Source organism: Chiloscyllium punctatum, chromosome 17, assembly GCF_047496795.1.
Source record: "Chiloscyllium punctatum isolate Juve2018m chromosome 17, sChiPun1.3, whole genome shotgun sequence".
In the NCBI taxonomy this organism is placed as follows: Eukaryota; Metazoa; Chordata; class Chondrichthyes; order Orectolobiformes; family Hemiscylliidae; genus Chiloscyllium; species Chiloscyllium punctatum.
In genome coordinates this window covers 38,246,102-38,318,190 of record NC_092755.1, presented here as the reverse complement: position 1 = coordinate 38,318,190, position 72,089 = coordinate 38,246,102, and positions in this window count along the sequence as shown.

Genomic DNA, 72,089 nt, shown 5'->3' with positions numbered 1-72,089 from the left:
TAGGCATTGGATTAGGTTACACAACAGGGAAAATTGTAGGAACTGGAGCAAAGAAAATAGATTGGCAGTGTTGTCAGTGCTGGAGAACGTTGGAGATATAATGAACACTGTAGTGGCTGGAGTTTATGGAGATATTGCAATCTGTCAGGGCAGGAGGAGGTTAGTAAGGCTGATTGTTGTGTGGATTGGAGGAGATTGCAAAGATTAGGTTTCTATGGATCAGACAGTTGCAGAGAAAGGGAAAGCTGTAAAGACTTGAGAAATATTTTATAGAGAGGAAAGGTTATTGGGGCTGGAGGAGATTCCAGAGAAAGAAGGTTTGTATGGCCTGTATGAGTTACAGAGATAAGGACGGCGACATTGGCTGATGGAGATTTAGAATGTATCATACAGGATCGATGAGGTTATAAAGACTGGATATTTATGGATTTGGAGGACTCTCAAGACATCACACGGAATGACACAGACGCCTTTTGGCACAGGAGGGTGTCATATGGTCGATCATGGCTACACCAGCTCTTCAACTGAACTCTTTGCTGAGTAATGATCTCCTCCTTCATTCACATCCTCACATTTGTTTTGTATCAAATATAATCTAATCGCCTCCTGAATGTTTCAGTCAAACATGCATCTACAACGCATCTAAGTGCATCTAAACTACTTGCAAAGATCTTTTTCCAGGTATAAATCCTCTTTCTAATTTCGACGCAGCCTTACTCCATCTTTTGATACGCTTATTATGAGGGGCCCACAGGAGGATTCCGGGACAGCTCTATGGTGGCTCTCAATTTTCCCATAATTCCCCTCTGCTCTACCATCTCCCCTCTGAACCTCCAGCATTCCTCGTGGCTCCCAATTCGATTCTCCATCTGACACAAATTCTATTGTTATTCACACGAAGCAGCATTGGGGTTGTTTATCCTGCCGTTGCTATTTGAGGGACCATTCCTCAACTGGACCCAAGCCATCTCGTCTTTGCAGGGAGCCCATGGTTCAGTTTGTCATTTTCTGAGCAAATTGGTGTTCCAGTCAAACCTTCCCAGCTTCATTCTTGTCCCATTGAAGGCTGCTCTCAGTCAACTAATGTTTCTCACTCTCAATTACTTATATCATTCTCTACCATCATCCTGAACTTTACAATAAAATGATCGCTGTGCCCCAAAACCTTCCCTTACTGACACTGGATCTACTTGCCCCATCTTTTTCCAAGGCCCAGGTCCAACAATATATGCTGTCTTGGGCTGGACACATACTCCTGCAGCAAGCTGTCCTCCATGTAATCTAGGAATACTCGAACCTCGTGACCCTGCAACACCAATAACACAGTTAATATCAGTTAATATTTATTCTCGCCGTTATTTTTTTTTGGTTTCTGGCTGACAGACTGTACCTCACAGTGTAATTGTATATTTTTTGTTCTGTAGCTCCAGCCAAATTAATTCTGTCCCTGGATGGATCATCTTTGGCTTGGACTCCTAAACTAATGCTAATTTAAACCAGTACTTTTCCCTTCATCCTTTCCCTTCACTTCTATCATTTTGGAATTCTTTATCCCCAGCAATATTTGACACCCAGTCCTGCCATTCCTTGAGCCAGATTTAGACACACCAATCTGCATCTGTAACTCCACACACTCCGAGTATTCATGTCAATGCAGAGAACCTCAGATTAAGGCTTTCTTTCTTGCTCCATCTTCCACTGCTAAACTTGTTGTTGTAAGTTAGAGCCAAATGTATCTCCCAGTATTTTGAGAATCCTGGTAGTCTCTTCTAATATTCCTTTTTGGATCCTAAGCACAGGCCAAGTTAATTTCAATCCCTCCCAAAAAACCCCGTAAGAAATTCAGTCCCGGCTCTGTCACGTTTGCCCATCCATCTTGCACAACTGCTGCCTTCCTCAGAACCAGTCCCAATGTCCCAGGGATCTGAAGCCCTTCCTGCTGCACCATCGTTCCTGTCACACTCTCACCTACCTAAAACTCAGAGTTCTGTTCTCATTTTGACACAGTACTGGCAGTAACCAAGGGATTGCTACATTTGAGGTCCTGCTTGCTAACCATCCACCTAGCTCCCTAATTCTGATTCCCAGACCACTTCACCCTTCCTACCCAGGTCATTCCTACCAGCATGGACGTGACCTTGGACTGCTCACTGTACCCCAGACGAATGTCCTGCAGACACAGTGACATTCTTAAGCCCACTATCCTGGAATTACAGAAACACTGACATCTTCTTCAATTTCCTGAATCTCCTGTGCCTATTGTTCCTCCTTCCTTCTCCCTCTGATCCTGTACAGTCAGGCTGCTTGTGGGGCCACAGACATGGCTCTGACTGCCCTCCCTTGAGCAGCCTACACCTTAATCAGCTACCAAACTGGGAAACTGAATTGGGAGGGAGATATCACGGTATTCCTGGATTCCCTGACTGTTTCTCTTCGATTGCCTAGTCCCCCATTCCCTTCCTTATTCCAGGCTGTCATGTCTGCAGGGTGATCTGCTCTCTGTGTGTGCTATCCCCATAACTCTCAACATCACAGAGTCTCTAGCACTGTCTGATCTCCAAGACCCAGTGATCATCTTGGACACGAGCAGAGGCTATGACTTCGCAATGTAACAGAACACAATTTCCATCTGACAAATATGTCTTGCCTTGTCGTAAAATGCAACAGTCTAGAATAACTGAATTAATTACTTAGAATGAAGTTAACATCCGGGAAATAACAATATGGTTTAGTCCCTTATTCCACTGTGGCTTACTGAGGGTAATTTACTATATTGGCTCAGAATTTCACATTCTCTCTTATTTCGGAGTTCAATCCTTACTTCAGAAGTTGAAAAAATAATTTTGCTGACTTACAGCAATTAACTGATAGTCGTTAATAACGGTGTATTTATCAGCCAATGAACTTACAGCCTTTTCTGTGATGGTTCTTGCACTTCTTCCAAACTCAGTGCAGGCAGGACCCAGCAGCTGAAAGTTATCTCTGTGACTCCCAGGTACGTATAATCCTCCAACTCCCACTCCACTCTGCTCCCTCACAGGTTCACCGTCTCTGTGAATCCCAGGTACATGTAATCCTCCAGCTCCCCCTCCACTCTGCTCCCTCACAGGGTCACTGTCTCTGTAACTCCCAGGTACGTGTAATCCTCCAGCTCCCACTCCACTCTGCTCCCTCACAGGGTCACTGTCTCTGTGACTCCCAGGTACGTGTAATCCTCCAGCTCCCACTCCACTCTGCTCTGCTCCCTCACAGGGTCACTGTCTCTATGACTCCCAGGTACGTGTAATCCTCCAGCTCCCACTCCACTCTGCTCCCTCACAGGGTCACTGTCTCTGTGACTACCAGGGATGTGTAATCCTCCAGCTCCGACACCAATCTGCTCCCTCACAGGGTCAATGTATATGTAACTCCTACTTACGTGTAATCGTCCAGCTCCCACTCCACTCTGCTCCCTCACAGGGTTACCGTCTCTGTGACTCCCAGGTGTGACTCGCCTTGATCCTCAGTGCTGATTTATATCCTCCCACTTTGTTGCCTCTGTAACTCCCAGGTGTGAGTGAGCCACATACTCCTGCTCCAAGGTTCTCCTCACACGGTCACTCCCTCTGTGACTCGGTGCCGGCTTCGAGCCTCCTGCTCTGCTTTTTCTCCAACTCCAAGTCCCAGTCGGTCCAGACCCTCGCTACTGATTAATATTCTCCCGCTCTCTCTCAGGTTCTCTGTCCTTGTGACTCCCAGGTAATGGCAGGCCTCAAGCCTCAGCTGAGATTTATAACATCCCATTCCGCACTACTGTCTTACAGAATCACTGTTGTGCCTGGAAAACAGTGGAAAAGAGGAGAATTAGACAGAGCAGAGGGTGCCACAGTGATTGAGTGAGCTATATGGAATGGAACAGGTTATCTGGGGAGCTAGGCAGATCTGCAGCAACTGAAGAAGTTTGCTCGAAGATACAGGGAGAGTTGCAGATACTGAAGAAGGCAAAGGACACAGAGAGATAGTGGCTTATTCATGACGGAGCTTTGTACAGTCTAAAGGGCTTTTTCTGAGTTGCTTACAGAGATGTGTAGTCTTCAACAAATGCAAATTGATAGCCAGCAAGTGTCGTATGGTACTGGAGACTGTTGGATGTTACAGAGTTAGAAGACTTGCAGTAACTGGGGGGTAATATAAACTTTTGGAGCACTGGTGGTGTTCAAGGTCCCTCAGGACATGAGGAGGTGCAGAGAATGGGAGCATTCCAAATAGTGGGATTGTAGGGGCTGAAAGCCCTGAGATGTATAAGGAGGAAGAAAATTGCCAATTTAGCACATGCAACCATTGTAATTACAGAGATTTAGGAAGGGAACCTGTGCTATCATTGATTACAGTTATATGGAAAGTTACAGAAGCTGAAGGGGTTACACATTTTAAAAGGGAGAGATTTTGGGTGATCAGAAGTTTAAACAAGAATAAAGAAATTTCAGTGATCTCTAGCACAGATGGGAATGGAGGAGATGAGATATCGTGAGGAACTGTCAGATTTATATGGCGGGGAGGAAGTAGGATATGAAAGGGAGAGCTGCATTGTCTGTATGCAGTTGCAGACATGAGGAGTAGCGCCTGCTGGAGGGGACACAGAAAACAACAGTTCCAACGGCTGGTGCAGTGGCTCAGGAAGGCAGCTCACCACCACCTTCTCAGGGACAACTCCAAATCAATAATAAATGCTGGCTCAGCCAACAAAGCTCATGTTCACCAATGAATGAAGGAATAAAAGATCTACAAGTAGTATTGTGGTCACTCAGGCAGGCCACTTCAACAGTACTTCACAAACCCGGAACCACTACTCCCTGGAAGGACAGGAGCTCCAGGTGCACAGGAACACCAGCATTTCCAAGGTGCCCTCCAAGCCATGCTCCATCCTCCCAGCACTGTGTCTGTCCCTACACCCAAAGGACTGCAGTGGGTCAGGAAGGCAGCTCCCCACCACCTTCTCCAGGGAATTACAGATGGGAAGGTAATGGTGATACTCTGCTGTTTACAGCCAGACAGAAAAATAAATCCAGCAGTGGGTGTGAAATGAAATTTCCATTTCAGAACAAAATGCTGAGCATGGACAGAGGATTTGACTGATTGGCACAAGACAGAGAGTATGAAGAAAGGGGTATTTTTCACGATGGGAGCTGGTGATGAGGGGAGCACCGCAGGTGTCAGTATTGGGATGACACTCTACACATTGTACATTAAGAGTCTGGACAAAGAATATGAAGCGTACGAGAAATGGGTTTCCAAGAAAGATCCCAGGGATGAATTTTGTGTCATATGAGGAGCAGGTGAAGTCTCTGGGTCAGCACTTGACGAAGTTTAGGCGGCGGCAGCTGTAGAATCTTATTCAAACTTACAGAATACTGAGGGGCCTGGATGGAGTGGACGGGGGCAAGATGTTTCCACGAGCAAGAGAGACTAGGGGACAAGGGCACAGCTTCAGAGTGAAGGGAGGGCCCTTCTGAATAGAGATGAGGTGGAATTTGTTCAGCAAGAGGATGATGGATATGTTTAACTCACTGCATCATGGGGCTGTGGATGCTAAGTAATTCAATGTATCGAATTCAGAGATAGCTCGGTTCTTGATGATTAAGGAGATCAAGGGTTACCTGGAGTAAGTGAGAGACTGGGGTTGAGAAACAATTCAGCCATAATCAAATAGTGGAATAGACCCGATGGACCGAATGGCCTAATTCTGCTCCTATACATGATTGTCTTATGGACTGCCCTTTTTCCGTAGGTTTCCAAGTGTGCAGTTATCATTTCTGGCATATTGTTTCCCATACATTCCAGCACTTTCCTGATTATTGCTGTCACCTCTTGGTTTCAGATCAACTGCAGAAAGCTACATCACAGAGTAACTTGAGAATCATCGTGTATAAATCTCAAAGGTGGCATACGGGGCCAGCAGGACATAGAGAAGGCACATGGAATGCTGGCATTGATTTCAAAGGGAATGGAGAATAAAAATAGGGGAGGCTTGTAACAACTATAGAGGACTCCAGTCAGCCCACACTGAGAATACTGTGAACAGGTTTGGTCCCCTATCTGGAGGGAAAATGCCCTTGCATTGGAGGCAGCCCAGAGAAGGTTCACCAGGCTGGTCTTCAAAATGGAGGGATATTGATGAGAAGAGGTGGAGAAGGTTGAAATTGCAGTCGTTAAAATTTAGAAAATTTGGCAAATTTATTGATACACTGAAGATTCTTGTGTTCTTACAGATTCGGTACCGAGACATTGTTTCCCTGAGCAAGGATCTGTAACCGGAGATGAAGGGGGATATAGTTACAAGAGAAGCGAACAGAGAAAAGACGGGTTGTCGAGACTGGAGGATGTTACAGAGTTCGGGTGGTTTGAGATCACTGTTGGTGGTTAGAAATCAGATAGGTTGTCGGGCTGAATGATGTCAAGGAGATTTACAGGGTTATTAGTCCTGAAGGATTACAGCGATAGCGAGGAATAAAGCGAAGAGGGATTACTCAGATAGGGGTGCCCGTTTGAGCTTCAGGAAATACAGAGACTGGGAGGGTTGTCGGGACTGGGGATTACACAGATATTGGTGGTAGTTGGAGCTACAGACGTTTTTGGAGAAAGGGAGGATTGTAAGCACTGGATATTAGACAGTTGGAGTGGTAGTTGGAGCTCCAGGAGTTTATAGAGCCTGGGAGGGTTGTTGGTGCTGGGAGTTACACTGACATGGACAAAAGTTGGAGCTGCAGGAGAGAGGGAGATAGAGAGGGTTGAAGGGTTTGGATCAGTTCACACAGCCAGGGAGAAGTGTAGGGATTGGAGGAGCCAGAGATACTGAGGGTTGTAGGTCTGTAGAAGGTGAGGACTGTGAAGGCAGGTTTGCAGCATTCCCATCAGTTACACAGAGATGTGGAGTGCTGTTCTGGAGGAGGTTACAGAAATCAACAGGGTTGCAGATACTGGAAGATATTACAAAGACAGTGAACTGTAGTATTTGAGGAGGTTACAGGGACAGGATGCATTGAGGAGTTGGAGGCTGCTACTGGTGTTAAACGTGCTGCAAGGGATCAATATCCTTACATCGATCAGGGGGATTGGAAGCTCTGGAGATAAAGAACGAGAAATGCAGTAACTGAAGAATATCACAGAGATGGGAGGAACATATGAGGGACATTAATCACTCGGATGTGAAAGCAGAAGTTTTCATCAGGAGGTTTGCAAAAGACGTGAAAGGTGAGGGCGTTGTCCACAGTGAGTGGGGTGGTCTCAGGCTGCAGTCTGAAGGTTGAGGCTGGGACAGAATTTCAGCAGAGTAATTTCAATTGATAACCAGGTAAGAGCACAGCAGGCAATGAGGGAAAACTGTTTAATTAACCTGCATTTATTTTGATGTAAAATGCCTGACAGGGAAGGCAGATGAACGCACGGCATAGATGGGAATATGGGACTGGGAAATCACAGGAATTACAGAGACTCGCAGATCATTGTTCCAGACAACAGATTCAACAGGAAGGATAGAAGGAGAGACAAGAGAGTAGGAGGAGTGAATCAGTGAAAACATCACTGCAGCACAGAGAGGATATTCCTGAGGATAGCCAAGTGAAGCTATGTTAGTGGAACTGAGAAATAAGAATGAATAATCGGTTTGATACGACTGTACTACAGGCCCGCAGTAGTCAGCGGGAAATTGAGCAGCAAATATGTCGGAGATCTCAGATATCTGTAAGAATGATAGGATTGTAATGGTCGGGGATCTTAACTTTACAAACCTAGACTGGGACTGCCAGAGTGTTCACAGCTTGGATGGGAGGAATTTGTTCAGTCTGTTCAAGAAAACTCTCTCAATCAGTATGTAACTGGCCCGACTGAGGAAAGGGATAAAACCTGACCTCCCCTTGGGAAACAAGGTAGAGAAAGGGGCTGAAGTGTTTGTGGGGGAGCACTTTTGCAAAGTCACCACAATTCTAGTGGTTGGAAATAGCGATGGAAAAGGACAGGCCTGGTCCACAAGTTAAAGATCAAAACTGGTCTTGCACCAGTCCAGAAGATATTAGGCAAGACTGTCCAAAAGTTGAGTGGTGGAGGCTGTTTGCAAGTAAAGGAACGTCGGGAAACTGGGATTCTTTCAAAAGAGAGATAAATTAAGATTTCCGAGCCAGCATATTCCTGTTAGTGTGAAGGACAATGCTGACACAAGTGGGAAAAACTGGATGACTGGGGATATTGAGGTTCTGGTCAAGACAAAAGGGGACACATGTCATATACAGCCAGCTGGATTAAGTCAATCCCTTGAAGAACATTGTGGGTGTAGTATTACTCTAAGGATGGAAACCATGAGGCCGTAAAGGGGAACTGACAGAGCTTTGGCAGAGAAGGTTCAGGAAAATCCAGAGATATTCTACTAGTATATTAACAACAGAAGAATAACTCGGGACAGAATGTGACCCTTTAAAGATTAATGAAGCCATCAGTGTGTGAACCCACAGGAAATGGGTGTGATCCGAAACAAACACTTCACGACAGAACTTACTGTGGAAAACACACTGGAAAGCAGGGAAATAAACAGTGATGTTTTCAAAAGAGTCCACATTGGAGAACAGGAGGTGCTGAAGGTTTTCAAACACATTAAAATTATACAACTCCCTGGGAACTAATCAATTATATCCCAGGATATTGGGGTAAGTTAGGGAAGAAACTTACAACGATTGTTCTATCACTGACAGCCATGGGTGGTGATCTGGGAGCCTGGAGGTTGCCTAATGTTGGGCCAGTATTTAGGAATGGCTGCAACGGAAAGCTGAGGACATAAACACCAATTAGCTTGATGTCAGTAGTGCCAATGTTGTTGGAAGCAATACCACGGGACAGGACTTACATGCATTTGGAAAGGCAACGATTGATTAGGGATAGTCAGCATAGCTTTGTGCATACAAAGTCATGTCTCTCAAACTTGATAGAGTTTGTTGAAGAGGTGACCAAGGAGATGGAAGAAGGCAGAGCAGTAGACGTTGTCTATCCTTACTTCAGCAAGGCCTTCAACAGGGTTTAGCATGGTGCACTAGTTTGTAAGGTTAGATCACATGGGATCAGGGACAGCGAGACAAACGGACACAAAATGGGCTTGACAGTAGAAGACAGAGGATGGTGGGAGAGTGTTTGTGTGCAGACTGGGGGGCTCTGACCAGCGGTGTGCCATAAGCATTGGTGCTGGGGTCATGCATGTGTATTATTGACATAAACAAGAATGTATGAATTATTGTTAGTAAGTTTGTGGATAGTAAAATAAGAGTTACAGTGGGCAGTGAATACAATTATCAAAGGTGATCTTAACCAATTGAGCAAGTGGGTGAAGAAATAAAAGATGGAGCTGAATTCAGGTATTTGATTTTGTTAAGACAAACCAGGGACGACTAATACAATCAATAGCAGAGCTGTGGACTGTGTTGTCGAATGGAGAGAGACCAAGGGCTGCATTTACATTGTTCATTCGAAGTGGCATCACAGGTGGACAGGAAGGGGAAAGCAGATTAGGCACACTAGCCCTCATGGGTCAGAGCATTGAGTACATGAGTTGGTCCATCATGATACGGCTGTATCAGACATTGCTGGGTCTCCAGTTGGAGTACTGTATAGAATTCTGATCATCCTGATTTAGGAAGCATATTCTGAAACTGCAAATGGAGCGAAGATTGATGAAGATGTTACTGATACTGCAGGGTTTGATAGAAACAGAGAGGCTGGATAAGCTGGAAAGCAACATGGGGGAAATTAGATAGATTTGGCAGATAAGGTTAAGGATAATCCAAAAAGATTCTACAGCATACAAGTACAAAAAAGCTACTAGAGAGACAATAAGGCCCCTCAAAGATCAATGAGGCAATCTATGCCTGGTACCACAGGAGATGGCCGCGACCTGAAATGAATATTTCATGTCAGAAAGTACTGTGGACAAAGATTAGGAAACAAAAGAAAGAAACAGTGATGTCTTGAAAAGAGTCCCCATTACAGAAGAGGTGATGATGGAGGTCTTAGAACACAAAGATAGAGAAAGCCCTAGGTCCTGAACAAGTGTATTCCAGAACATTGAGGCAAAGTCGCAGTGGGGAACATTGCAGAGATATCTGTATCATTATCCTTCATATTTCCATTGGGTGTAGCTGGCTGAGGGGTGACCGTATAAAGGTTTATAAAAACATGAGGGGTATACGTAAGGTGAATAGTGAAGGTCTCTACCCCAGGGTAGGGGAATCCATTACTAGAGGGCAGAAATATGAGGTGGGAGAGGAAATACTTAAAAGCGACCAGAGGAAAATATTTCTAACCAGAGAATGGTGCACATATTGAATGAGCTGCTACTGAAGTGATACAGAAAACTACAATTCCATCATGGAAAAGACATTTGGGCAGGTAAATGAGGAGCAAGTTTGACGGGATAGGGACCAAACGCAGGCAAATGCCACTCGTTCAGGAACTGTGGTCAGCATGCACTAGTTGGATCGAAGGAACCGTTTCTGATCTGCATGGCTCTTTCTCCAGTTATTGGATGAGGACACTAATGAGATAAGGCATGTTGTAGGCACTGAAGCAAGTTACAGCAATGGATATGGTAGTCTGGAATGCAGTATATTTCAAATCTGTGGAGGGACTATCAGGAAGGGAGGACGTTACAGGAACAGGAGTTAAAAATTATTGAAGACACTGGTCCACGAGACATGGTTTATGTACAGTGTTAGAGAGAGAACACAGAGCAGATAAATCCCAGGCAGCATTCCCACACACTCATGGGAAGCCTACTTTCCCCTCTGTTATAAGAATGTTCTCTAAGACATCACAAGCCTGGATTGATAACTGTGACACTCCCGATGCTGGCTCAATTCAATAAAACGTATAGTAGGGGTGGTGATTGTCCTGGGGTGTGTCTGTACTGTGCTCCCCCCTCCAACACTGTATCTAAATCATGTCTTGTTAGCCGATGTTTGGAACCCTCTCGTTGCTCTCTGCTCTGTTCACTGTGAGTGATGTTACCTCACTGCAGGATTTTTTGAAGGTTCCAGATCTCCTAGCCCTTTGTCTCTCTGGCTGACCAACCATCTTCAATGTGGTGATAGACGAGATACCCAGTAGTTGGGAAGTCTATTTTTTCCTGATTACCTGCAGAAGATAGAGAAATAGGCAGGATGGGAAATTAGACTGATGTAGTGAGGAATACACAATGAGAATGGCAGTGAGTCCCACAGTGATCTGGAAAATCCCAGTCTCCAACCCTGGCCTGTGCTGTTGTGTCTCTCTGGAATGGAGAATTCTGTTGGCTCAGGATCTGGAGTAGCTGCAAGAGTGAGAGACACTGACAGAGGCAGCAATTGGACCCCCACAAATACTACATGGAGAGAAGCTGAGTGTTATCACCAGAGTGCATGAAGGTATCAGGATCAATCAATCATGATGGAAAAACAGGTTTAGCTCCATGATGCACTGGTATCAGTGTTCAGGGATGAATAGCCTGTGAGCAGGCGAGGTGAAGGCCTAGTGGTGTTATTGCTAGAGCATGTATCGAAATCCTCAGGTAATGTTCGGGGGAGGAAGGTTTGAACCCCACCATATGAAAGGGTGGAATCGGAAATAAATTATTTTTAAAATAGAAATTGACACTCTATAAATACCATTACTGATGTACAATAGATCCAAATACTTCGCCTTTCAAGAATGACATCTGCCCTTCCTCATGACATCCCCAGAGCAAACGTTTGCCTCTCAATTACCCTCTCAAATGGCCAAACAATTACTTAGCTGAACAGCAGCTTGGGCTGGGCAAGAAAGGCTGGTTAGCCAGAGACATCCATATCCCATACTTGACTTTTTTTAAAAATCCACTCCGATGGTCCCACTGAAACCGTGCTTGGGCCAGTGACCAGGCAAATCATGTCAGTAGGTTTATGGACAGGACTTTAAACTGACAGAGAGGACGCAGGGACAGGGTTCAGGTGAAAGGAGCTTTCCAAATCCAAAGAGAAAAGGTGACGCATCAGAACAGCATGGGGAATGTGGCTGTAACAAGCAGAAAGGAACAGGATGGGACAGAGTTTAACTAAAACTATACACAGCGAATCGATTTGTGACAGGAAATTGTGGGAAAGAATAAATTGCATATTTTTTGGAATGGACAATGTCTCTTCAATAAGGTGGATGGATTTGTAACACAGAGGTGAAAGAGATTTAAACACCAGAGATACGTGGTGACAGGACGAACAAAAGGTGAACAGGAATATTCAATAGTTCACAAACTTGCAGAAACTTGGGCAAAATGGGTAACGCTATCAAAATTGGATGCCAAAGGCATTACAGAGGAAGCATTTGGCCACAGATCATGAAGTAGAGTCAGTCTTAATGTAAATTCTGGCTACTACTTGCCAAGGACACAAGGAGCAGAACAGTTTTAGCCACCGAACAGTATTCCATTGCTCATCACTGCATTACATAGGAACTCATTGGAATTTTTTAACAAAGGCATTGTGAGAAATTCGGAAAACTTCAATATTTGTATAATCTGGGACAAACACACGGTCAACATTGATATTGGAAGAGGAGTTCGGTTAATTTTTTTTCAGTGTTTCTTTGAAAAACACATTGTGCAACTGTTAAGGGACATAACTATTGCAGAGAGACCGTGTAATGAAACTTAATGAATGAGTAATGTCACCTGCAGAGATCCTTCGGGAAATGGGGATAAAGTGCAGTTTAAATAAATATAAAGTTTTAAAGTGAATCACAGAGGACAAGCTACAACTAGAAACAAAAATAGCCAAGTACATGTTTGTGAGAGGAGAACTGACCAAGGTAAATACGCTAAACAGACTGAATTATGTGTCTGTAAATGGACAGCAGAATATATTTGAAGGAACAGTGTAAAACACTCAACAGAAGGACATTCCACTTAAACAGTAAAAACCTCACCAAGAAATCCCCACTGGTCCTGCACTCAGGACATAAGGGATCATACTAGATTATGAGGCTGAGAAGATCACCACAAAGTACTTAAAATCCTGAAGTGAGAGAGTCTTTTAGGAGTAAGTGTTAAATGGTTTGCAAAGAGTCTGCTAGCAGGAGGAGGGCTGTAGGAAGGGGAACCATGGTCAGAGTTTATTGCCACGATAGGAACAGGGAGAGGTGAAGGTGCTGGAGGTGGAGAGAGTGTTACAGGGAGTGGTCAGGGTCTGAAAGGTGTTACAAAGCCTGTATGGATCATTGCAGCTGGAGGGGTTTGCAGAATTAGGGAGGGACATATGTATTTTTATTTATTCATTCATGGGATGTGGATGTCACTGGCTGACAAACATTCTTTGACCCCACTGCTAATTACCCAGAGGGTAGCTCAGAGTCAGCCATATTTCTGTGGTTCTGGAGTCCAATGTTGGCCAGACCAGGTTAGAATATTTAATGTCCTTCCTTAAAGGAAGTAAGTGAACTAGATGAGTTCTTCCCATTGATCAACAATGTTTTTATGCTGGCCCCATCAATGTATTCTACAGATACAACATGACATCCCAACTCTTACTCTTAATGCTCTCCCCAATGAAGGTAACCATCCCAAATGCCTGCTTCACCAGCCTGTCTATCTGCGACACCACACTCAAATAACGGTGTATCAGCGTCCCTGGGTCACTAACTGACAACACTACCCAGGGTCTGAACATTAACTGTACAAGTCCCACACTGGTTTGTTTCACCAAAATGGAACACTTCACATTTATCTAATTAAACTCCATCTGCTATTCTTCAGCTCACTATCCCAACAGTACTGTGAATCTTGCTGTATCATATAATCTTCTCCACGAACCACTTTACCACCAATGTCAGTGTCACCCAAGAAGCTTACTTACCAGGAAACCAATATTCCCATCCAAACCATTTATCCAAATGACAAACAACAGGGGACCCACTGCACCGCTGGTCACATGCCTCCAGTCAGGAAAACATGTCTCCCACCACCCTCTGTCCCTCTGTCTCCTACCATCAAGCCAATTTTTTATCCAGTTCACGAGCTCCTCCAGAATGCCATATCCTTTTTACACTGATCTGAGCTTTTTACCCAGTTTACCAGACAGAACATAGAACACAGAACAGTTCAGCTCAAGGCCCTTCGGCCATGATGCTATGCCAACTTTTTATCCGAGTGTAAGATCAAACTAACCGACCAAACTAACCAATTTTACTGTTATCCATGTGTCTATCCAAGAGTCTATTAAATGTCCCGAATGTTTCTAATATTACTACCACCATTGGCAGTCCATCCAACTACCTACCATTCTCTATCCTCTTATCCATCCTCCAATCACCTTAAAATTATGCCGCCTTATAATAGCCATTTATGCCATAGGAGAAAATGTCTCTGACTATTCACTCTCTGAGTGCCTCTCATCACCTTGTTCACCTCTACCAAGTCACCCCACCCCTTTCCTCACTCCAATGAGAAACAAATTAGCTCCCTCAACCTTTCTTCATAAGAAATGCCCTCCATTCCAGGCAGCATCCTGGTTAATCTCCTGTGTACGCTCTCTAAAACTTGCACATCCTTCCTGTAAAAATGGGACCAGAATTGAACACAATATTCCAAGTATGGTCTCACCAGGTCGCTATAAAGATGCAGTAAAACCTCACGGCTCTTAAAAATCAATCCCCTTGCCATGGAAAGCCAACACAACATATGCCTTTTTAACAACCCTACCAACGTGCATGGCAACTTTGAAGGATCTATGGGCATGGACCCCATGATCTCTCTGTTCCTCCACACAGCAAAGTATTCTGCCTTTTAACCCTGTATTCTGTATTCAAGTTCAATCTTCCAGAATGAATCACTTCACACTTTTCCAGATTGATCTCCATCTGCGACTTCCATCCCAGCTCTGTGTCCTGTCAATGTCCCATTGCAACCGACAACAGCCCTCCACATTCGTGTGATTGGCAAACTTTCTAACCCACTCTCCAACATCCACATCCAAGTCATTTATAAAAATCACAAAGAGCAGAGTCCCAGAGCCGATTGTTACAGAACCCCACTGGTGACTGAGATCCAGGCTCAATACTGTCCATCTGCTGCCATACTCTGTCTTCTCTAGGCCATCCAATCCTGTATCCAGACAGATAGATTTCCCTGTATCTCAATCATCCTTCTTTTCTGAATGAGCCATTAAGTATTCTGTCATATCCTCAAATAATTCAATGAGGTCTGTGAGGCATGACCTACCCCTCACAAACCCATGCTGACTGTCTCTAATTTAACTATGGTTTTCCAGGTCGTCATAAATCCTGTCTTTCGAGTCCTCGTCAATAATCTGCAAAACACAGACATTAGAACAAATCTGTAATTCCCAGGATTCTGCCTCCGTAATATGGTCCTGACTCTACAAATGTTCTCTCCTCTGCCATATTCCCCAAAAGGGCACTGGAGGGTGATGGGTGTTACAGAGATAAGGAGGGATATCAGGACACGAAGACATTAGGAGGATTGCAATGCGAAAAGGAGGCTTCAGTAATTGTGAGGTTTAATGGTGATGAAGGCATTTAAGGAGGGAGGTAGGACTGTAGGGAAATGAGAGGTTTCATAGTTTAAGTGTTTTGCTAGGGCTGCAAGACGTTACTGAGTTGCGGAGGTTTAAGCACCTGTGTACATTACATAAACGTGATTTTGGTTGGAGTGGCAGGAAGAGGATGCAGGAAGCTGGAGAGTATGGGGTCTGAAAGAGGTTACACAAATGGGAAGAGTTGTCAGGAGTGGAGGTGTTTACAGAGACAGCAATGGTCTGATCTGGAGCAGAGGACCCAGACTGGGAGGGATGTGGGTACTGGAGGTGGTTTCACAGGGAAGGAGGACCATAGAGCCACCGGAGGTTACTGAAATGTGGAGAGCTGTAGGGCTGACAGGTTCATGGAGTTGGGAATGTTGGGAGGGATAGAAAAGTTTACAGGGATAAGGATGTTTGTTGGACAGGGCTGGATCACAGACAGGGACTGTTTTAGGGAGCTGAACAGATTACAGAGATAAAGAGGTTTGTATCATCCGAAGGAACAAACAGAGATTTGGAGGGTCATTGTGACTGAAGATGTTTATAGATATAGGAAGGCTTAGGTTCTGGGGGTTATTTAGACATGGAGGCTGTGGAATCTGGATTCTTTTTTGAGTGATTGGGTAGCAAGTTTGGTTGGAGACAGTTTCACAGATAAGGGAGCATAGCACAAACAGAAGGAAGTTCCTGCGTTAGGGAGGGTTCGAGTGGAGAGTGAAGTGATGTTTACACAGATGGGGGTAAGAGCTGGAGAAGGTTATGGAGATGAGTAAATGTTTGTTGATACAGGAGAAGCTTACATTGACAGGGTGGGTGATAGTGATGCGAAGATGTTACATTGTTAATGAGTCTTGTCAGAACAGGATCGGGAGACGCACAGACATTGGAATGGGATCTACAGATCGGGAGTGTTGCAGGGACCTGAGAGGATAACACAGATAGGGATTGTGATAGGGTCTCCACAGACTGATGGCGTTTTAGGGATTGGAAGAGGTTATGTAGACGGGGAGGGCTGTAAGACTGCAGGAGATTATGGAGAGTTGAAGATTTGGAGTAGTTCACAGAGGAAGGGTTCTCCAACAGGAGTAGGTCACAAATAGAGAGGGTTGTGTGGCCTGAGAAAGTTGTAGAGAGGGAGAGTTTTCAGGTCCGGAAGATATTACACTGACAGAAACAGTTGAAGAGACTGAAGCAAAAATGTATGGAGAAGGTTACACAGATAGGGAGGTGAGTAGGGACTGAAGGTGAATACACAAACATGGAGGGTTGTATTATTAGACGGAGCTGAGAGGGATCGGCACTGGTGTAGGGATTGACACAGATAGAGAAGGTTGTGTTTCTGGAGAAGGTTACACTGATACAGACAGTGTTAGGGAGTGTTTAATGGACTACAGAGGAGCTCAGAGAGAATGTATTCTGGGGAGTGGAGGAGATTACAGACATAGAGATGGCTGTCTGTTTGAAAAGAGCTTCTACAGATCCTCAGTGCTGTAAGGCTGGAGGGAGGTGACAATAATAAGGGTTTCCTACACTTAATGACTTTTTTGACATAGAGAAAGTCTCAAAACGGGACTGTCAAAAGGAAGTATAGACAGTCCAGATGGGTTTACAGAGATATAAATGTTTTTGTGGGTTTCAGGATGGAGTAGTGATTGGGAGTGATGTAACAAATGGCAACAGTTGTATGGGTTGTTCTAAAAGCAGGAAGAGGTGACAGTCATATCAATCGTGGTAAGGACTGTAGAAGCTTACATCAGCAAGGAAAGTTCTAGAGACTGTTGGAGATTACACATATAAGGTGAGTATTAGGGATGACGCAAGGTTCAAGAGACAGGGATGGTTGACAGGACTGGACAGTAACCTGAATAGAATCTCCAGAGTGTGGAAAAAGGCCATTCAGCCCAACATGTTCACACCAACCCCTCTAAAGTGCAGCCTAACCAGACCCATTCCTCTCCCTGTCCAATAAACACTGCATTCCTCATGGTGAACTCACCTAAACCACACTTTCCTGAATACTATTGTCAATTTATGACTGCCAATCACGTATCGTGCAAATGTTGGACTATAGCAGGAAACCAGAGCACCTGGAAGAAACCCACACAGTTAGGAGGGTGCCCATGCAAAGTCCACACAGACATTCGGCCAAGGCTGGAATTGAAGCCAGGTTCCAGGCACAGTGAGGCTGATTATACAGAGCACTGCAGAGATTGGACTAGGTCACAAAGTTCACAAGGGTTTATTGGAACATGAGGAAAATATAGTCAGGAACAGGGGAAGCTTACATAGATGGTGTCCATGAGAGGGACTGGAGGAGGTTAACGCAATAGGGAGGGTTGTGCATTCCCTCGACAATTAGAGGTAGGGATGGTTGGGGAGACTGGATGAAGTTAGTCATACTCAGAGTTGTACACACTGAGTAATGGCAGATGGAGTTTACATCTGATCACTGTGAGGTAATGCACTGTGGGAAGTCTCATAAGCGAAGGATATACATCATGAAGGGTAGGTGCTCCTGGAGAACTGAGTAACACCGGGACCTTGGTTGGCAAGTCCCTCGATGTCTGAAGGTGTCAGCACAGGTAGACAGGGAGGGGAAGGCACCTGAACTGGGAGCAGGAGGGGGACCCACATCCTGATGGGGCGAATTGTTAGAGCTGCTTGAGAGGAAATAATCTAATCTGGCAGTGTGTTGCCCCTTAAACAGTCAGAAGGCCAGAAAGAAGATTGAGGTTGGTGCACAAGTTAAAGACAGCAATTTCAGCAGACAAGGCAGGCAAGAACATAGCAGGAAATGGGGGAGGGGAAACTGATGATTAAACTACATTTATTTCAATGCAAGGGGCCTGACAGCTAAGGAAGATGAACTCAGGGCATGGATTGGAACATGGGACTGGAATATTATAGTTATTACAGAAACAAAGCTGATGGAGGGACAGGACTGTGAACTCATTGTTTCAAGGTGGAGATGCTACAGGACGCATCGAAGGGAAGGCAAGAGAGGACGCGTGGTGGGGGGTTTTCAATGCATGAATCATTATATCAGTACCTAGAGAGGATATTCCTGTGGGATCACCCAGTGAAGCTATTTTAGTGGTACTGAGAACTAAGAATGGGTCATCAGTCTGACACGATAGTCTTACTGACCCCGAATAATCAGTGGCAGACTGAGGAACAAACATATCAGGAGATCTCAAATATCAATCATAATAATAGGGCTGTTATGGATGGGGTTTTTAAACTTTCCAAACCTAAACTGACACTGCCAGTGTTCAGTGTTTGGAAGGGAGGAATTTGGTAATTGTGTTCCAGAAAACTCCCAATCAATATGTAAATGGCCTGAAAAGAGAAAGGGGCAAAACCTGACCTCCCCTTGGGAAACAAGGTAGGAAAAAGGACTGAGGTGTGAGTGGGAAAGCATTTTGCCAAAGTGACTCAAGTCTATTAGTTTGAAAATAGCGCTGGAAAAGGACAGGGCTGGCCCACAGGTTCAAGTCGTAAAATGGGGCCAGACTAATCTTGATAATATTAGTCAGGAACTCTCAAAAGGTGATTGGGGAGTCTATTTGCAGGGAAAGGGAAGTCTGGCAAGTGAGAATATTTTAAAAGTGAGATAGATTGAGCGATCACCACCAGCATGTTCCTGTTTGTGTGCATGTCAATGCTGACAGCATTAGGAAACATTGGCTGTCTATTGAGGGTCTGGTCAAGGAAAAGGGGGCACATGTCAGGTATAGCCAGCTGGATCAAGAGAATCCCTGAGGATCACAGGGACTTTAGGAATACACTTTGGGTAGAATTCTGGAATGCAGAAAGGGTACATGAAATAGCCTCAGCAGAGAATGATAAGGAGAATCCAAAAGTGATTGTATAAATATATTAAGAGTTAAAGATTAACTCGAGACAAAATAGTGTCCCTTAAAGATCAATGAGACCATTGGTGTGTGGAACCGCAGGATATGGCTAAGACCGTAAACAAACTTTTTTACTAGAGAACGTATTGTGGACAAAGACTGACGAACTCAGGGAACAAGTGTAATACGTTAGACCACATTTGGAGTTCTCTGTAATTCCAGTATCTCCGCTATAGGAAGGATGTTGTGAAAGATGAAAGTATTCAGAAAAGATTAACAAGATGTTGCCAGGATTTTTGCTGAATAAGCTGGGGTTATTTTCCCTGGAGCATCGGAGACTGAGTGGTGACCTGACAGAGGTTTATATAAACATGAGGGGTATGGATTGGGTAAACAGTCAAGGTCTTTTCCCAGGGGTTCAAGAGTCTAAACCTAGAGAATCTAGGTTTAAGGTTGAAGGGGAAAGTTTTAAACGGCACTGAAGGGACAGCTTTTTTCTGCAAACTGTAATGTATGTATGGAATGAGCTGAGAGAGAAAGTAGCAGATACTGATACTATGACAACATTTAAATGTATCTGGATGGGTATATGAATAATAAGAGTTTAGAGGTCCACGGGCCAAATGCTGGTAAATGGGAAGGATTTGTTTAGATCTTCTGGTCAGCATAGATGAGTTGGACCAAAAGGTCTGTTTCCATGCTGCCCATCTCTATGACTTAAAAAGAGTGCATTTTAGAGAAGAGGTGGTGCTGGAGATTTCACAACACAAAGGAATGGATTAAGTGTATCACAGGACATTGTGCGATGCTAGGGAAGACATTGTGGAGCCGCGAGCAAAGATATTTGTATCATTGACAGCCATGTGTGATGTGCTGGAAAGGCTGGAGGGTGGCATAGTGGGCAGTGAAGGAGGTTTTTTGAGATTACAAAGAGATCTTGATTTAATGGGTCAATGGGTTGAAAAACTGTAGATGGTATTCAATCTGAATAAATGCGAGGTAGTGCACTTGGTAAAACAAACAAGGGTAGAGCTTATACAATTAATGTTCAGGCTTCAGTTAGTGTTTTAGAGTAGACGGACCTCCGGGTTCAGGTACATAATTCTTGAAGTTTGCATCACAGGCTGGATAAGTCACTGCTTGGCATGCCTGACTATTGCCCAGTCCATTGCGTGGAGGATTTGGGACGTCATGTTGAGATTGTGCAGACATTTATGAGGCCTCTTCTGCAATACTCCATCCAGTTCTGGTCGCCCAGTTAACAGGGAGGATATTATTAAGCTGCAGGGTGTTCAGCAGAGATTTACCAGGAGATTGTTGGATATGGAAGGCTTGAGTTCTGAAAAATGGCTGGATAGGCTGAGTCTTTTTTCACTGGAACCTGGAGTTTGAGATGTGATGTTATAAAAGTTTATTTTAAAAAATGAGATACAGATCGATTTAATGGTAGTTGCCTTTTCCGTAGGATGGGGGAGTCTCAAGAGGAGGGACCACATTTTTCAGGTTAGAAGAGAGAGATGTTCAGAAAAAAGACATGGGGGCAAATTGTTACACAGAGGGTGTTTTGATTGTGGAATGAACTTCCTGAGTAAGGGTGGACGTGGTTAAAATTACAACGTTTAAAAGACAGAGATACGAAACGAATATTTTGCATCAGTTTTTACTGGGGAAAAGGATATGGAAGATATAGAATGTAGGGAAATAATGGTGACACCTTGCAAAATGTCCATATTACAGAGGAGCAAGTGCTGGATGTCTTGAAATGCATTAAGGTGGATAAATTCCCAGGACCTGATCAGGTGTAACCTCAAACTCTGTGGGAAGCTGGAGAAGTGATACTGGGCCTTTTGTTGAGATATTTGTATCATCATTAGTCACAGGTGAGTTGCCAGAAGACTGGAGGTCGGCTGACGTGGTGCCACGGTTTAAGAAGAGTGGTAAGGACAAGCCAGGGAACTATAGAGCAGTGAGCCTGATGTCGGTGGTGGGCAAGTTGTTGGAGGGAATCCTGAGAGACAGGATGGACATGTAGTTGGAAAAGCAAGTACTGATTAGAGATAGAGATTTGTGCGTGGGAGATCATGTCTGACAAACTTGATTGAGTTATTTGAAGAAGCATCAAAGAGGATTGAAGAGGGCTGAGCGGTAGATGTGGTCTATATGGACTTCAGTAAGGCGTTCGACAAGGTTCCCCATGGGAGACTGATTAGCAAGATTCGATCTCATGGAATACAGGGAGAAGTAGCCAATTGGATACAGAACTGGCTCAAAGGTGGTAGTGGAGGTTTGCTTATCAGACTGGAGGTCTGTGACCAGTGGAGTGCCACAAGGATTGGACCTAAGAATGGTGAATAGCCAAAGGTGAGGGAGTCCAAAACTCGAGAGTACAACGGGACGTGAGAGAGCAAAGATTTAAAGAGGGAGCTGAGGGGCAACATTATCCACAGAGGATGGTGCACATACTGCCAGGGGAACATGGGAGAAACAAGAACAATGACAACATGGAAAAGACATTTGGGCAGGTGCATGGAGGGGTGAAGGTTTGAAGAGCTAAGGGCCAAACACAGGCAAATGAGACTCATTCATTATTGGAAACTTGAAGAGCATTGATGATACCACAGGTTCTGTTTCCGTGCTTTATCACACTGTATCCAGTTAAAGAGGATTACAGTACAGAAATAAAGCATGTTGTAGACACTGAAGCAATTTACAGCGACAAAAATGGTAGTCTGGAATGCAGTACATTTCAAATATGTAGAGGACGATCAGGAAGGGGGGTGGTTACAGGGACAGGAACAATTATAGAAGTTAAAAATTACTGAAGACACTGGTGCACAAGCCATGCCATAGGCACAGAGTTGCAGAGTAGTGAGTCTTAGCACAGTGATGGAGGGAGAACACAGAACAGAAAGATCCCAGGCAGCATTGCCAATCTCTCGTCGGAGGCCTACTCTCCCCTCTGTTGTCCTGATGCTCACTAAGGCAGCACAGGCCTGGATTGATAACTATGAATTCCCCATGCTGTCTCAGTGCAACGTAAATTAAAGTAGAGGTGGTGATTGAGTCTGGGGTGTGTCTGTACTGTACTCTGCTCCCCATCCAGCACTGTATCTATGACATGTCCTGTTAGCGATGTTTGGATCCCTCTCATTGCTTCCTGCTCTGTGCACTCTGAGTGATCTAACCTCACTACAGGATTTATTGAAGCCTCCACATCTCCCTGCCCTTTGTCTCTCTGGCTGACCAACCATCTTGAATGAAGTGTTGGACGGGACCCACAGCAATTGGGAGGTCTATTGAGTCAGGAACTTCCTAAATATCTACAGGAGACAGAGAAATAGACAGAATAGAAAATTAGACTGATGCAGTGAGCGTTACACATGGAGAATGGAAATGAGCCCCACAGATATCTGGAAAATCCCACTCCATCCCTGGGTTGTGCTGTTGCATTTCTCTGGAGTGGAGAATTCTGTTGGCTCAGGATCTGGAGTAACTGGAAGAGCGGGAGGCGCTAACAGAAACAGCAATTAGACCCACACAGTGAGGGATACCACATGGAGAGAGACTGAGTGATATCACCAGAGTGCTGGAAGACGACAGGATCACAATCATGTTGGAAGAATGGGTTTAGCTTCATGATGCCCTGGTATCAGTGCTCAGGGATGAGCAACCAGTGAGCAGGCGAAGTGATGGCTGAGTGGTATTACTGCTAGAGCATGTATCCAAAACCTCAGCGAATGTTCAGGGGAAGAAGGTTTGAATTCCACCATCAGAAATGGTGGAGTTTGAAATTAATAATTTTAAAAATAATTAACAATCTATAAATAAATATGAAACCATTGCTGATGTACACAAAAACCAAATACGTGTCCTTTAGATAAGGATATCTGCTCATCCTCACGTGGTCTACACGACATACCCACAGCAAAGTGTTTGCCTCTCAATTACCCTCTGAAATCCTGAGCAAGTTACTTAGCTCGTAGGCATCTACGGCTGGGCAAGAAAGGCTGGTCAGCCAGAGACACCCACATCCCATACCCGATTTAATAAATAGTCCATTAGGATGGTCCCACTGGAACTGTACTGGAACCAGTATCATGGCCAATCATGTCGGTTGGTTTATGGACAGGGCTTTAAACTGACAGAGAGGATGCAGGGACAGGGTTCAGGTGAAATGAGCTTTCCAAATGCAAAGAGAAAAGGTGAAGTATGGGAGCAGCATGGGAATGTGACTGAAGACAAGCGGAAAGGAACAGGATGGGACAGAGTTTAACTACATCAGGGAATGTACATCAGGGAATAGGTCTGTGACAGGAAACTGTTGGAAAGAGTAAATTATGTTTTTTTTGGAATGGATAATGTCTCTGCAATAAGGTAGATTGATTTGTGACACAGAGATAAAAGATTTAGACACCAGAGAGACGTGGTTACAGGGCGAACAAAAGGTGGGCATAAATATTCAATGGTTCACCACCTTGTGCAAACTCAGGCAAAATGGGTAACATTAACAATAATGGATAAGAAAGGCATTACAGAGAAATCATTTGGTCTCAGATCATGAGGTAGAGTCAGTCTGAATGTAAATTCTGGCTACTACTTGCCAAGGACACAAGCAGCAGAACAGTTTTAGCCACCGAACTGCATTCCATTGCTCATCACTGCATTAAACAGGAACTCATTGGAATTTTTTAACAAAGGCATTGTGATAATTTTGGGAAACTTCAATATTCACAAAATCTGGGACAGTCATACTGACAACAGTGATATTGAAAGAGGAGTTCAGTTTTTTTGTCTGTGTTTTTTTTTGAGTAACAAATTATGCAACTGGCTAGGGACATAACTATCTCAGAGCGACCGTTGTGTGATGAAACTTAGTGAATGAGCAATGTCACCTGGAGAGATCCTCAGGGAAATTGTGATAAAGTGCAGTTTAAAGAAGTATAAAGTTTTAAAGTGAACCACAGAAAGGATAAACTACAACTGGAAACAAAAACAGCCAATTACATGGGTTTGAGATGAGAACTGACCATGGCAATGAGGCGAAACCGACTGATATATGCGCCTGCAAATGAACAGTTTGAAGGAACACTGTAAATCAGTCAACAAAAGAACATTCCACTGAAACACACAAAATCTCAGCAAGAAATTCCCACCGGCCCCTCATTCAGGACAAAATGGATCATTAGATTATGAGGCTTCGAAGATCACCAAAAAGTACTTAAAATCCTGAAGTGAGAGAGTGTTTTAGGAGTAAGTGTTAAAGGGATTTCAAAGGGTCTGCTTGCAGGAGTTGGGCAGTGGGAAGAGGAATCATTGTAAGGGTTTAATGTCACAAAAGGAACAGGGAGGGGTGAAGGTGCTGGAGGTGGTGAGAGTGTTACAGACAGTGGTCAGGACCTGAACGGTGTTACAAAGCCAGTCTGAATTGCTGCAGATGGAGGTGTTTGCAGAGGTAGGGAGGGACATATGTATTTTTATTAATTCATTCATGGGATGTGGGTGTCACTGCTAATTACACAGAGGACAGCTCAGAGTCAGCCATGTTGCAGTGGGTTTGAAGTCACATGTTAGCCAGGCCAAGTTAGAATGTCAGGTGATCTAAACAAAAGGAGGTCAGTGAACCAATGAGTTCTTCCCAATGATCAACAATGCTCTTATGGTGGCCTGACCAATGTCTTGTACAGATACAACATGACGTGCCAACTCCTACTGTTAATGCTCTGCCCAGTGAAGGTAACCATCCCAAACGCCTTCTTCACCAGCCTGTCTATCTGTGACACCACTGTGTACCTGGGTCACTGATTGACAACATGACCCAGGGCTCCAACATTAACTGTACAAGTAACACCCAGATGTGTTTCATCAAAATGACACACTTCACATTTATCTAATTAAACTCCATCTGTTATTCTTCAGCCCATTATCCCAGCAGTACTGTCAATCCTGTGGTATCACAGATAACATTTATCACTGTCCAGTTTACCACCATTTCACCAAAAAACTTACTTAACTTACTTAACAATACTCCCTCCAAACCATTTATCCAAATGACAAACACCAGTGGACCCACTCCACCGCTGGTCACATGTCTCCAGTCCGAAAAACAACATGTCTCCCACCACCCTCAGTCTCCTACCATCAAGCCCAATTCTCTGTCCAGTTGACCTGCTCCGACCAAATGCCATATCCTTTTACACTGATCTGAGCTTATTACCCAGCTCTCCATACGACATGTAGAACACAGAACAGTATGGAACAAGACCCTTCAGCCATCATGATATGTTAATCTTTTATCCGACTGTAAGATTTTTAAAAAAGTGGCAGAGAGATTTTAATTCAGATAAATGTAAGGTGCTGCATTTTGGGAAAGCAAATCTTAGCAGGACTTATACACTTCATGGTGAGGTCCTTGGGAGTGTTGCTGAACAAAGAAACCTTGGGGTTCAGGTTCATAGCACCTTGAAAGTGGAGTCGGAGGTAGATAGGATAGTGAAGAAGGCGTTTGGTATGCTTTCCTTTATGGGTCAGAGTATTGAGTACAGGAGTTGGGAGGTCATGTTGCGACTGTACAGCACATTGTTTAGGCCACTGTTGTAATATTGCGTGCAATTCTGGTCTCCTTACTATTGGAAAGATGTTGGGAAACTTGAAAGCGTTCAGAAAAGATTTACAAGTATGTTGCCAGGGTTGGAGGAAAGGAGCTCTAGGGAGAGGATGAACTGGCTGGGGCTTTTTTCATTGGAGTGTCGGAGGCTGGGGGATGACCTTATTGCGGTTTACAAAATTATGAAGGGCATGGATATTGTAAATAGACAAAGTATTTTCCCTGAGGTTGGGGAGTCCATAGGTTTAGGATAAGAGGGGAAAGATATAAAAGAGACCTAAGGGGCAACTTTTTCACACAGAGGTTGGTACGTGTATGGAATGAAATGCCACAAGAAGTGGTGGAGGCTGGTACAATTGCAACATTTAGGAGGTATTTGGATGGGTACATGAATAGGAAGGGTTTGGAGGGATATGGACCAGGTGCTGGCAGGTGGAACTAGATTGGGTTGGGATATCTGGTCGCCATGGACGGGTTGGACTGAAGTGTGTGTTTCCGTGCTGTACATCTCTACGACTCTAACTTCCATTCGCTTCATTTTATTATCATCCATGTGTCTCTCGAGAAGTATATTAAATGTCCCTAATGCATCTAATGTTACTGCCACCGCTGGCAGTGCATTCCACTTACACCACTCTGTATGGAACGAGCCTAACTCTGACATCTCCCCTTAATCATCCGCTAATCACCGGAAAATTATAACCCCTTGTAATAGCTATTTATGTCCGGGTAAAAAATCTGTCTCTATTCACTCTATCTCTGACTTTCATCACCTTGTTCACCACTGCCAAGTCACCCCTCATCCTTCTTCACTCCAATGAGAAAAGCCTGAGCTCCTTCAAACATTCTTCATAAGATATGCTCTCCAGTACATGCAGCATCCTGGTAAATCCCCTCTTTACCCTCTCTAAGACCTGCACATCCTTCCTGTAATGAAGGGACCAGAACCGAACACAATATTCCCACTGGGGTGTAACCAGGGCTCTATAGAGCTGCAACATAACCTCACGGCTTTAAAACTCAATCCCCAAACTCATGAAATCCCCATACTAATGATATTCCTTCTTACCAAGCCGATCAGCTTGGGTGGCAACTTTGAGGGATCTATGGATCTGTTCCTCCACACTGCCAAGGATCCTACCATTAACCAGGAATTCTGCATTCAGATTCAATCTTCTAAAATGAATGACTTCACACTTTTCCAGATTGAACTCCATCTGCTACTTCTCAGCATCTTGTCAATGTCCCGTTGCAACCTACAACAGCCCCCCACACTATCAACCACTCCACCAAACTTTGTGTCATTGGGAAACTTACTAACCGACTCTTCCACTCACACATCCAACTTATTCATAAAATCACAAAAAGCAGAGGTCCTGTAACCACTCCCTGCGGAAAACCACTGGTCACTGAGCTCCAGGATGAATGGTTTCTATCATCGCCCTCTGTCTTCTGTGGGCCAGTAATCCCGTATCCAGACAGACAGGTTTCTCTGTATCCCATGTCTCCATACTTTCTGAATGAGCCATAAAGGTGTTTCGTCACATACTCAAAAGATTCAATAAGACTTGTAAGGAATGACCTGCCCCTGACAAAACCATGCTGACTATTTCTGATCAAACTATGGTTTCCCAATGAATAATAAATCCTGTCTCCCAGAATCCTCTCAATAATCTGCACACCACAGACATGAGACTGACAAGTGTGCAATTCCCAGGATTATCCCTATTCCCTTTCCTGAACAAGGAAATAATATTTTCCTGCCTCCATTCATCTGGTCCGACTCCAGTGGACAGTGAGGGTGCAAAGGTCATCACCCAGGTGCGCAGCAAACCACTCCCTTGCTTGGTGTAGTAACTTTGGACGCATCCAGTCTGGTTCAGTGACTTATCTTTTACAAAATTCTCAGTACATCCTCCTTCTTAACATCCACCTATTCACGTACATCAGCCTGTTTCACGCTGTCCTAACAAATGACAAGGTCCCTCTCAGCAGTGAATACTGAGACATAGTATTCATTTAGGACCTCGCCTACCACCTGTGACTCCAGGCACAAGTTCCTTCCACTATCCCTGACCAGCCCTATCCTCAATCTGGCCATACTCTTGTTCCTCAAATGTGTCGAGAATACCTTACGGTTTTCCTTAATCCTTCCCAACAATGCTTTTTCACGTCCCCTTCTAGTTGCCCTAAGTCCATTCCACGTTTCCTTCCTGGTACCTTCTGAGAATCCCTACTGTGTCGAAATGGACCATTTGGCCCAACACCTCCATACCAACCTTCCAAACAGTATTCAACCCAGCCCCACTCCCCACTCTATTACTCTCCATTTGCCTTGACTAATGCACCACACCCACACATCCTTGAACACTATGGTTAATTTAGCATGGCTGAGTGGCATAATCTGCACATCTTTGGGCTGTGGGGCGAAACCAGAGCACCTGGAGGAAAACCATGCAGACACGGGAAGAATGTGCAAACTCCCCACAGACAGTCGCCTGAGGCTGGAGTCGAAATGGAGCCCGTGGTGCTTTGAGGTCGCAGTGCTCCCCACAGAGACACCGTGCCACCCAATGCAACTCTCTTGAGCCCTGTCTGATCCTTGCATCCTCGACTTTACGTAAACTTCCTCCTTCCTCTTGACTAGATGCTAAAGTCCATGTGGACAACGTTGGCTTCTCTGCCTTCATCTATCTTTGGCCACCTCCTCGAAGAGTCAATCCAGTTTGTGAAACATTGTTTCCCACTCACAAAGCCATGCTGACCATCTCGAATCAGCCTTTGCCTTTGTAAATGTAAGGAGCTCCTTTCTCTCAGAATCTCCTCCAACAACTTCCCCATCACTGGGCTCACTGGACTGTAATTTCCTGGTTTTTCCCTGCGGTCCTTAAGTGATGGAACAGCATTAGCCGCCCTCCAGTCTTCCGACACCTCACTGTGTCTGTTGATAATATAAATAACTCTGTTAGAGACACTGCAATCTCTTCCCGAGCTTCCATTAATATTCTAGGATCGACCTAATGAGCTGCTGAGGATTGATCTACCTTTATTTGTTTCAAGATTTCAGCACTTTCTCTTCTCTGGTGAGGATTCTTTCCAAGACATCACTATTTATTTCCCCAAGTTTCCGAGCTTCCATGTATTTCGCCACTGTAAATACTGACAAGATTATTTTGTCTAACATCTCACCCATTTCCTCTGGTTCCACACATGGGTGACCTTATTGATCTTTAAGGGGCCCGATTCTCTACCAAGTTACTCTTTAGCCCTTATTGAAACTTGCGTAAAGGCTTCTGATAATTGAAATACACCATATCCCCCGTACTACCACATCCTCCTACACCATTACAATTCTGCCACTTATATTCACACCAACAAATTAAATTCAACAGGCTCAAAAACAAATTCTCTTTTAATCAATTGGCTTTCTAAGTGGCCAGTTATTGTATATTGACATATCCTTTCAAACAATTTCAGTTTGCTCCCGACTTATTGTTAGGCTAACACTATTTGGTTTCAGACTGACAGCAGGAAGGGTTGAAAGAGTTCTTGTTTATCAATCTGAAAATGGTACCTCACAGGGTCAGCAGGTAATAGAGAAGGCAAATCAAATGCTGACATTTATTACAGAGGGAATGGAGTTTAAAAATAGGCAGGTCTAGCTAAAACTATGCAAGGTACAAGTCAGGCAACACCTCGAATATTATGAAAAGTGTGAGCGCCCGAAGGAAAGGCAGTGAAGGCAGTCCAGAGAAGGTTCACTCGGCTGATCCTGGGAATGCAGGGATTTTCTGATGAGAAGAGATGGAGGACCTGGAGGTTGAATCGATTGAAGTTTAGATAATGAGAGAGAAATGGAATGAAACATCCAAGGTTCTGAGGGGGTCTGATCGGACAGATGCTGGGAAGTTAGAAAATAGAACAGTCGAGCACAGCAACAGGCCCTTCGGCCCACCACGTCTATGCTGTCCAAGACACTATTCTAACTCATACCATCTGCCTGCACATGGTCCATATCCCTCTATTCTCTGCCTGTTCATGTTTCTGTCTAAATCCCACTTCAAAATTTAACTCACTTCTGCTTCTACGACCTCCCTCGGTAACATCCACTCTCTATGTGAAAAAAAACAATTGCCTCACACATCTCATTTAAACTTCCTCTTTCTCACCTTAAACCTATGCACTCTAGTATTTGAAACTTACACATTGGAAAAGAGATTCTGACTATCTACATTATCCATTCCTGTTCCAAATGTTATATTCCTGTTCCTGGTCACCTCTGATACTCTCACAAAACAATCTAACTTTGTTTAATTTCCTCTTACACCTAACACACCCTTAAAAACCCTAACACAGGCAACGTGCTGATAAACCCCTTTTGCACCCTCTCCAAAGCCTCCCCATCCTTTCTATTGTGTGGAGGTAAGAACTGCACACAGTTCTCCAAATGTGGCCAAACAAACATTTTATACAATTACAAAACAGATGCAAACCACTATACTCAACATTGTGACTGATGAAGGCTAGTACTCCATCTGCTTTCTTTCCCATCTGAAACACTTCAGCTGCCATTTTCTGGGAGTTACTGACTTGCACCAAGATTCTTCTGTATATCAATATCCCTCAGTATGCTAACGTTCTTCTTGAATTGGACATCATCTCACACTTGTCCAGATTAAACTCAATTTGCCATTTCTGTCTATCTCTCCAACTGTTCTGTAACCTCCTGCAGATGTTAATGAATCAGGGAAACAAGGGTTTTGTGGAAAAGGCAGGAAAGTAGAGTTGAAGAGTATCAGATCAGCCATGATCTGATTGAAGGACAAAGCATACTCAATGGGCCAAATGGCCTCATTCCCCTCCTACATCTCATGGTCTGAGCACAAACTCAATATATCCTGCATAATATTATGGGTCTCTGCTCACAAAACTCCTTTAAAATGAGATTATTGGATATTTATTATTACACAGCATTTGATCTACAAATATGATATGTCATAGAAAACCATCTCACATCCAATCCAGGATTCCTGATACTCATTGCTGTATCAGTTACTGTACCACCCTTGCTACAAGTACATTCAGTGTCCTGACTGTAACCATATTGACATTTCCATCACTGGTTGGTGCCTACAAAAGAATTCCTGCTAACGGTTGCTGCTGCTTGCTTATTCTCAGCTCCACTTTTGACCTTCAGATCCACATGACTGTCTCATTAATGCATTAACCTCATCCTTCGTTCACAGCTTGTTGGCTTTTTGCCTAGTTTGCTTTATGGGACTAATTTGGGTAGGGATATCTGCCGAGCATGGATGGGTTGGACCAAAGGGTCGGTTTCCATGCTGTACATCTTTCTGACTCTAGGACTCTATCCCAACAACCCTTCAGTGTTCACCTCCCAGCGATGGTCATTCTGCAGCTAAATCTCTAGAAAGACAGTTCGATCCTATCTGTTCCCTGTCATTCCATCTGCCTCATGGCGAATACAGGGAGTCATTCGTCAGTAGTGGGGGGTTGAACAGATGCGTAGAGGTTACAGAGATAGGGAGGCTTACAGGGGCTCAAGGATGTTGAAATTAAACAGGGTTACATCTGGTCTAGAATGTCAGTGGGACAAAGAGGTTTGGGGATTGGAGAAATTTTCAGAGATAGAGGGAGATGGATTAGATTCTGGAGATAGGGATAGGGATGGAGAAAGGAAGAGGCAGGCAGACTGAGAGGCACAGCAGGGGCTGTTTCATCTAGGAGATTATTGTGTACACTAACAGATATATGGAAGGTTGTTGTGACTGAAGACGTTTACAGATATAAGAAGGCTTCTAGGCTCTGGAGGCGACAAAGATAGGAAGGCAATGGAGAATGGCAGGTTACTGGGTTGGAGACAGTTACACAAATGGAGAGGGTTGCACAAAGTGAAAGAGATTCCTGTGGTCGTGAGGGGTATGGTGTCGGGAATGAGGATGAAATTTAACAAGATAAAGATCAAAGAATTGGAGCAGGATAAGGAGATTACAAATTTTTCACAGCTAAGGAGGGGTTGTAGGAGCTGGAGAAGATTACATAGAGAGGGACGGATGGAGAGTTTATAAACAAATACATTGACATGGAGGGTGGTATTGGTAGGAGGAGCTTACAGGGATAGACAGGACTGTCAGGGTTTTCAGGGATGAAGGAATTTAGTATCTACTGGAGAAGGTTAGGCATTAGGGTGTTAGGGACTGGAGAACCTGACAGAGACAGAGACAGAGGTGTGGTGTGGACGAGAGGAGATTCCAAACAGAGGAAGGATTATCGGGACTGGAGGATATTACAGACATCACGAGTACAGTATGGGTCAGGATTGATGCCTGCGATCCCCTGTGCTGTCGCAACGAGAAGCAGTACAGCAGAGGTGAAAGCAGGACCCTCAGACGATGGTGCGAATGAAACCTAGAATGTTGCTGTTCCTTGACCAGCTCTGTATCTATGTCCAGTCTTCCAGGTCTGAATATAGAAGTCTACTTCCTCCACCCTGTGCTGCTAATTGTGAGTGATCTTACCGACTGCAGGATTTACTGATGGCTCCAGATTTCCCTCTCCATCTCTCTCTGGCTGACTAACCAGCTTCAGTGAGGTGATGGATGAGACAGGAGTTAGGAACATCCTTATTATTTGCATGAGAAAGAAATAGACAGAATGGGAAATTAGACTGAAGCAATGAGGATAACACATGCAGAGTCCAGCAGAGATCTCAAAAATCCCAGTCTCCATCCCTTGCCTGTGCTGCTGCGTCTCTCTGGAGTGGACAATTTTGTTGACTCAGGATCTCAGACCATCTGTACGAGGGAGGAATTCTGACAGAGGCAGCAAATAGACTGACACAGCGAGGGATACCACATGGAGAGATACTGAGTGATAGCACATTATTAGACACTGCATTAACAGGGAATTGTTTGAATTTGTAACAAAGGCGCTGGGATAATTGTGAAGGGATTCAACCTTCCTATCTCATCATCTCTTTGGCGGTGGGTCACAGACGAGGCTGACTCTCTTCCACAGATTCTGTTACACTTGGGGCAGAAGGTGGCCGTGGGAAGGGGGTGGGTGGGGTGTTGATATGACAGCGCGCTCCTTGTGCTGTTTTCTCCTGGATTCCCGTTTTCCCCACAGTAAGTCTCGATGAGCTCGACACCTTCCCAATGCTCCTCCCCGACTTTGGACGAACTTGGTCCAGGACTTATCAGATTTAATTAAGAGATGAAAAGAAAAACTATCAATTCTGAAGAAGCCAACATTTAGAAATGTTGACACATTTGTTGAAGAGATTGCTAGGGAGTCTCCGAGCAGGAGGAGTGCAGTAGGAAGAGGAAACATTGTCAGTGTTTAATCAGATTATCGGAACAGGGAGAATTGAAGGTGCTGGAGGTGGTGAGGGTGTTACAGAGAGGGGCAAAGGCCTGAACAATGTTACAAAGCCAGTACGGATTGCTGCAGCGAGAGCTGTTTGCAAAGGTAGGGATGGACATCTGGATTTTCATTGATTCATTCATGGCCTGAGGATGTCACCGGTTGGACCAACATACATTACCTCACTGCTAATTGCCTAGACGCAGCTCAGAGTCAGCCATATTGCTGTGGGACTGGAGTCACATGTGAGCCAGACCAGGCAAGAATGCCAGATGTCCCTCTCTAATGGACATACGTGAACAAGTTGATTTTTACCAGATAATCAACAATGCTTATACAGAGGCCTCACTAATATCCTGTATAGATACACCATGACATCCCAACTCCTACTCTCAATGCTCCTCCCAATGATGGGTAAACATCTCAAACACCTGCTTCACCAGCCTGTCTACCTGTGACGCTACTTTCAAAAACCTGTGTACCTGCATCACTGGGTCACTGATTGACAACAGTACCCAGGGCCCAAACATTAATTGTACAAGTCCAGCATAGTATGCTTTAGCACAATACAACACTATTTCTCCACCTGTTATTCCTAACCTCACTGGTCCAGCAGTACTGTTGATTAGATTAGATTAGATTAGATTACTTACAGTGTGGAAACAGGCCCTTCGGCCCAACAAGTCCAGCACCGCCCCGCCGAAGCGCAACCCACCCATACCCCTACATCTACCCCTTACCTAACACTACGGGCAATTTAGCATGGCCAATTCACCTGACCTGCACATCTTTGGAGTGTGGGAGGAAACCGGAGCACCCGGAGGAAACCCACGCAGACACGGGGAGAATGTGCAAACTCCACACAGAGAGTCACCTGAGGCGGGAAATGAACCCGGGTCTCTGGCGCTGTGAGATCCCATTGTACTCTTCGATAACCCTCTTCACTGTCCACATTATCATCAATTTCAGTCTCACTCACAAACTTGCTAACCATGGCTCCTGTATTATCATCCAAACTGTTTATATAAATGATGCACAACAGTGACCCAGCACCAAACCCCATGGCACACCGTTGGTCACAGGCCTGCAGTTTGAGCGGCAACCCTCCATGAACATGCTCTGTCTCCTACCGTCAATCTGTTTTGTACCCAGTTGGTGAGCGCTCCCTGGTTATGGTTGATCTAAATTTACTATCCAGACTGTCATGCAGAACCTTGTCAAAGGGCTTGATAAAGTTCATGTGGACATCATGTACTGCTCTGCTTTGATCTCTCAGTTGTCTATCTCCACACTCACATTTGAGGCATGATTCCCCATGCACAAAGGCATGCTGACGATCGTTAATCTGTCCTTACCTTTCCAAAGGCATGATGATCGTTTCCCTCAGAATCTCCTCCAACAACTTACCATCTCTGCCATCAGTCTCACTGGTCTGTAGTGGCTGTTGATGATGCAAATATCTCTGGGAGGGGCCCTGCAATTTTCTCCCTCGCTTCTCACAAGGCGCTGAGATACATCTGATCATGTCCCAAGGTTTTATCTAATTTATTGCATTTTAAGACATCCAGCACCTCCTGTTCTCCAATGTGAACTCTTTTCAAGACATCCCTATATATTTTCCTAAGTTCCCGAGCTTCCATGTCTTTCTCCACAGTAAATCCGAACACAAAATATTTGTTCAGTATCTCCCCCATCAGCAGTGATTCCACACAGACAGCCTCATTGACCTTTCAGGGGCCCTATTCTCTCACGAGCTAATTTTTAACCCTTGTTGAAACTTCTCAAAATGCTTCTGAAATTTCAAATATCCCTCTACCGCAACTAGCCTGCCCCACCCTTATCTATTCTGCCATTTAAGGTCACACCAAAATATAGAATCCAACAGATTTTAAAATATTCCCCTTTTATAAAATCATGCATCTCCCATTGTTTCTAAACGTCCAGTTATCATTTATTGTCATATCCTTTATAGCACATTCCAGCACGTTCCCGACTTACTGTCAGGCTAACACCGTTTGGTTTCAGACTGACTGCACAAAGGGTTTTGGGAATCCTTGTGTATCAATCTGAAACAGGTAGCTTGCAGGATCAGCAGGTCATAGAGAGGGTAAACCAAATGTTGTCATTTATTACAAAGGGAATGGAGTCGAAATATAGGGAGGTCTTGCTAAAACGATGCAAGGTACAAGTCAGACCACACCAAGATTATAATGAACAGTATGCGTGCCCTAAGGAAAGACTTTCTTGTGTTGGAGGCAGACCAGTGAAGGTTCACTCGGCTGATCCTGGAGATGGCGGGATTTTTCAATGAGAAGAAGTGGAGTAGATTGCCCTTGAACCTATTGGGGTTTTGAAGAATGGGAGAGAAATTGAATGAAGCATCCAGGATTTGGAGGGGCTTTGACAGGTTAGATGTCGTTAAGTTAGAAAATCGAACAGTACAGCAGAGTAATAGGCCTTTCGGCCCAACATGGCTGTGCTGACCATGATGCTATTCTCAACTAATCCCATCTGCCTGCACATGGGAGATATCCCTCTATTCTCTGCCTTTCTATATGCCCTTCAAATGTTTGCTCTTGTTGCCACCTCTCCCACCTCGTGAGCAGCTTCTACTCTCTCGGTAAAGACAACTGGCCTCATTCATCTCACTTAAAACTTCTCAGTCACACCTTAAACCGATGCGTCCTAGTATTTGATATTTCTACATTGGAAGGAGGATTCCAACTATCCACACTATCCATGCCTCTCCTAATGCTATATACCTGTACCAGGTCACCCCTCAGTCTCCAATACTCACGCAAAACAATCCAACTGCATCCAACCTCCTTACAGTAAACACATTCTCATCCAGGCAATATTCTGCCAACCCTCTGTTGCAACCTCCACAAAACCTCCACATCCTTCCTGTGGTGTGTCGATGAGAACGACACGCAAGTTTCCAAACATGGCCGAATGAAGTTTCATTCGGTCACAACATGACATGCAAACGTCTGTACTCAATACTGTGCCCAATAAAGATAAGCATACCATACTCCTCCTTTACCACCACATCCTGTTTTGTTGTTATTTTTAGGGAGTTATGGATTTGCTTCCAATGTCTCTCTGTTTATCAATGTTTCCAACTAGTCAATTAGTGTACTTCTCTCTTCCATTTGACTTCATAAATGCATCACTTCACACCTGTCCCGATGAAATTCAATTTGCCACATCTCTGCCCAGCGTTCCAGCTGATCTCCATACTGCTGCAACCTTGAACACTCTTCCTCACTATCCACAATTCCCCTAACTATCCCTAATCATTACATGCCTTTCCAAATGTCTACTGCAAAATTACCACTCAAACTGCTGACCTTTTCATCTGAATCACAGATATAAATTGCACACAGACATCGCAGCACTGATCCTTGTGAAACAGCATTGGCCACAGATGTCCAATCAGAAATTGACCACTCCACATGCCTCTGCCTACAAAGAAAATATTGCATCCAACTTAACAACGTGCATGGATTGTGAGTTAATCTTCCAGATCCCCCTTGATATTTGGAAGCTGTCCATTCAAAATGACTCTATGTTTTGATTCCCAGATTAAATTGGCTGTCTCACTAATGCACTGACTGCGTCCTTTCTTCACAACAAAACAGGACCTTGTTTGTTTTTTTGCTGATCCTGCCTAAATCCCTACAATCCCTCAATAATCACATTGCTGTCATGATCATTCTGCAGCCACCCCTCCACAATAACAATTCGATCATATCTGTTCCCTTCATTTAATGCGGTCATTCCATCTGCCTTGTTGCAAATGCATGGCGAGTGTCACCGAGAGAGGGCCTTTGAAGGATGATTAGAGGTCATAGAGTGGGAGAGATGTTTGGGGGCGCGAAAATGTTGCAGGGTTAAACATAGTTACAGTTGCTACCGAATGAGAGAAAACATTTTATTGTTTGGAGGAAGTTAGAGAGAAAGAGCGTCTTTGATTAGATTCCAGAGAAAGGGATGTGTATAGGGCTGTTGATCGTTACATGGCGTATGTTGATCAGGGCGGAGAAACATTCACATAATTCCAGGATGCCGTACATTTAACAACAGCTGTGGGATCTGGAGAATATCACAGTGATACGGAGGATGGTATGGACTGGAGAATATTACAGGGAAAGGGTGGGTAGTATGGACTGGAGAATGTTGCAAGGACATGGAAGATGATATAAGCTGGAGAATGCTGCAGCAATAGAGAGGAGCATATGGACTGGAGGATGTTGCACAGAAGTTTTAGACTGAATACAGTTAGAAGGAGAGATGAATTTATGCACTGGAAGGTATGTCAGAGTGAGTGAGTGGTGTGCATGCTGCAAGATACGACAGGGATAGGGAAGCTTGTAGAGACTGGAGAAGAGAGTGACAGAGAGTCTTGTGAGAGACCAGATTTACTTATGAGCATAGGATGTGCTACAGTGAACAGAGCCTTTTGCAGATATAAATGACGATACAATGGCCACAAAGCAAACTTCCAGCTCAGCACTGTCTCCTTGCAAACTTCCAGCTTTGCACTCTCTCCTTGACTTGACCGGACTTGTCCGACTTGCCTATCTTCTTTTCCACCTGTCCACTCAACCCTCTCCTCCTTGACCTATCACCTTCATCTCCTGCCCCACTCACCCATTGTACTCTATGCTACTCTCTCCCCACCCCCACCCTCCACTAGTTTATCTCTCCATGCTTCAGGCTCACTGCCTTTATTCCTGATGAAGGGCTTTTGCCCGAAACGTCGATTTCGCTGCTCGTTGAATGCTGCCTGAACTGCTGTGCTCTTCCAGCACCACAAATCCAGTATTTGGTTTTCAGCATCTGCAGTCATTGTTTTTACACCTATAGATAGGTATATAGAAACTGAAGGAATTGAAGAGATTACACAGGCTAGCAGTGTTGTATGCAGTGGAGGAGATTAACCTGATAGGGAAGCTTTTAAAGACTCAACAATATTAGGAAATAATGGGAGTTGCACTGGTGAGAGCGAGTTTCAACAATTCGGAGGATATAGACCTGAAGGAGCTTTGATAGATAGCGATGGTACAGTAAAGGGAATTGTAGTGGCTTCCGTTTCATAAGCAATCAATAAGCATTTAAAATAGCCTGTTTGAAATGTGCATTATCTCGCGACCATTCATCAGACAGCGCTGCAAATATTTCATTGGCTTTGCCTACCAATTTAGACTGAACTAGCATTACCCAGAAGACCTCGGACCACTCTACCTGTCTATGCAATTATTCAAATGAAATACAGAGGTCCTTGACAGTAGAGTCACAGGTAGTTAGGATAGCGAAGAAGGCGCTGGTATGCATTCCGTTATTGGTCAGAGTATTGAGTACAGGAGTTGGGAGATCATGTTGTGGCTGTACAAGACAGTGGTTAGGCCACTTTTGGAATGCTACATGCAACTCTGTTCTACTTCTGATCGGAAGGATTTGGTGAAACTTGAAAGGCTCCAGAAAAGATTTACAACAACGTTGCCAGGGATGAGCTATAGGGAGAGTTTGAACAGGTGATGGTTGTTTTTCCAGGAGAGTCGGAGGCTGAGGGTGACCTTATAGAGGTTTATAAAATCAAGAGGGGCATGGATAGGGTAAAGAGACAAAGGCTTTCTCCTGGGGTGTGCGAGTCCAGAGGTTTAGGGTGAGAATAGAAAGATATAAAAGATAAAAAGGGGCAACTTTTTCACACAGAGGATAGTACAAATATTGAATGAGCTGCTACAGGAAGTGGTGGAGGCTAGTGCAACTGCAACAGTTAAAAGGCATCTGGATGGGTATATGAATAGGAAGGGTTTAGAGGGAGATGGGCCGGGTGCTAGCAGGTGGGACTACATTGGGTTGGGATATCTGATCTGCAGGATGGGACCATGAATGGGTTGTGGAATCTGGAGGATGTTATGATTTGAACCACAGGTAATGTTTGATTGGATCTTTCAGCCAATCTTACAGATGGTACAATTGCAACATTTAAGAAGCATTTGGATGGATATATGAATAGAAAGGGTTTGGAGGGAGATAGGCCAGGTACTGGCAGGTGGGACTAGATTGGGTTGGAATATCCTCTCGGAATGGCTGGGTTGGAATGAAGGGTCTGTTTCCATGCTGTACATCTCTATGACTGTAAGATCAGCTGAATGGTTGAATCAAAAATTACCTGTGGTTCAAATCATAATATCTTGCAGGTTCCATAAGCCATCCCCTGTCCCATCCTGCAGGTTCAATGAATCCCGGAACCTCTAACCTTCTGCAAGTCCCATGTCCCTTCCGACATTTGTACCATCCTCCAGGTTCTGCAGCCCTTCATACCTCGTAACATGGCACAGACTCTCCAACTCCCCCTTCCTCTGCAATGCTCCCCAGAAGGGCACTGGAGGATGGTGGGGGTTATAGATATGGAGGGACATCAGGACGGGAGGACTTTGCAGACATTAGGAATATATGGACTTGAGGAGGTTTCACAGTTTATGAGTGTTGTAGGGACTGGTGGAACTTACAAAGGTAGGGATAGTTTTCGATTGGAGGATTCTGCAGAAAACCTTTATGTGGTTAAAGGCAGGATTCAAAGCAGCGTGCAGGAACAAAGGGATCCTGTGTCCTTCAGGTTTCCACCCAAGTTGACAGGGTGTTTAGAAGGCGGATGGTGTATTGGCTTTCATTAGCAGGGGGATTGAATTTAAGAGATGCAAGGTTTTTGCTGCAGCTCTACAGAACCCCAATTAGACCACACTTGGAATATTGTGAACAGTTATGTTCGCTTTATTATAGGGAGGATGTGGAAACTTTAAAGACGGTGCCGAGGAGATTGAGCAGGATGCTGCCTGGACTGGAGGGCATGCCCATAGGAGGTAGGTTGTGGAAGCGAGGGCTTTTCTGATCACAGCGAAGAAGGAAGAATGGTGGCATGATAGAGGTGTACAAGGGAATGAGAGGCATAGATAGAGTGGATAACCAGAGACTACTTCCCATGGCAAAATGGGTATCACAAGGGGACATAAGTTTAAGGTAATTGGTGGAAGGTTTAGCTGAGATATCAGAGGGATATGGGTCAGGTGCTGGCAGGTAGGACTAGATTGGGTTGGGATATCCTGTCGGCATGGACGGGACTGTTAGGTTATTTACACAGACTGTGGTGGGTGCGTGGAATGGACTGCCAGCTATGGTAGTAGATTCAGACACATTACAGATATCTGAGCAACTCTTGGATAGGCACATCAATGATAGTAAAATGTAAGGTATGTAGGTTAGTTAAGTCTTCAGAGTAGGATAAAAGGTCAGCACAACATTGAGGGCGGAAGAGCTTGTCCTGGAATGTGCTATTCCATGTTCTAAATAGCAAGGGTTATGATGGCAGCAAGAGGTTTCGGGAAGTGGGAGAGGATGCGATCTGAATGAAGTGACACAAATAGGAGGCGTTGCTAAAGTTGTATGAGGTAACAGAGACAGCAATGGTCTGATCTGGGGCAGATGACCAGACTGGGAGAATTGTGGGGACTGGAGGTGCTTTCACAGGGAGGGAGGAGCACACAGCCACAGGAGGTTACAGAAATGTGGAGAGCTGTCGGGCCTACAGGAGTTCATGGAGATGGGGAGGTTGGGAGGAATTGAGCAGTTTACAGGGATAAGGATGTTGGTAGGATGGAGTGTTTTACACAGACAGGAATGTTTGAGGTGAATGGAACTGAGAACAGAGATAAAGTGGATTGTACAGATTGGAAAAACAACTAGACGTATGGAGGGTAGTCATGACTGAAGATGTTTATAGACACAGGAAGGCTTAGGTTCTGCAGGTTATTTAGATAAAGGGGGTGTGGAATCAGACAGATTCTCCAAGTGACAAAGACAGCAATTTTGGTTGGAGACAGTTTCACAGATTAGGGAGCATTAGTAACCTCCTCCAGTTTGGTCAGAGTGGGTAGGGTTGTAGGGGAGGGTGATGTTTACACATGGAAGAGCTGGAGAAGATTGTGGAAATGAGTAGATGGATGGAGACACTGGAGGAGCTTACATTGACAGGGTGGGTGCTGGCAACGGGAAGATATCACATAGATAGTGGGTCTTGTAGGAACTGTATTGAAAGAGTCACAGGCATTGGAATGACTTCTGCAGATTGGGCGTATTACAGGGACTGAGAGGATTGTAGGGACTCCACAGATTGATCGTGTCTTTAAGAATATGAAGATACGGAAATCTTAAACCCAATACATGCAGTCTTCATTTCAAGACCAGTGCCTTATTATCCCTCATCAGCCAAGGATCCCTAACCCTGCCAGCTTTTCCCTTCACTCCAATGGGGCAGACTGGTCCTGGATTCTTGAGATCACACTTGGAAAAGCCTCCCATTTGCCAATTGTTCCTTTTCTTTCAAACAGACTCACCCAATCGATTAGAATCATAATGTGGAGGTGCCGGTGTCGGACTGGGGATGTACAAAGTTAAAAATCACCCAACACTCGGTTCCAGTCCAACCGGTTTATTTGAAAGCACTAGCTTTCAGAGCACTGCTTCTTCATCAGGTGGTTGTGGAGCACAATCCTAAGGTACAGAATTTATAGCAACAGGATGGCAGTGTCATGGAATATAAAATCAAACAAATTTAGTTTAAGCCTTTCATCTGTTACAGTGATCACCAGCCCTTCCAAAACGAGTTGGATTATAACTGGGCATTGTGCAATTTTAAATTCACGTCATTGACGCTGGCCAGATCCTGCAGAATGTCCCCAAACCTGGCCCTGTTCCAGTTTTCCTCTCAATCTGTGGACCTGCTGATCTTTTTCCATAACTTTGTTAAAACAAAGACAGATGTGGGCACTGGACCCAAAGTGCTCTCTGAATGACACTTCAGTCACTTGCCCGACCTCGTTTTCTGAGGGGAGGTCCAGTGTTGCATCCGCCTGAGTAGAGTAGGGCCCTCTGCATATTGATTTAGGAACCTTCCTTGGACACATTTGAAAAATTGCTCTCCGTCCAGGTCTTTTTATACTCTAGGTGGTCCAGTCAATACAGGGAATATTAAAATCTCCAGCCTGCACTCCTCTATTATTCCTATAGTTATCTGCAGTCTCTCTACACAGCTGCTCCTCTGGTATCTGTTGGGTCTACAACAGTCTACAATACAGTCCCAACAAAGTGACCAACCCCTTCTTCTTTCTAACTTCTAACCATGAGGAATTTTAAATGAATTTCTGTTTTAAAAATTGGAATTAACAATCCATAAATAAGTATTGATAAAAATCCAAACACTTGACCTTCAGAGAAAGACAACAGTTCACTCTCATGTGGTCTGCACGACATACGCACAGCAAAGTGTTTGCCTCTCAATGACCCTGTGAAATTGGCGAGCCAGCTGCTTAGCTCAAGGGCAGCAAGGGATGGGCAATAAAGGCTAGTCAGCCAGAGACACCCACATCCCATACCTGATTTAAAAAAAAATCCATTCAGATTGGTCCCAGCACAGATCCAGTGGAGCAATGTCCTGGACAATCACGTTGGTAGGTTTATGTACAGGGCTTTAAACCGACAGAGAGGATGCAGGGACAGGCTTCAGGTCAAAGGAGCTTTCCAAATTCAAAGAGAAAACGTGAAGCATCAGAGCAGCGTGGGAATGTGACTGAAGACAACAGAAAGGAACAGGATGGGACAAAGTTTAACTAAAACTGGAGATCAGCAAACCCATTTGTGACAGGAAACTGTGGGAACGAGTAAATTATGTTTTTCATTAATGGACAAAGTCTCTGCAACAAGGGAGATGGATTTGTGACACAGAGATAAAAGGGATTTAGACACCAGAGAGATGTGGTTACAGGGCGAACAAAAGGTGGAACAGAAATATTCAATGGTTCACAACCTTGTGCAAATTCAAAATGGATGACGCTAACAATAATGGGTAAGAAAGGCATTACAGAGAAAGCATTTGGCGTCAGATCATGAAGTAGAGTAGAGTCAGTCTGAATGTAAATTCTGGCTACTACTTGCCAAGGACACAATCAGCAGAACAGTTTTAGACCACCCACCGAACAGCATTTCACGGCTCGTCACTGCAATAAATAGGAATTCATTGGAATTTTTAATATAGGCATGGTGAACATTTAGTGAACCGTCAATATTCACAAAGTCTGGGACAATCACACTTACAACAGTGATATTGGAAGAGGAGTTCAGAGATTTTTTTTCAGTGTTTCTTAGAATAACACATTATGCAAGTGGTGAGGGACGTAACTGTCTCAGAGCGACTGTTGTGTGATAAAACTTAGTTAATGAGTAATGTCACCTGGAGAGATCCTTCGGGAAATTGTGATAAAGTGCAGTTTAAAGAAATATAAAGTGTAAAGTGAATCACAGAAAGGACAACTAGAAACAAAAACAGCCAATTACATGGGTTTGAGAGGAGAACTGACCAAGGTAAACAGGCTAAACAGACTGAAATATGTGTCTGGAAATGAACAGTGGAAAACATTTGAAGGAACAGTGTAAAACACTCAACAAAAGGACATTCCAATGAAAAAGACAAAAACTCAGCAAGAAATCCCCACCGGTCCCTCATTCAGGACAAAATGGATCATATTAGATTATGAGGCTGAGAAGATCACCACAAAGTACTTAAAATCCTGAAGTGAGAAAGCGTATTAGAGTAAGTGTTAAAGGGATTGCAATAGGTCCACTAGCAGGAGGAGGGCAATGGGAAGGGGAATCGTTGTCAAGGTTTATTGACACGATACGAACAGGGAGAGGTGAAGGTGCTGGAGGTGGTGAGAGTGTTACAGAGAGTGGTCAGGGCCTGAACGGTGTTACAAAGCCAGTACGAATTGCTGCAGCTGGAGGGGTTTGCAGAGGTAGGGAGGGACATATGGATTTTTATTTATTCATTCATGGGATGTGGGTGTCACTGCCTGGACCAGCATTCTTTGACCCCATGCTAATTACCAAGAGATTGTTGGGGCCCTGGTGGATAAATATAATACTTTGCTGGACACAGGTGAAGTGCTGAATGACTGGAGGATCGTTAATGTGGTTCCTTTGTTCAAGAAGGGCAGCAGGGGTAGGCCGGGTAATTACAGAGCAGATAGTCTGATAGCAGGGGGGGGGGGGAATTATTGGACACAATTGTGAGCATGAATCGACACTTGCAAAGGTAAGGATCAACTCGGTTTAGTCATCACGGATTTGGCAGAGCGAGATACTGTCTGAGGAATTCAGTTCAGTTTTTTTGAAATGGTGCGTAAGTATATTGATGAAGGCAGTGCAGATGATGTGGTTTACATGGACTTAACAAAGTCCTTAAACAAGATCCAACATGGAAGGCTGGTCCAAAAGGACTGGGTTCCAAGGCAAGTTGGCAAATTGGATGCAAAATTGGTGGATAGAATACTTTCACCTGTGGGTGTACCACAGGGATCTGTGCAGGAACCATTGAACATTAATAACTCGGATGTGACAGCAGAAGGCATCATTAGTCGGTTTGCAGATGACATGAAAGGTGAGGGTGTTGTTCACAGTGCGGAGGATGGTCTCCGTCTGCAGTCTGATGTCGATCGGATGATAATCTAAGCAGAGTTTAGTTCTGATCGAAGTGAGGGAATACTCTGTGGGAGGTCCGATAAGCGAAGGACAGACATAATAAACGGTAGGTCCTTGCAGAGTACTGAGGAATACAGGGACCATGGTGGACAAGTCCATAGATCCCTGAAGGTGTCAGAACAGGGAGTCAGGGTGGGAAAGGCACCTCAACTGGGGTGAATTGCTAGAGCTGCTTGAGAGGATATAATCTTGTCTGGCAGGGTTTTGGACCTTAAATAAATGTAAGGCCAGTAAGAAGATTGAGGCTGGTACACGAGTTAAAGACAGCAATTTCAGCTGACAAGGCAGGCAAGAACATAGCAGGGAATTGGTGAAAACTGATGACTAAACTGCATTTATTTCAATGCAAGGTGCCAGACAGCTAAGGAATATGAACTCAAGGCATGGATTGGAACATGGGACTGGGATATTATAGTTATTACAGAAACACAGCTGAGGGAGGGGCAGGACTGTCAGTTCATTGTTTCAGGGTAGAGATGCTACAGGAAGGGGAGGAAAGAGAGGAGGTCGGTGATGGGTTTTCATTGCATGAATCATCACAGCAGTACTTAGAGAGGATATTCCTGTGGGATCTCCCAGTGAACAGAGAAATAAGAATGGGTCGGTCATCACTTTGATACGATCGGACAGCTGACCCAGAATAAGCTGTGGCAGACTGAGGAACAAATATGTCAGGACATCTTAAATATCAACCATAATAATAGGGCTGTTATGGTAGGGTTTTTGAACTTTCCAAACCTAGACTGGGACTGCCAGTGGTCAGTGTTTGCAAGGGAGGAATTTGGTAATTGTGTTCCAGAAAACTCCCAATCAATATGTAAATGGCCTGAAAAGAGAAAGGGGCAAAATCTGACCTCCACTTGGGAAACAAGGTAGGAAAAGGGACTGAGATGTGAGTGGGAAAGCGTTTTGCCAAAGTGACCACAGTTCTAGTAGTTTGAAAACAGCTTTGGAAAAGGACAGGCCTGGTCCACAAGTGCAAGTTATAAAATGGAGCCTGACCAATCTTGATCGTATTAGCCAGGAAATTTCAAAATGTGATTGGGGAAGGGAATTATTTACAAGGAAAGGGAAGTTTGGCAAGTGAGAATATTTTAAAAGTGAGATAATCTGATCGATCAGCGCCAGCATTTTCCTGTTTGCGTGCAGGTCAATGCTGACAGCATTCGGAAACACTGGCTGTCTATTGAGGGTCTGGTCAAGGAAAAGGGGGGACATGTCAGGTATAGCCAGCTGGATCAAGGGAATCCCTGAGGGTATACAGGGGCTGTAGGAATATACTTTGAGTAGAAAACAGGAATGGAGAAAGGCTAACTGAAATGCCTCAGCAGAGAAGGAAAGGGGAATCCAAAAGTGATTGTATCAGTATATTAAGAGTGCATAAGTAACTCAGGACAAAATAGTGTCCATTAAAGATCAATGAGACCATCGATGTGTGGAATTGCAGGATATTTGCTAAGATCCTAAACAACTTGGGCGGCACGGTGGCACAGTGGTTAGCACTGCTGCCTCACGGCGCCGGAGACCCGGCTTCAATTCCCGCCTCAGGCAACTGACTGTGTGGAGTTTGCACGTTCTCCCAGTGTCTGCGTGGGTTTCCTACGGGTGTTCCGGTTTCCACCCACAGTCCAAAGATGTGCAGGTCAGGTGAATTGGCCATGCTAAATTGCCCGTAGTGTTAGGTAAGGGGTAGATGTAGATGTAGGGGTATGGGTGGGTTACGCTTCGGCGGGGCGGTGTGGACTTATTGGGCCGAAGGGCCTGTTTCCACACTGTAAGTAATTAGATTACTAATCGAATTTTTTTCACTCCAGAACTTATTGTGGAGAAAGACTGGCGAACTCAGGGAACAAGAGTAATGCATTTGACCACAATTGGAGTTCTCTGCAATTCCAGTCTCTCTGCTACAGGAATGATGTTGTGAAACTTGAAAGGGCTCAGAAAAGATTAACAAGATATTGCCCGTGTTGTTGCTGAATAAGCTGGGGTTACTGTCACTGGAGAATCGGAGACTGAGGGATGACCTTACAGAGGTTTATATGAACATGAGCGGTATGGATATGGTAAGCATTCAAGGCCTTTTCCCAGAAGTTGGGGAGTCCAAAACTAGAGGGCATAGCTTTAAGGTTAGAGGTGAATGGTTTACAGAGGGATTGAAGGGACAGCTTCTTCTCACACATGGTGATGGGTGTATGGAATGAGCTGAAAGAGAAAGTAATGGAGACTGATACAATTACAACATTTAAAAGGTATCTGGATGGGCATCTGAATAGTAAGGGTGTAGACGTATATGGGCCAAATGCTGGAAAAGGGAATGGATTTATTTAGATCTTCTGGGAAGCCTGGACGTGTTGGGGACCGAAGGGTCTGTTTCTATGCTGTATATCTCTATGACTTGAAAAGAGTTCATGTTATAGAAGAGGTGGTGCTGGAGGTTTTAAAACACAAAGCTATGGCAAGTCCCAGAACCTGATTAAGTGTATCACAGGACACTGTGGGATGCTAGGGTAGAAATTGTGGAGCCCCCAGCAAAGGTATGTGTCCTACTGACAGCCATGTGTGATGGGCTGGCAGGCTGGAGGGTGGCATCATGGACAGTGAAGGATGTTTTCTGAGATTACAAAGGGATCTTGATGAAGTGAGTGAATGAGCTGAAAAACTAGAAATGGAATTCAATCGGAATAAATGCGAGGTAATGCATTTTGTAAAACAAACAAGGGAAAGCTTATACAATTTATGTTAAGGCTTCGGTTAGTGTTTTAGAGCAGAGGGACCTCAGGGTTCAGGTACATAATTCTTGAAGTTTGCATCAGAGGATGGATAAGGCATTGCTTGGCATGCCTGACTCTTGCTCAGTCCATTGAGTGGAGGATTTGGGACGTCATGTTGAGATTGCACAGACATTTGTGAGGCCTGTTCTACAATACTCTGTCCAGTTCTGGTCGCCCATTTAACAGGGAGGATATTATTAAGCTGCAGGGCATTCAGAAGAGATTTACCAGGATATTGCTGGGTATGGAAGGATTGAGTTCTGAAAAATGGCTGGATGGGCTGAGTCATTTTTCACTGGAGCCTGGAGGTTGAGACATGAAGCTATCAAGGTTTATGAAAAAAATTAGGTCTATAGATCAATTTAATGGTAGTTGCCTTTTCCTCAGGATGGGGGAGTCTCAAGAGGAGGGGCCACATTTTTAAGGTTAGAGGAGAGAGATGTTCAAAAAAAAGAGATGGGGCAATTTGCTACACAGAGGGTGGTTTGAGTGTGGAATGAACTTCCTGAGAAAGGAGTTGATGTGGGTACAATTATAACGTTTAAAAGATATTCGGATAAACGGGTGAATAGGGAAGGGTTGGAGTGATATGGGCCAGCAACAGGCAGCTGGGAAGAGCTTCGTTTTAGATTATGGTGGGTATCAACTGAAGGGTCAGTTTCCATGCTGTATGGCTGTATGACAAGAATATGGTTTTATTCCATTATTGAAAAAAGGATCAGGGCTGGGTCCACTGATGTGCATCATCTCCATAAACGATTTGGTTGAAAATATAGGAGTGATTGTGCGAAAGTTTGTTGATGATCAAATGAATGGTGTCGTGGGCAGTAATTACGGTTATCAAAGGGGATCTTGACCAACTGGGCCAGTGGACCAAGGAATGAAAGATGGAGTTTAATTCAGCTGTTGGATTTTGTTAAGACAAACCAGGGAGGACTAACACAGTTAATGGAAGGGCTCTGGCCAGGGTTGTTGAACAGAGAGAGAGAGAGAGAGAGAGAGAAGTGGCATCACAGGTGGACAGGTTTGGGAAAGCGACATTTGGTACATTTGCCGACATTGGCCAGCACTTTGTTACATACATTGGAGATATTTGTAACATTGTCCTAAATATTTCCCTTGGGCAGAGGAGGCCACGGGGTGACCCTAAGAATGGTGAATAACCAAGGGTAGGTGAGTACAAAACTAGAGGGTATAAATAGGAGGTGAGAGAGCAAGGATTTAAAGAGGGAGCTGAGGAGGAACATTATCCAGAGAGGATGGTACATAGACGGAAAAGACTGCCAGGGGCACATGGGAGAAACAAGAACAATTACAGCATGGAAAAGACATTTGGGCAGGTACATGGAGAGGAGAAGGTTTGAAGAGATAAGAGCCAAACACAGGCAAATGAGACTCATTCAGTTTAGGTAACATGGGCAGCATTGAGGAGTTGGACCACAGGTTCTGTTTCCGTGCTGTATCACTCTGTATCCAGCTAAAGAGGATTACTGTACCAACATAAGGCATGTTGTAGACACTGAAGCAAGTTACAGCGATAGGGATGGTAGTCTGGAATGCAGTATGTTTCAAATATGTGGAGAGACTATCGGGAATGGAGCCGGTTACACGGACAATTACTGTTATAGGAGTTAAAAATGACTGAAGACAGTGGTGCACAAGCCATGCCATAGATACACTGTTGCAGAGTAATTAGTCTTCGTACAGTATTGGAGGGACAACACAGAACAGAAAGATCCCGGGCAGCATTCCCAACCTCTCGTCGGAGGCCTGCTTTAACCTCTGCTGTCCTGATGCTCACTAAGACAATGCAGGCCTGGATTGATAACTATAAACTCCCGATGCTGTCTCAGTGCAACATAAGTTAAAGTAGACGTTGTGATTGATCATGGCATGTGTCTATACTGTGCTCACCATCCAGCACTGTATCTATATCATGTATTGATAGACAATGTTTGGAGCCCTCTCATTGCTCCCTGCTCTGTGCACTATGAGTGATCTTACCTCACTGCAGGATTTATTGAAGGCTCCAGATCTCCCTTCCCTTTGTCTCTCTGGCTGACCAACCATCTTCAATGAGGTGATGGATGAGACACACAGCAGTTGGGAAGTCTGTTGAGTCAGCAACTTCCTGAGTACCTACAGGAGACAGAGAAATAGACAGAATGGGAAATTAGACTGATGCAGTGAGGGTTACACATGGAGAATGGAAATGAGCCCCACAGATATCTGGAAAATCCCAAACTCCATCCCTGGGTTGAGCTGTTGCATTTCTCTGGAGTGGAGAATTCTGTTAGCTCAGGATCTAGAGTAGCTGCAAGAGTGAGAGACGCTGACAGAGGCAGCAATTAGACCCACACAGAGAGGGATACCACATGGAGAGAGACTGAGTGATATCACCAGAGTGCTGGAAGACTTTAGGAGCACACAATCATGTTGGAGGATTGGGTTTAGCTTCATGTGTCAGTGCTCAGGGATGAGCAACTAGTGAGCAGGTGAAGTGATGGCCTAGTAACATTATTGTTAAGGCATTTGTCCAAAACCTCAGCTAATGTTCAGGGGAGGCAGGTTTGAATCCCATCCTAAGATATGGTGGAATTTAAAATCAATAATTTAAAAAATAGCAATTAACAATCCATAAACAAATATGAAACCATTATTGATGTACAAAAATCACAAACCCTCAGATTAGGTTCCATACAGTGCGGAAACAGGTCTTTCGGCCCAAGAGTAACCCACTCCGAACCATCAACCTCGATCCAATACACCTCACATCAGGGGCAATTTAGCATGGCCAATTCACCTGACCTGCGCGTCTTGGGACTGTGGGAGGAAACCGGAGCATCCGGAGGCAATTCACGCAGACACGGGGAGAAAGTGCAAAATCCACACAGTCGCCCAGGGCTGGAATCGAACCTGGGATCCCGGTGCTGTGAGGAAGGAGTGCTAATCACTGTGCTACCGGGCCGTCCACTTGTCCCTTCGACAATGAGATCTGATCATCCTCACGTGGTGTGCACGACATACCCACAGCAAAGTGTTTGCATCTCAATTACCCTCTGAAATGGCCAAGCAAGCTACTCAGCTCAAGGGCAGCTAGGGCTGGGCAATAAAGGCTGGTCAGCCAGAGACACCCACATCCCCTACCTGATTTATAAAAAAATTCAATAGGATGGTCCCACTAGAACCGTGCTGGGACCAGTGTCCTGGCCAATCATGTCAGTAGGTTTATGGACAGGGCTTTAAACTGAGAGAGAGGATGCTGGGACATGGTCCAGGTGAAAGGAGCTTTCCAAATCCAAAGAGAAAAGGTGAAACATTGGAACAGCATGGGGATGTGGCTGAAGACAATCAGAAAGGTACAGGATGGGGCAGCGATTAACTAAGACTGTACATCAGTGAATAGGTTTGTGACAGGAAATTGTGGAAAAGAATAAATTATGTTTTTTTTGAATGGACGAAGTTTTATCAATGAGGCAGATGGATTTGTGACACTGAGATAAAAGAGGTTTAGACACCAGAGAGATATGGTTACAGGGTGAACAAAACGGGGACATAAATATTCAATGGATCACAACCTTGCAGAAACTCAGGCAAAATGGGTAACATGAACAATAATAGATAAGAAAGGCATTACAGTGAAAGCATTTGGTCTCAGATCATGAAGTAGAGTCAGTCTGAATGTAAATTCTGGCTACTACTTGCCAAGGACACAAGCAGCGGAACAGTTTTCGCGACGGAACAGCATTCCATTGCTCATCACTGCATTACACAGGAACTCATTGGAAGTTTTTTAACAAACACGTTGTGATAATTTTGGGAAAAATCAATATTCACAAAATGTGGGACAGTCACACTGGCAAGAGTGATATTGGAAGGGGAGTTCAGAGAATTAGTTTTCAGTGTTTCTTTGAATAACAAATTGTGCAACTGGCGCGGGACATAACTGTCTCAGAGCCACCATTGTGTGATGAAACTTGGTGAATGAGTAATGTCACCTGGACAGATCCTCTGGGAAATTGTGATAATGTGCAGTTTAAAGAAATATACAGTTTTAAAGTGAATTACAGAAAGGACAAGCTATAACTAGAAACAAAAATAACCAATAACATGAGTTTGAGATGAGAACTGACCAAAGTAAATAGGCTAAACAGACTGAAATATGTGTCTGTCAATGAACAGTGGAAAACAATTGAAGGAGCAGTGTAAAACACTCAACAAAAGGACATTCCATTGAAACAGACAAATCCTCAGCAGGAAATCCCCATCGGGCCCTCACTCAAGTAAAAAGGATCATATTAGATTATCGGGCTTGGAGGATCACTAAAAAGCACTTAAAATCCTGAAGTGAGAGAATGTTTTAGGAGTAAATTTTAAAGGGATTGCATAGGGTCTGCTCGCAGGAGGAGGTTAGATGGAAGAGGGAATAATTGTCAAGGTTTTATGTCCCAAAAGGAACTGGGAGAGGTGAAGGTGCTGGAGGTGGTGAGAGTTACAGAGAGTGGTCAGGGTCTGAACGGTGTTACAAAGCCAGTACGGATTGCTGCAGCTGGAGGTGTTTGCAGAAGTAGGGAGGGATACATGTATTTTTATTTATTCATTCGTGGGATGAGGATGTCACTGATTGGACCAACATTCTTTGCCCCACTGCTAATTACCCAGAGTATAGCACAGAGTCAGCCATATTGCTGTGGGTCTGGTGTCACGTGCAAGTCAGACCAGGTTAGAATGTCAGATGTTCTTCTCTCAAGGACGTAAGTGAACCAGATGAGTACTTCCTAGTGGTCAACAATGCTTTTCTGGTGGTCCCACCAACGTCCTGTACAGCCACAACGTGACATCCCAACTTCTACTCTTCATGCTCTGCCCAAAAAAGGTAACCATCCCAAACGCTTGCTTCACCAACCTGTCTACCTGTGACACCACTTACAAAGAACGGTCTACCTGCATCCCTGCGTCTCTGACTGACAACACTACTCAGGGCCCGAACATTAACTGTAAAAGTCCCACCCTGGTTTGTTTCACCGAAATGGAACACCTCACATTTATCTAATTAAACTCCATCTGCTATTCTTCAGCCCACTATCCCAGCAGAACTGTTTATCCTGTTGCATCGTAGATAACCTTCATCACTGTCCACTTTACCAACAATTTCAGTGTCACTCAAAAAACGTACTAACCACAAAACCAATATTCCCATCCAAACCATTTATCCAAATGACAAAAAAACAGGGAACCCACTTCACCGCTGGTCACATGTCTGTAGTCAGAAAAACAACATGTCTCCCATCACCCTCTGTCTCTGACCATCAAGCCCAATTTTGTATCCAGTTGACTATCCTTTTACATTGATCTGAGTTTATTACCCAGTTTACCATACAGAACGTAGAACACAGAACAGTACACCACAAGACCCTTCGGCCATGATGCCATCCCCATCTTTGACTGTCAGATCAAACTAACTTACATACCCTTCATTTTGCTATCATCCATGTGCTTATCCAAGAGTCTGTTCAAATGTCCTGTTACACCCACCCACCACTTTCTGTGTAAAGAACCTACATCTGAAATCTCCCCTTACCCATCCTTCAATCACCTTACAATTATTGTCCCCTGTACCATGTATGCCATGGGATAAAGAGGTCTCTCACTGTTCACTCTATCTTTGCCTCATACCATCTTGTTCACCTCTACCAAATCACACCACACTCTTCTTCACTCCAATGAGAAAAGCCTTAGCTCCCTCAACCTTTCTTCATAAGACATGCCCTCCAGTCCAGGGAGCATCCTGGTAAATCTCCTCTTTACCCTCTCTACAGCTTCCATATCCTTGTAATGAAGGGATCAAAACTGAACACAATATTCTAATTGGGATCTAAACAGGACTGTATAGAGCTGCGGCATAACCTCATGGCTTTAAAACTCAATCCCCCAGCTAATGAAAGCCAATACGACATATTCTTTCTTAACAAATCTATCCGCTTGGTGGCAAACTTGATGGATCTCTGGTAATGAAATCCATGATCCATCTGTTCCTCCACACTATTCAGTATTCTGCCTTAACCCCTGTATTCTGCATTCAAGTCTCACCTTACAAAATGCATCACTTCACACTTTTCCAGATTTGACTTCATCTGCCACTTCTCAGCCCAGCTCTACATCCTGTCAATGTCCCATTGCAACCTCCAGCAGAGATCCACACTATTCACCACTCCACCAACCTTCGTGTCATTGGCAAACTTACTTACCCACTCTTCCACTCACACATCCAAGTCATTCACAAAATCACAAAGAGCAGAGATTTTTTGACCTCTCCCTGCAGAAACCCACTGGTCACTGTTAGGGACACTGGAATCTCTTCCCCAGATTCCCACAATATACGAAGATCGACCTAATAAGCGACTGAGGATTGATCTAGCTTTATTTGTTTTAAGATTCCAGCACTTTCTCTTCTCTGTTGAGGATTCTTTCCAAGACATCGCTGTTTATTTCCCCAACTTCTTGAGCTTCTAGTTTTTCTCCACAGTAAATTCTGACAACACTATTTTGTCTAATATCTCACCCACCTCCTGACAGTTAAGGTGCCCTATTCTCAACCAGGTTACTCTTTAGCCCTTATTGAAACTTGTGTAAAGGGTTCTGAAAATTCAAATAAACCGTATCCTCGGTACAACCACTCCTACACCCGTATCTATTCTGCCATTTATATTCACACCAATAAAAATACAATCCAACAGGCTCAAAACACATTCTATTTTTATTAAATGCATTTCAAAGGGTCCAGTTGTTGTTCATTGACATATGTTTTCAAACATATTCCAGCTCCCGACCTACTATCAGGCTAACACTGTTCGGTTTCAGACTGGCAGCAATAAGGGTTATGGGAGTTTGTGTTTATCAATCTGAAAAAGGTAGCTTACAGGTTCAACAGGTAATAGATGTTGTGGAAATAAGGAGGGTCATGGGGACTGAAGGACATTATGGAGATAGGGAGTGATGTGGGGACTGTATGAGATTATGGACACAGAGACCGCAGTGGTGACTGAAGAACGTTATGGAGATAGGGAGTGCTGTGGGACCTGAAAGGGGCCAAAGAGATCTGTAGGGCTGTTAGGCCTGAAGGAGGTTGCACAGATGAGGAGGATCATGGGGATGGAAGGAGGTTACTCGGAACAGGAGGGTCGTTGGGTCAGGATGAGATTATGGAGATAGGGAGGGTTGTGGGGCCTTTTGGAGGTTATGGAGTTAGGGAGGTTTGTGGGGAATGATTCAGGTTACATAGATAGGAAGAGTTGTGGGGACTGAAGGAGTTTATGGAGATAGGGAGGGCTGTGGGGACTGAAGGAGGTTATATAGATAGTATGTTTATAGAGAAGCACAGGAAAGAATAGCAGGTATCAGCCATTTGACCACAGAGTCGGTCCTACCGATTCAATATGATCACGACTGATCATTTAACCCAGTACAGTATTCCTGCTTTCACACCTTACTCTGATATTATAATGACTACTGGCATTTAGTGATACAGCGGGCTGTAGTAACTGGGACAGGGGGTGTGGGGTGTCTTACAGAGATAGGGAGGGTTGTGGAAGCTGGGACAGGTGACAGATACAGGGCGGGTGTTAGGAATGGGAGGACTTTACAGGGATTTGGAGGAATGCAAGGATGGGACGTGATAACAATCACAGGGAGGATTTTGGGAGCTCGATCTGAGACGGGTCCAGCTGAGAACAGAAGGGAGTCAAACAGTCAGGGCAGGCAGGGACAAGGTAGGACTAATAAATTAAACTGCATTTATTTCAATGCAAGGGGCCTAACAGGGAAGGCAGATGAACTCAGGGCATAGTTAGGAACATGGGACTGAGATATCATAGCAATTAGAGAAATATGGCTCAGGGATGGGCAGGACTGGCAGCTTAATGTTCCAGGACACAAATGCTACAGGACGGATAGAAAGGGAGGCAAGAGAGGAGAGGGAGTGACATTTTTGATAAGGGATAGCATTACACCTGTGCTGAGGGAGGATATTCCCAGAAATACATCCAGGGAAGTTATTTGGGTGGAACTGAGAAATGAGAAGGGGATGATCACCTTATTAGGATTGTATTACAGACCCCCCCCCCCCCAATAGTCAAAGTGAAATTGCCAAATAAACCTGTAAGGAGATCTCAGCTACCTGTAAGAATAATAGGGTGGTTATGGTAGGGGATTTTAACTTTCCATACATTGACTGGGACTGCCATAGTGTTAAAGGTTTAGGTGTAGAGGAATTTCTTAAGTGTGCACAAGACAATATTCTGATTCAGTATGTGGATGTACCGACTAGAGAAGGTGCAAAACTTGACCTGTTAGGAAATAAGGCAGGACAGGTGAGTGAGCTGTCAGTGGGGGTGCTCTTTGAGGCCAGCGACCATAATTCTATTTGTTTTACAATAGTGATGGAAAAGGATAGACCAGACCTAAAAGTTGATGTTCTAAATTGGAGAAAGGCCAATTTTGACGGTATTAGGTAAGAACATTTGAAAGCTGATTGGAGGCAGATGTTCGCAGCTAGAGGGACGGCTGGAGAATGGGAAGCCTTCAGAAATGAGATAACAAGAGTCCAGAGAAAGTATATTCCTGTCAGGGTGAAAGGGAAGGTTGCTAAGTATTGGGAATTCTGGATGACTAAAGAAATTGAGTGTTTGGTTCAGAAAAAGAAAGAAGCATATTTCAGGTATAGACAGGATAGATCAAGTGAATCCTTAGAAGAGTATAAAGGAAGTAGCAGTATACTTAAGAGGGAAATCAGGAGGGCAAAACGCGGACATGAGATAGGTCTGACAAACAGTATTAAGGAGAATGCAAAGGGTTTTTACAAATATATTAAGGAAAAAAGGGTAACTAGGGAGAGAATAGGGCCCCACAATGATCAGCAAGGCGGCCTTTGTGTGTAGCCGCAGAAAGTGGGGGAGATACTAAATGAACATTTTGCATCAGTATTTACTGTGGAAAAGCATATGTAAGATATAGACTGTAGGGAAATAGATGGTGACATCTTGCAAAACATCCAGATTACAGAGAAGCAAGTGCTGGATGTCTTGAAACGGTGAAAGGTGAATCAATCCCCAGGACCTGATCAGGTGGACCAGTGAACTTTGTGGGAAGCTAGAGAAGTGATTGCTGGGCCTCTTGCTGAGATATTTGTATCATTGATAGTCACAGGTGAGATGCCGGAAGACTGGAGTTTGGCAAACGTGGTGCCACTGTTTAAGAAGGGTGGTACAGTGAAGCCAGGGAACTATAGACCGGTCAGCCTGACCTAGGCGGTGGGCAAGTTGTTGGAGGGAATCCTGAGGGACAAGATGCATATGTATTTGGAAAGACAAGGACTGATTAGGAAGAGTCGACGTGGCTTTGTGCGTGGGAAATCACGTCTCATAAACTTGATTGAATGTTTTGAAGAAGTAACAAAGAATATTGAGGAGGGCAGAGTGATAGCTGTGATCCATATGGACTTCAGTGAGGCATTCGACAAGGTTCCCCATGGGAGGCTAATTAGCAAAGTTAGAACTCATGGAATACAGGGACAATTAGCCATTTGGATAGAGAACTGGCTCAAAGGAAAAAGACAGGGTGGCGGTGGAGGGTTGTTTTTCAGACTGGAGGCCTGTGACCAATGCAGTGCCACAAGGATCAGTGCTGGGCCCTCTACTTTTTTTGTCACTTACATAAATGATTTGGATGCAAGCATAAGAGGTATAGTTAGTAAGTTTACAGATGACACCAAAATTGGAGGTGTAGTGGACAGCGAAGAGGGTTACAACAGGATCTGGACCAGATGGGACAATGGGCTAACTGGCAGGTGGAGTTTAATTCAGATAAATGCGATGTGCTGCATTTTAGGAAAGCAAGTCTAAGCAGGACTTATACACGTATTGGTAAGGTCCTAGGGAGTGTTGCTGACCAAAGAGACCTTGGAGTGCAAGTTCATAGCTCTTTGAAAGTCGAGTCGCAGGGAGATAGGATAGTGAAGGCGGCATTTGGAATGCTTTCCTTTATTGGTCAGAGTATTCAGTACAGGAGATGGGAGGTCATGTTGCGGCTGTACAGGACATTGGTTTGGCCACTGTTGGAATATTTTGTGCAATTCTCGTCTCCTTCCTATCGGAAGAATTGTTGTGAAACTTGAAAGGGTTCAGAAAAGATTTACAAGGATGTTGCCAGGATTGTAGGATTTGAGCGACAGGGAGAGGCTGAACAGGCTGGGACGGTTTTTCCTGGAGCTTCGGAGGCTGAGGGGTGACCTTATAGAGGTTTACAAAATTATGAGGGGCATGGATCGGATAGGATAAATAGACAAATTCTTTTACCTGCGGTCAGGGAGTCTAGAACTTGAGGGCATAGGTTTAGGGTGAGACGGAAAAGATATAATAAAGACCTAAGGGGCAACTTTTTCACACAGAGGGTGGTACGTGTATGGAACGAGCTGCCAGAGCATGTGGGGGAGGATGGTACAATTGCAACATTTAAGAGGCATTTGAATGGGTATATGAATGGGAAGGATTTGGAGGGATATGGGTCGGGTGCTAGCAGGTGGGACTAGATTGGGTTGGGATATCTGGTTGGCATGGACGGGTTGGACCGAAGGGTCTGTTTCCGTGCTGTACATCTCTATGACTCTATCACTCAAAGAGGTTATAGAAATAAACTGTGTGGTCACGTCTGGAGGAGATTAAAGGTATAAAGGTTTGTAGTTACCGAAGGAAATTACATCAATCGGGACCAGCAGAGTTTACAGAGACTGAGTGCGTTTTAGAGACAGGAAGCGTTCATAGTCATCATTAGAAATGCAGAAACTAAATTTATGAGAGAAGCAGGGTCACTCTGTTTTGTGCCCAGAGACAAGGAGGAGTCTAACAGCTGGAGGAGGTTACTAAGGTACAGAGCTTTTTTGTTGTCGTGACGGGAAGGTTACAGAGATCATGAAGGTAGTTCGAGTTCCAAGAAGTCACAAAGACAGGGAGGTTTTTCAGGTATTGAAAGGACTACACTGACCAGGATGGCTTAAGGAACTGAGGAGTTGTTTTTCTTCAGTTAAAAAGAGATGTGACAGAACCCGGGATTAAAGGCAAAGGCAGAAACTTGGAGAGTTTTACTGATATGAGGAGCTTACAGTGATAAGCAGGATTGTAGGGGCTGATAGAGATAGGGAAAGTGGTATCGATGAAACAGACAATGGAGAAACTGACAGACATAGGGAGGGTTCTGTGGAACAGATGAATTTACAGACTAGATGGTGATAATGAAGCCTGAGAATTTGCTCATGTTCCTTGCCCAGCATTGTTCCTACATCATGCCCTCAGGGTCTGAATTAAAGTCCACTAACTCCTCCCTGTGCTGTTTACTGTGAGTGATCTTACCGGCTGCAAGATTTACTGAAGACTCCAGATCTCACTCTCCATCTCTCACTGGCTGACCAACTGTCTTCAATGTGGTGATGGACGAGACAGGAATTGGGAATTCTGCTGAGTCAGGGACATCAGGAATACCTACAGGAGACAGAGAAGTAGACAGAATGGGAAATTAGACTAAAGCAATGAAGGTTACACATGGAGAATGGCACTGAGTCCCACAGAGATCTGGAAAATCCCAGTCTCCATCCATGGCCTGTGCAGTTGCTTCCCTCTGGAGTGGAGAATGCTGTTCGCTCAGGATCTGGAGTAGCTGCAAGAGTGAGAGACACTGACAGAGGCAGCAATTAGACCCACACAGTGAGGGATAGCACATGGAGAGAGACAGTGATATCAGCAGAGTGCAGGAAGGTATCAGGATCACACAATGGTATCATCAGAAGTGGTTCTGACCAGTGAGCACTGCTCCTAGTACTCAGGGAGGACTGAGCTATTTTATTGGGATAGGGTCCTGTGGTACCAGGATTATGCAGTGTGCTATAAATGGACACAGATGAGGAGGGCGACAAGTCTGAGGTGAATGGAAATTCCCAAGTCCAAAGAGAAAGGTTGAAATATTGGAACACCATGGAGATGTGAATGAGGACCAAAAGAAAGAGACAGTAAGGGACAGAGTTTAATTAAAATACGACATTGTAAAACAGATTTGTGACAGAAAATCATTGGTTAAAATAAAGTAAATGCCATTTCCGCCACTCACAATTCCTCATACACCACAAGTGACATCACTTCCGCCCCTCACATCATCGGTGATGTCACACACTCAGTGACTTCCACGCCCCCCCACTGCCGTGTTTGCCACCACTTCCGCCCCCACCAATGCCACTCATCTACATTCTGCTGACACCACCCCCATGTCCCACCATCACCTTCCCTGCCCCCAGAACCCCGAGGGGAACACCACCCCTGCTCATGACTCCATCCCCATTCCCCCTAACACCACCCCCAGTCCAGTTACAGGCTTCGTCGCCTCCCCCAGCTCCACACCTACGCTTGGTCCGAGCTCCCAGTCCTGCCGAGTTTCCACCATCTCCCCCTGACCCCCCCTCACTGAGGACGAATGATCAGTCCTCAGCTAATCCCTCACCTTTATCCTCCTCCGTCCACACATGAGTGAATTTAATACACGCCGTGACATCGAACACTTCTTCCACCACCTCCGCCTCAGAGCTTACTTTTACAATGAAGACTCCCGCCTATTTTCTGAGGACCCCTTTGCCGGCCTCCAATACACCCCATCCACCTGGACACCCCGCGCTGGCCTATTATCTGCCTTCGATTTCTTCATTTCCAACTTCCACCGAGACATTAACCGCCTCAACCTATCTACCCCCTTCCCCACTCCAACCTCTCACCCTCACAACGTGCAGCCCTGCACTTCCTCTGCTCCAATACCAACCACACCATCAAACCAGCAGATAAAGTTGGTGCAGTGGGAGTCTGGTGCACTGACCTCTCCACCGCTGAAGCCATGATGCCAACTCAAAGACACCTCCTCCTACCACCCCCTCTACCATGACCCACCTCCCATCATCAAACCGACATCTCCCAGACCATACAGAACCACATCATCTCAGGAGATCTCCCACTCACAGCTTCCAACCTCATTGTCTGGGATCCCCCACTGCCCGGTTCTACCTCCTTCCCAAGATTAACAAGCCTGACCACCCTGGCCTACCCATTGTCTGAGCATACTCCTACCCCACTGAACTCATGTCTGCCTACCTCGACATTGTCCTATCCCCTCAGTCCAGGAACTACCCACATTCGTTCGAGACACCACTCACACCCTCCACTCCTCCAAGACTTCCGTTTCCCCATCCCCCAACGCCTCATCTTCACAACGGATATCCAATCCTTCTACACCTCCATCCACCATGACCAGTACCTCCAAACCCTCCATTTCTTCATCTCCCGACGTCCACAACAGTACCCTTCCACGGATACTCTCATTTGTTTGGCTGAATTTGTCCTCACCCTTAACAATTTTTCCTGCAAATCCTCCCACTTCCTCCAGACCAAAGGGGTAGCCATGGGCACCCGTATGGTTCCCAGCTATGCCTGTCTCTTTGTTGACTACGTAGAACAGTCCATCTTCCGTAGTTACAATGGCACCACTCCCCACGTCTTCCTCCGCAACATTGATGACTGCATTGGCGCCACCTCTTGCTCCATCGAGGAGTTTGAGCAATTCATCAACTTCACCAACACATTCCACCTTGACTTAAATTTACCTGGACCATCTCTGATACCTCTCTCCCCTTCCTGGACCTCTCCATCCCCATTAATGACAACCAACTTGACACCGACATTTTATATAAACCTACCGACTCCCACAACTACCTAGATGACATAACTTCCCACCCTACCGCCTGCAAATTTCCCAACCCCTATTCCCAATTCCTCCACCTCCGCCGTACCTGCTCCCAGGAGGGTCAATTCCACCACAGAACACACCAGATAGCCTCCTTCTTTAGAGATTGGAATTTCCCTTCCCACGTGGTTAAAGATGCCCTCCAACGCATCTCGTCCACATCCTGCAACTCTGCCTTCAAACTCCACCTCTCCAACTGTAACAAGGACAGAACACCCCGGTGCTCACCTTCCACCCTACCAACCTTCGCATAAACCAAATCATCCACCGACATTTCCGCCACCTCCAAACGGACCCCACCACCAGGGGTATATTTCCCTCACCACCCCTCTCCACTTTCTGCAAAGACCATTCCCTCCATGACTACCTGGTCAGTTCCACGCCCCCCAAAAACCCACCCTCCCTTCCTGGCACCTTCTCCTGCCGCTGCAGGAATTGCAAAACCTGTGCCCACACCTCTCCCCTCACCACCATCCAAGGCCCCAAAGGAGCCTTCCACATCCAAAGTTCTCCCTGCATATCCACCAATATCGTTTATTGTATCTGTTGCTCCCGATGCAGTCTCGTCTACATTGGGGAGACTGGACACCTCCTAGCAGAGCACTTTAGGAAACACCTCTGGGACACAAGCACCAATCAACCACACTGCCGTGTGACCCAACATTTCAACTCCCCCTTCCACTCTGCCGAGGACATGCAGGTCCTGGGCTTCCTCCACCGCCACTTCCTCACCACCCGACGCTTGGAGGAAGAACGCCTCACCTTCCGCCTCGGAACACTTCAACCCCAGGGCATCAATGTGAACTTCATCAGTTTCCCAATTTCCCCTTTTCCCGTCTCACCCCACTTCCAGCCATCCAGCTCAGCACCGCCCTCATGACCTGTCCTAGTGGCCTATCTCCCTTCCCACCCATCCATTCCACCCTCCTCTCTGACCTATCACCCCATCCCCACCCCCATTCACCCATTGTACGCTTTGCTACCTTCCCCCATCCTCCAATCTGACATATCACCTTCTTCTCCACCCCAGTCACCTATTCTACTCTATGCTACTTTCTCCCCATCCCCACCCCCCTCTCATTTATCTCTCCACTCTGCAGGCTCTCGGCCTCTATTCCTGATGAAGGGCTTTTGCCCAAAATGTCGATTTTCCTGCTCCTCGGATGCTGCCTGACCTGCCGTGCTTTTCCAGCACCACTCTAATCTAGACTCTGGTTTCCAGCATCTGCAGTCCTTGTTTTTACCTTATTGGAGGAATAGACTACTGAGATAAGGCATGTTGTAGACACTGAACCAATTTACAGGGATAGGGATGGTAGTCTGGAATGCAGTACATTTCAAATATGTGGAGGGACTATCGGGAAGGGAGGAGGTTACAGCGATAGGATCTGTTATAGGAATTAAAAATTATTGAAAACACTGTACCACAAGACATGCCATAGATACACTGTTGAAGAGTAGTGAGTTTTAATATAACAGAACTTACATTGGGGTGGTGATTGAGCCTGGGGTTTGTGTGTACTGTGCTCCCCCTCCAGCACTGTATCTATGTCATGTTGTGTTAACAGATGTTTGGAGCCCTCTCATTGTTCTTTGCTCTGTGCACTGTGGGTGACCTTACTTCACTACAGGAATTATTGAAGGCTCCGGGTCTCCTTACCCTTTGTCTCTCTCTGGGAGACCAACTGCGTTCAATGAGGTGATGAACGATCCACCCAGCGGCTGGGAAGGCTATTGAGTCAGGACTTTCCTGAATACCTACAGGAGACAGAGAAATAGACAGAATTGGAAATTAAACAGATGCAGTGAGGGTTACACATGGAGAATGGCACTGAGTTCCACAGAGATCTGCAAAATGGAGCGATATTAAGTAATCGTCCCAGATTGCTGGAAGATGTCAGGATCACACAATTGTGTTGAAAGAATGGGTTTAGCTTCATGATGCCCTGGTATCAGTGCTCAGGGATGAGCACCCAGTGAGCAGGTGAAGTAATGGCCTAGTGGTATTATTACGAGCGAATGGATCCAAAACCTTAGCTAATGTTCGGGGGAGGCAGGATTGAATCCCGTCATCTGAAAAGGAGACATTTGAAATCAATAATTTTAAAAATAATAATTAACAATCCACAAATAAGTATGAAACCATTACTGATGTACAACAAATCCAAACACTTGTCCTTTCGAGAAGGACATCTGCCCATCCTCACGTGGTCTGCACGACATACCCACAGCAGAGTGTTTGTCTCTCAATTACCCTCTGAAATGGCCGAGCAAGTTACTCACTTCAAGGGTTTCTAGGACTGGGCAAGAAAGGCTGGTCAGCCAGAGACTCACACATCCCATACCTGATTTTAAAAAAAAGTCTATTAGGATGTTCCCCCTGGAACTGTGCTGGGACCAGTGTCCTGGCCAATCATGTCGGTAGGTTTATGGACAGGGCATTAAAATGAGAGGGGATACAGGTAAAAGGAGCTTTCCAAATCCAAACGGAAAAGGTGAAGCAATGGAACAGCATGGGAATGTGGCTGAAGACAAGCAGAAAGGAACAGGATGGGACAGAGTTTAACTAAAATTGTACATCAGCAAATAGATTTGTGACAGAAAATTGTGGAAGAGAGTATTGTATGTTATTTTTGAACGGACAACGTTGCTGCAATAAAGTTGATGGATTTGTGACACAGAGATAAAAGAGATTTCGACACCAGGGAGACATGGATACAGGGTGAACAAAAATATTCAGTGGTTCACAATCTTGTGCAAACTCAGGCAAAATGGGCTACGCTAACAATAACGGATAACAAAGATGGATTACAGAGAAAGCATTTGGTCTCAGATCATGAAGTCGAGTCAGTCTGAATGTAAATTCTGGCTACTACTTGCCAAGGACATAAGCAGCAGAACAGTTTTAGCCACCGAACAGCATTTCATTGCTCATCACTGCATTAAACAGGAACTCATTGGAATTTTTTAACAAAGGCATTGTGATAAATTCGGAAAACTTCAATATTTGTATAATCTGGGACAAACACACGGTCAACATTGATATTGGAAGAGGAGTCCAGTTAATCTTTTATTTCAGTGTTTCTTTGGAAAACACATTGTGCAACTGTTAAGGGACATAACTATCGCAGAGCGACCGTGTAATGAAACTTAGTGAATGAGTAATGTCACCTGCAGAGATCCTTCGGGAAATTGTGATAAAGTGCAGTTTAAAGAAATATAAAGTTTTAAAGTGAAACACAGAAAGGACAAGCTACAACTAGAAACGAAAATAGCCAATTACGTGTGTGTGAGAGGAGCACTGACCAAGGTAAACAGGCTAAACAGACTGAAATATGTGTCTGAAAAAAAAAAGTGGAAACCATTTGAAGGAAAAATGCAGAATAATCGACAAAAGGACATTCCACTGAAACAGTAAAAACCTCAGCAAGAAATTCCCACTGATCCCTCACTCAGGACAAAATGAATCATATTAGATTATGAGGCTGAGAAGGTCACCTAAAAGTACTTAAAATCCTGAAGTGAGAGAGTGTTTTAGGAATAAGTGCTAATGGATTGCAATGGCTCTGCTCGCAAGAGGAGGGCTGTGGGAAGGGGAGCCACGGTCAGGGTTCATTGACACGATATGAACAGGGAGAGGTGAAGGTGCTGGAGGTGGTGAGTGTGTTACAGAGAGGGGTCAGGGTGTTACAAACCCAGGACGGATTGCTACAGCTGGAAGGGTTCGCAGAGGTAGGGAGGGACATTGGTATTTTTATTTATTCATTCATGGGATGTGGGTGTCACTGCCTGGAACAACGGTCTTTGACCCCTCTGCTAATTACCCAGAGGGTAGCTCAGAGTCAGCCATATTGCTGTGGGTCTGGAGTCACATGTCGGCCAGACCAGTTTAGAATGTCAGATGAGGTTAGTGAACTAGATGAGTTCTTCCGACTGATCAACAATGCTTTAATGGTGGCCCAACAATGTCTTTTACAGCCACAACATGACATCCCAACTCCTATTCTTAATGCTCTCCCAAATGCCTGCTTCACCAGCCTGTCGAACTGTGACACCACATTCAAAAGAACTGTGTATCTGGGTCACTGGATCTCTGACTGAAAACACTACCCAGGGCCCGAACATTAACTGTACAAGTCCCACCCTGGCTTATTTTACCAAAATGGAATACCTCACATTTATCTAATTCAACTCCATCTGCCATTCTTCAGCCCACTATCCCAGCAGTACTGTTCATCCTGTTGTATCATAGATAACCTTCTTCACTGTCCACTTTCCCACCAACTTCAGTGTTACCGAAAATAATTACTTACCAGGAAACCAATATTCCCATCCAAACCATTTATCCAAATGACAAACAAAAGGGGACCCACTCCACCGCTGGTCACATGCCTCCAGTCAGAAAAACAACATGTCTCCCACCACCCTCTGTCTCCTACCATCAAGCAAATTTTGTATCCAGTTCTCTAGCTCCTCCTGAATGCCATATCCTTTTACACTGATCTGAGCTTATTACGAAGTTTTCCAGACAGAACATAGAACGTAGAACAGTTCAGCCCAAGACCCTTCGGCCATGATTTCATGCAAACCTTTTATCCAACTGTAAGATCAAAGTAAACTACATACCCTTCATTTTACTATTATCCATGTGTCTGTCCAAGAGTCTATTAAATGTCCCGGATGTATCTAATTTTACTACCACCATTGGCAGTCCATCCAACCACCTACCATTCTCTCTCCTCTTATCTATCCTCCATTTACCTGAAAATTATGCCGCCTTGTAACAGTCATTTATGCCATAGGAGGAAACGTCTCTGACTATTCACTCTCTCTGTGCCTCTCATCATCTTGTTCACCTCCACAAAGTCGCCCCGCCCCCTTCTCCAATGAAAAAAGCCTTAGCTCCCTCAACCTTTCTTCGTAAGAACTGCCCTCCATTACAGGCAGCATCTTGGTAAATCTCCAGTGTACGCTCTCTAAAACTTGCACAGCCTTCCTGTAAACAGGGGACCAGAACTGAACACAATATTCCAAGTGTGGTCTCACCAGGACGCTATAAAGATGCGGTAAAACCTCACGGCTCTTACAATCAATCCCCTTCTAAGGGGAGCCAACACAACATATGCCTTTTTAACAACCCTACCAACGTGCGTGGCAATTTTGAGGGATCTATTGACACGGACCCCATGATCTCTGTTCCTCCGCACTGCCAAGAATTCTGCCTTTCACCCTGTATTCTATATTCAAGTTCGACCTTCCAGAATGAATCACTTCACACTTTTCCAGATTGGACTCCATCTGCCACTTCCTGCCCAGCTCTGCGTCCTGTCAATGTCCCATCGCAACCTACAACAGCCCTCCACATTCCCCACCACTCCGCCAACCTTCGTGTGATTGGAAAACTTACTAACCCACTCTCCAACATCCACATCCAAGTCATTTATAAAAATCACAGAGAGCAGAATCCCAGAACTGATTGTTACAGAACCCCACTGGTCACTGAGCTCCAGACTCAATACTGTCCATCTGCTGCCACCTTCTGTCTTCTCTGGGCCATCCAATCCTGTATCCAGACAGACAGATTTCCCTGTATCCCAATTTTCCTTCTTTTCTGAATGAGCCATCAACATATTCTGCCATATCCTCAAAGAATTTAATAAGGTTTGTGAAGCACGACCTGACCCCTCACAAACCCATACTGACTGTGGCTAACTTAACTATGGTTTTCCAAGTAGTCATAAATCCTGTCTTTAGAGTCCTCGCCAATAATCTGCACACCACAGACATTCGACAAAATCTGTAATTCCCAGAATTCTACCTCCTTAACATGGCTCGGAATTTACAAATCTTCCCTCCTCTGCCATGTTCCCCAGAATGACACTGGGGGGTGGTGGGGGTTACAGAGATAGAGAGTAATATCAGGACAGGAGGATTTTGCAGATATTAGGAGGTTTGCAGTGCCAAAAGGAGGCTTCAGTAATTGTGAGGTTTCATGGTGATGAAGGCATTTGAGGAGGGAGGGAGGGAGGATTGTAGGGAAATGAGAGGTTTCATAGTTTAGGTGCTTTGTTAGGGCTGCAAGTGGTTACTGAGTTGGGGAGGGTGTAAGCACTGGTGGGTATTACATAAACATGTGGTTTTGGTTGCAGTGGCAGGAAGAGGATTCAGGAAGCTGGAGAGTATGGGGTCTGAACAAGACTACACAAATGGGAAGAGTTGTCAGGAGTGTAGGTGTTTACAGAGACAGCAATGGTCTGATCTAGAACAGAGGACCCAGACTGGGAGGGTTGTGGGGACTGGAGGTGGATTCACAGGGAGGGAGGACCATAGACCCACAGGAGGTTACAGAAATGTGGAGAGCTGTAGGGCTGACGGGCTCATGGAGATGGGAATGTTGGGAGGGATAGAGAAGTTTACAGGGATAAGGATGTTTATAGGACAGGGCTGGATCACAGACAGGGAGTGTTTAAGGGAGCTGAGCAGATTACAGAGATAAAGAGGTTTGTATCGACTGAAAGAACAAACAGAGATTGCAGGGGAGTCGTGACTGAAGATGTTTATAGACATAGGAAGACTTAGGTTCTGGGGGTTATGGAGGCTGTGGAATCTGGATTTCGTTTCAGAGACTGGGATAACAATTTTGGTCAGAAATAGTTTCACAGATAAGGGAGCATAGCACAATCAGGAAGAAGTTGTAGGGGAGGGTGACATTTAAACAGATAGTGGTGTAAGAGCTGGACAAGGTTATGGAGATGGGTAAATGGTGGAGACACAGGAGGAGCTTACATTGACATGGGGGTGATAGTGACAAGAGGGTGTTAAATAGATAGTGGGTTTTGTAGGGACTGGATTGCGAGAGGAACAGGCATGGAGTGAGTTCGACAGATCAGGAATACTGCAGAGACCTGAGAGGATTACACTGATAGGGATGGTGGTCGGGTCTCCACAGACTGTTGGTGTTTAGGGACTGGAAGAGATTTGGTAGATAGGGAGGGATGTAAGAGCTGCAGGAGCTTATGGAGAGTTGAAGAGTTGGAGCAATTTGCAGAGGTAGGTTTCTCAGAGAGGAATAACTTACAGATAGTGAGGGTTGTGTGTTCTGAGTAAGTCAAAAAGAGGAGAGCTTTCGCGTCTGGAAGAGGTTACACTGACAGGGACAGTTGAAGAGACTGAAGCAAAAATGCATGGAGAAGGTTACACAGATAGGGAGGTGAGTAGGGACTGAAGGTGAATACACAGACATGGAGGGTTGTATTGTTAGACGGAGCTGAGAGGGACAGGGACCGGTGTAGGGATTTACACAGATAGGGAAGGTTGTGCTTTTGGAGAAGGTTACACTGATACAGACAGTGTTAGGGAGTGTTTAATGGACTACAGAGGAGCTCAGAGAGAATGTATTATGGGGAGTGGAGGAGATTACAGACACAGAGATGGCTGTCAGGTTGAAAAGACCTTCTACAGATACTCGGTGCCGTAAAGCTGGAGGGAGGTTATAACAGTGAGTGTTGCCAGACTTAATTACTTCACTGATATAGAGCAGGTCTCAGCATGTAACTGTCAAAGGGAAATTGAGACAGTCCAGATGAGTTTTCAGAGATACAAATGTTTATGGGAGTTTCAAGAGGGAACAGTGATTGGGAGTGCTGTACCAAATGGTCATAGTTATGGGGAGGGTTCTAAAAGCAGGAAGAGGTGACAGTCATATCGATCTTTGTAATGACTGGAGAAGCTTACATAGGCAAGGAGAGTTTTAGAGTCTGGAGGAGATTACAGTGTTAAGGAGTATATTGGGGATAAGGCCAGGTATAAGAGATGGGGATGGTTGACAGGGCTGGACAATAACCTGAATAGAATCGCCATCGTGTGCAAGCAGGCCATTCGGCCCAACCAGTCCATTCCAAAACTCTGAAGAGCAACCTACCCAGACCCACCCCTCTACCTATACATTAAACCCTGCATTTCTCATGGTGAACTTCCTTAAACCACACATTCCGGAATACAACAATCAATTTATGATGGCCAATTCACCGATGGCACAAATTTTGGACACACACACACACACACACACACAGAGAGCAACGGAGCGACACGCAAACACACACAGTGAGGGAGATACACGCAGACACACAGCGGGGGAAGGACATACACACACACACACACACACACAGAGCAAGGGGGGAAAACTCACACATACACAGCGAGGGAGGGACACACACACACAGTGTGGGAGTGACACGCATACACACACACACATGCACCAAGGGAAGGACACTCACATACACTGTAAAAGGGTCACACAGACTCACAGCAAGAGGGGGACACATATACAGCCAGTGAGGGACATGGACACACACACACACAGCAAGGGAGGGCCACACACACACGCACAGCAAGAGGAACACACACATACATACACACACAGAGCAAGGGGGTAACTCACACATACACAGTGAGTGACGGACACGCACATACACAGCAAGGGAGGGACACACACACATACACAAACACACACACAGTGAGGAAGGGACACACCTACACACAGTGGAGGAGGGACACACACACACACACACACACAGAGCAATGGAGGGACACGCACACACACAGGGAGGAAAGGAAGGGAAACACGCAAAGCGAGGGAGGTACATGCACAAATACACACACACACACACACAGTGATGGAGGGACACGCACATACACACAGTGAGGGGGATACACGCAGACACACGGCGAGGGAGGGACGGGAACACACACACGCAAAGCGAACGAGGGACACGCACGCACGCACACACAAACACAGAGCAAGGGAGAGACGTGCACACACAGCAAGGGAGGGACAAACACACACACAAGGGACGGACACACTCAGAGCGAGGGAGTGACATGCGCATGAGGAAGCACACACAGTGAGAGAGGGACACGCACACACACAGCCAGGGGGAGACATAGGGACATACATAGAGACAGCGAGGGAGCGACACGTGCATGAGGAAGCAGACAATCACAGACACACACAGCGAGAGAGGGACACGCACACACACAGCCAGGGAGGGACATTCATATGCAGCGAGGGAGGGCCACACACACACACACACACAGCAAGAGTAACACACACGCATACACACAGAGCAAGAGAGGGACACGCGCACACACAGCGAGGGAGGGCCACGCATACACACGCACAGCAAGAGGGACACACACACACAGATCAAGGGGGCGAAACTCATACATACACAGTGAGGGAGGGAGACACACACACACACACACGCATACAGCCAGGGGACGACACATGCACGCACAGCGAGGAAGGGACAGGCACACACATGCAGAGCAAGTGCAGCGCACACACACAGAGCGAGGGAGGGACACACATAGAGACAGCGAGGGAGCAACACGTGCATGAGGAAGCACACAAACACAGACACACACAGCGAGAGAGGGACAGCACACACAGAGAGCAAGAGAGGGACACGCGAACACACAGCGAGGGAGGGACACACACAAACACACACACAGAGCAAGAGAGGGACACGCGCACACACAGCGAGAGGGGGAGACACATACTCATACAACGAGGGAGGGTCAAGCACACATACACACACCAAGAGGGACACACACACACAGCAAGGGGGGGAAACTCTCACACACACAGCCACACACACACACACACACACACCCCGAGAGAGAGTGAGAGAGAGACACACACACGTTGAGGGAGGGACGCACACAGCGAGGGAGGGACGCACACGCACAGCAAGGAAGGGACAAACACACAGCAAGGGAGGGACACGCAGTGAAGGGACACACACAGACACAGTGAGGGAAGGACATGCACGCGCACATACACAGAGAGCGGGGGACACACACACAGTAAGGGAGGGACACACACACACAGAGCAAGGGAGGGACACGCTGAGACACGCAGCGAGGGAGGCAGCATGGACACACACGGCGTGGGAGGGACACGGACACATACACACACACAGGGAAACACAGAGCAAGGGAGGGACATGCACACACGCACACACACAAGGGGACGGACACACACACGCAAAGCAAGGGAGGGACACACACACACACAGCAAGGGAGGGACACGCAGCGAAGGGACACATACATACTCAGTGAGGGAGGGACATACACACACAGAGCGAGGGAGGGACATGCTGAGACACGCAGCGAGGGAGGGAGCATGGACACACACAGCGTGGGAGAGACACGCACACACATAGCGAGAGAGGGACACACAGCGAAGGAGGGACAAGCACACACACCGCGAGGGGGAGGCCATGTGCACACAAATTGAGAGGGGGCACAGACACACACAAAGCGAGGGAAGGACATGCACATACACACAGTGAGGGGGATACACGCAGACACACAGCGAGGGAGGGACACACACACGCAAAGCGAAGGAGGGACACGCAAACACACACACAGACACACAGTGAGGGAGGGACATTACACACACTGCGAGGGACGGACACACACACA